Below are 71812 nucleotides of genomic sequence, written 5' to 3' on the forward strand. Positions count from 1 at the left end.
TGTTCCCTGTCTGTTATTTGACACTCTTTTATATTTTTATAAATATTGTTTATTTGAAAATGTCAGCAAAGTAAATACTGTTTCTCATGGTAAAATACAGAAACATATTCACTCTGCCATCTATGGTATAGGTCATTGAAATAAACATCCTTCTCTTACGGTTTGCAAATTAGCATGTGTTAAATATCTAAAGTAAATAGCCATCATTATTCTTATTTCAAAATGAGATTTAGAAATGTTTCCCCTTATACTTTTAGGAATCCATAGGACACTTTTCCCATGTTCATAGCACTTATTAAAATATAGCAAAAATCTAAAACAGCATTTAAATGTATTTCCCTGTAAGAGTTGGATGGTTTAAGAATCACATTAGAACTGATAGGGACTCTAGAACACAAAATGTCTAAACTACAGAAGATGTTAGAGGTTATTTATGTAGCTCTGGCTTGATAACACTACCACATTCCCTACCCAAAGATCAGAGTTAAGGGCAAACCTTAGGAATTTAGATAAATATTTCTCCCATTTTTAGTTCAATCTCCCTACTTAAAAAAATAAACCAGAAATTAAAGACCTAGAAAGTTAACTCTTTTCCTTATCCATAAAGCATAAGTATAAATATCTCCCTATCAGGGTTTGAACCAAAGAAGAAGCAAGTAAAAATGGTTTAAAAAAAAAAAAAAAAAAGGAAAGCCCTCTCTGATGTAGATCCATTTACTCATTGAGTCTTCATGAAATTTTTCATGTATGCCCCAAATAATAAATATATATCACCTCATGAATATATTTTGATTTCAGCATTATAATATTATGAATTAATTCTTTCTCTATTAATAAATGTTAATACTAAAATATAAAGTGACATTAAACATTATATTTTAATTCAAAACTAGAGTCAGAGAATGTTAGAGCTAAAAGGGCTCTCAGAGACTTGCTCATTTTTCATCTAAGGAAACTGAGACAAGTAACTTAGAATTGCTCACACATCTACTTTGAAGCAAAGTCTAAACTAGCACACAGATCTTCATTGAGTATTTTTTCTCTTGAGATACAGGTTATCCATTCATTAAGGAGAGTAGTGTACAGATAAATTTTTCAAATCCAATTGAAATATAACTAATTTCAGTCCTCACAAGCCTCTGTCCTCTGAATAGTAATGCACAATAAAGATAAGTAATTATTTTTTAAATTAAAATCTTTTAGATTTAAAATCTTATGCTTCCAATCCTCTATTAGCATGATTTTCCTCTCTATTCAATTGGGATTCTGAGTAATATTTATTATTCTAGTATATTACAAAATCACCTGGTCTGTGATGCACCCATGATAATATTTCATTTGCTGCTTTCTCTCTGTCTAGGAGAATGATCTTGGGAATGCTTATTCCCAGCTCACTAGGAAAGCTGCTAGCAGAGACATCTGGGAAGTATAGTCTTTTAAGTTTTAAAAAAGGCAACAACAACAAAAATGGAAGAAGGAAAAGGATCAAAAAGGAGAATTCTTTCTCTATAAAAAACAGCAGTTAGATTATTTTCTTTGGCTAAGTTTTGAACGTTAAAGATATATTTATTTAGGGACCTAGATTAACCTTAAGACAGAATAATATATTTTTAAAAGCACTTTGACAAATACAGTAGAGGGCATGATCAGGAGGCGCTTAATCAAGTTTAACAAATTCAGAGGATGAGGTCTTTGTTTTTGACATTGAAAATTTCTCCATGTAGAAGGTATAAATACCCCAGTGTCACCACATTTGAGATGTTGTTTTGAAATTAATGGTGTCATCTTGATGGCATGTGAACTAGTACCCTTACCCTGGACTTAACTATTGGAACTACAGTGAGGATGCCTGATTGAGTCATGACATTTGAAGAGATTAAATTACCTTCAAATACCTATAATATACTTGAACACAATCTTGGATTTGGCCTTTAAGAGAGCACAAACATTGCTGAGAGGAGAGAAATAGAGGCAGAGGTGTCTGGAGAGCAGTTAGATATATACAGGTACCAGTTTTCTGGAAGGAAGATTTGACATAGCGTTGTTGTGGCTGCTCCATGTGTTCCAGGCAGCCATGCAGTCCCAGGAGAAGAGAAGCCACATGTTCTCAGAAGCAGAAGAACCAGATGGTCAAAGAATCAGAAGTGATTAGAGCCAATACATAGAGGGGGGAGAGATTCCAGGACCTAGATCCATGGAGAAGAATGAAGGACAATGCTGAGTTTTCTGATTCCCCATGATCTCTCAGATCTTTACAAAATAGAAATTATGCACCAAAGATAAAGCAAATTCAGCTGTTTTCATAATATAGGACATCCAACATCCAAAAGAAGCTTTGAAAAAAATCCCAGTAACTAAAGTTCACTGCCCTGCAGTTCACTCATCATCCCTCCCCCCCATCTCCCACTATTAGCAATAAGGATGTACTAGCAGACCCAAGGACATGACACAGGCTTATATCAAAAGCCACCATGTACCTCTATTTCCCCATCCTCCTTTCCTGGATCACAGAGATCCCAGGACCAGGGTGCGGAAGTTTGCTCAGGAGTAGACAGCCAGTTTGGTAACAGGCCTTCAGGAGCTGGCCAGCGATTATAACCTGGAAGCACCAGCATTGTAAACCTCTGAATTGCATGGTGCTAGGAAAAATAGGCTCTTACTTGCTGGAATGAGACCAGAGAACTGAAGGAGTGGGTCAGGGTCACTAGGATAGGACACCATGTATATGAAGGTACTATTCAGCACTTCACAGAGGGAAATAGCTCTGAACTCAGCTAGAGTCAAGTTGGAGCACTGACCACTCACCTAAGCAGGTGAACCATGTATTGCCAAAGGTACTTTGAGATCCAACCCCCAAGGAATATAAGGGAATGGGGAGAGGGGCTAAAAGTACCAAAGATTTCAGGAAGAAGAAAACTGAGTGACTGAACATAAGCAGGCAAGTCAACCAAAAAAACAGTAACAACAGAGGGAAATATGGCCTCCAGAGCTAGTAAATTAGCTCAACCATTTATGAACCAACACTGCAAAATAAAGGGAAATGATCGCTTGAGGAGACAGAGGACCCTGTGGAATTTGAGGAGAACATGGAATCATAACACATTGTTCCTAGGTGATTTAAAGATAAATGAGAATTATGAGAACAAAATTTATTCCCGACACAGTAAAATAATGAACCATAGAAAAGATTGAATCTACAATGGGAAACCTTACCAAAGAAATAAAGGAAAGAGCAATAGATTAGAAATACACATATACAAAAGTAAGACAATCTAGAAGAGAAGCAAAAAAATTAACATAAATATGCTTACCATCCAAGCAAAACATATTGAATTCAAAGATAGGATGGTCAGAGACAACCTGAGGATCATGGATCTCCCAAGAGAACATGATGCAGCAAAAATTGTTGACACCATGATGAAGGAAATAATAGGAGAGAACTTTCCAGAACTTCTGATCATAGAAAATAAAATTTATTTTTTTGATATTTTCCCCAATTACATATAAAACAAAATGAAATTTCAACTGAAAGAATTCACAAATCACCAAGAAAAAAAATCCAAGGCTGCAAACTCCAAGACACGTAGTGATAAAATTTAACAATTCAATTCAGAAATAATTTCTATAAGCCATCAGGAGAAAGACTTTCAAATACAAAAAAAAGGACATTTGAATAATACAAGACTATTCTACACCCACTAGAAAAAGGAGGAGGGAATGGAATAATATGTTCTGAAGAGCAATAGAATTCAGTATATACGTAACCCAGGATAACCTATCCTGCAATCTGAGCTTAATCATAAAGATGGATATTCAATAATAAAGAGTTTAAAATATTTTTAGAAATCTCTTCAGAACTGAAGAATTAGTTTTCCTCTCAGATGCAACAGGCAAGAGTTGTAACTGCAGTAGAGTGACAACAGAAAGACCAGCAAGAGACTTTTTTCTAAATATACACAAGGAGTTGGGTAAAGGTGAAAATCTGGTAAAGGTGATAGTAAAAAGGCAAACAGGATATTACCACTGTCAACACCTTGCCTACAGATAAATCAAAGCTATTTTTGTATGTTACAGCATGAGAGGGTACATAAAAGTGAAGGGGGGAGAGGAAAGTAGAGGGATAGAATGGAAAGAGAGATGTAAGAGTAATCAAATAAAGAACTAACAATCAGGAAAAGGTAACCTCTGCAGTTTCAGAAAGAAAAGAGCCCATAGGAGAGTGGATGAGGAGGAAGGGGGGGGGGGAGATTAAAAAGAGGAAGAAAGAAAAGAAGTTTTACTTTGAGGGTAGGAGGTAGTTCCACTAATGAATGCTCCTATAAATGAAGAGAAACGGATGGTCTTTGAAGGAAGATGAGGACCTTATACTGTATAAGGCTGGGGGAATTTGGTGCTTGCAAAATCTATTTGCCCTAGGAGAAAAGGAGTTGGAATTCCTGGGAGCAACTGGCACCTGGAGGAGTGGAAGAGCATGGATGTGGGAGGAGATTTCCAGGCAAAGATTTTAAAAAAATGAAGACGGGATATAGCTGCATAATTAGGGAGAGAGTAGAGAAGGGCCTCTACTATGAGGTTGTGTCCTTTCTGACAACTGAAATATCTGACATTGTTCTGGAAAAGGGAAATCCATGGGAAAAAGTCCTATAAGACAGTGGCAAAAAGCATAGAAATGTATACCTTTAAAGCTTTGATTGCATGAAGAATATATAGAAAAGAGAGAGACCAGATAATTATAAAGATCATGAAACAGAGAATGAGTGTTTACAGTTAACACAAAGAAGATAGATAATAAAGAGAACAAGAGATAGATCTTTCTTGGAAAGAGATGCAAAACAATGATTTTTAAAAACTACTGAACAAGACTAACTGAAGGGGAAAATAGAAAAGAAAAATATCAGAAAGGAAGAGGGGATTAAAAGTGAGGAGAAGAGAGTCAATGGGGAAAGGGTTACCTAAAAAAATTAAAATAAAAATGACATTCACCATATGAAGGTATAAACCTAATCTTTGAGGGGTGAATGAATATATCTCCCAGTAACTTTCTCCATTCTTTCTTTTTTTTGTGAGGTAATTGGGGTCAGCGATTTGCCCAGGGTCTCACAATTAGGAAATGTTAAATGTTTGAAGACAAATTTGAATTCAGGTCCTCTTGACTTCAAGGCAATGTTCTTTCCACTTTACCATCTAATTGTTCCAGCTTTCTTCTTTCAAGGGAGCTTCAATCACAGAGTAATATTAAATCAGGAGTATGTTGGTACCTGGAGAATGCAGAAGAGGAATTGTTTTGACTATGGATTAAGCTCTAATATCTTTGTCCTTGTTTTCTGTTAGGTAAAATGAAGCCTATCTTATTTTCAATAAATAGCTAATTAAAATATTTGTATAGGATTATATACAAAAGTATATAATATAATAATATAAAAAATTATATATAAAAGTATTTTTATACTTTTTTTCTAGAGACCTAGACCCACATTAAATTCTCATGTTCTTAGGTAAGACCAGTCCAATGAATAATTTGAGATATACCCCCAAGATTGAATTTAGTTTTAATAAATCCAGAGCCTCAGCTCTGTCACATAACATATAGTAGTACCAAATTTTCAAGCTAGAAAGTTTTATCACCTTTATTGATTTATTTATTCCTCAAGTAAATCTTTGCTCCCAATTTACAGTTATTGTTTTGCTTTAATTTAAAACATACAGATGAGGAAGAATGTTTGATGAGGAAGTAGAATGAAAAATGATAATGAATGAAAACAAATTTCTGGGTTTATGTTAAAGGAGCTTGTACCAAATAATAACTAGAAGACACAGACCTAAAAGATAGCAGCAAAAAAAAAGAATGATTGTGGATTGAAATTTAATTCTCTCAGTGTAGGATGTGAGAATAATAGAACTTTTGAAGTGGAAGGGATTTTAGAGGGTATTTACATCAATACCCTCATTTTATAGTTGTAGAAACTAAGGAATAATGTGAGTCTAAGCATAGATTTAGATCTGGAAGGACCTTAGAATTACTTTAGTTCATATTCTCCCTCATATTACAAATGGGGAAACTTAAATCACTATTGATTAGAGAGTTGCAAATTAAAACAACTCTGAAGTACCACTTCATACCTTTCAGATTGGCTAAGATGATAGGAAAGGATAATGATAAATGTTGGAGGGGATGTGGGAAAACTAATACACTAATGCATTATTGTTAGAGTTGTGAAATGATCCAACTATTCTGGAGAGCAATCTGGAACGATGCCCAAAGGGCTATGAAACTGTGCATACTCTTTGATCTAGAAGTGCCATTACTAGATCTGTAGCTAAAGGAAATCATAAAGAAGGGGAAATGACCCACATGTGCAAAAATGTTTGTAGCAGCTCTTTTTGTGGTAACAAAGAATCGGAAAAGGAGCAGATGCCCATCAGTTGGGGAATGGCTGAACAAAATGTGGTACATGAAGGTAATTGAACATTATTGTTCTATAAAAATGATAAACAAGCTGATTATAGAAAGGCATGGAAAGATTTACATGAACTGATGCTGAGTGAAACAAGTAGAACTAGGAATACATCGTATACTATAACAGCAAGATTGTGGGACGCTCAATTATGAAAGGCTTGGTTCTTCTCAGTAGGTCAGTGATCCAAAGTAATCCCAACAGATTTTGGACAGAAAATGCCATCTGCAATCAGAAAAAGAACTCAGGAGACAATGTAAATCAACACATGCTATGTTCACTTCTTTTTTCTGTTTTATTTTTTATCTCTCCCATGGTTTTTCCTATTTGCTCTGATTTTTCTTTCCCAACATAATTCATAAAAAATGTGTATTAAAATAAATAAACTAAACAAATGGGGAAACTAAGGCCAGACAGGTTAAGTGACATAAGGAAGAATATCCCAACAATTAGTTGTTGGGTTGTTTGTCATATCCAACTGTCTGTGACCCCATTTGGTGCTAACCTGGCAAAGATACTAAAATGGTTTTCCATTTCCTTCTCTAGGTCATTTTACAGATGAGGACCTCAGAACTCAGAATGTAAAAGATGGGAGACTTCAAAACAAAGGCTATTTAGAACTGGAGAGGACCTTAGAACTCAGAATATGAGAAATGGAGAGGCTGTTTAGAAATGAAGAGAACCTTAGAACACAAAAATATGAAAGATGAAAAAGACCTCAGAACAAAAGCTGTTTATAACTGGAAAGGACCTTAAAATACACAATGTGAAAAGTGGAAAAAACCTTAGAAGAAAGGCTGTTTAGAACTGGAGATGATCTTAGAACACAAAATGTGAGAGGTGAAAAAAAACTCATAATAAAGGCTGTTAGGAGTGGAGAGAATTTAAAACACAAAATGTGAAAGATGGAAAAGACCTCAGAAGAAAAGCTGTTTAGAGTTGAAGAGAATCTTAGAACTCAGAAGATGAGAGGTGGAAGTCATCTGTAGAAGATATACCGGAAGAGAAGACAATGTGCTACAATGGGGGAAACCTGGATCTGAAGCCAGAGCACTTAAATTGAAACCCCAGTTCTGTTACTTGCTCCTTCCATTACCTTAATAAGTCTCTTCATCTCTTTTTTGAAAGTCTTAGTCTCCTCATCTGTAAAATGAGAAGGTTGGACTAGATGGCTTTGAAGGTTCCTCTAAGCTTCCAGATCTATGATCCTTTAGCTCTAGATCAAAGAATCCAACCCTCTATTTTATAGATTTGATTCAATAAGCATCTGGTGCAAACTATGCTGGGCTATAGCAGTCCTGGGAATATGAAGACAAAAATTAAAGATCTTTATTTTTAAAAAGCCTATATGAAGTTTTATCTACAATGTGAAATCAACATATACATAGAAAAATAAATGCCTTTCACTCTTTCTGTTGTTGTTTACTTACATTTTGTTTTCTTTCTGTTTTTTTCTTCTTGATCTGATTTTTCTTATGCAGGAAGATAACTGTACAAATATGTATACATATATTGGATTTAACATATATTTTAACATATTTGATGTATTGGACTACCTGCCAGCTAGGAGAAGGAATGGGAGGAAGGAAGGGATAATTTGGAGCACAAAGTTTTGCAAGGTCAATGTTGAAAAATTACCTATGCATATGTTTTATAAATAAAAAGCTTTAATTTTAAAAATGCCAAATATATACAAAATAATTTTCTGTCCTCATCCCAAATTTATGATTTTATTAGTATAAGGAATATATGATAAGAATCTCTATTACTAATAATTTTAAGAGAGTTGTCCAGTCCTGTAGTCTCTGAATTCTTGAACATGCACACCATCAATAAAAAAATTGTTATATGCCCCCAATATGAGTAAATTTAGGGATTTACAAATTATTAATATGTATTATTATAATAATAATTATGTGCAGTATAAAACTTACACAAAAATAGTAATTTTAAAAGGATAAAAATAATATTTTATTCTAAAGTCAATAGAAAACTATTGCAATTTATTGAGTAGGAGAATGACATGGAAAATCTCTCATTTTAAGAAAATCTCTTGGCAAGTACATGGAGGATGGATACAGAGGGAAGAGACTTTAAGCAGTAGTTGTGAGAATAAAGAAGAGAATGAAAGGAAAGATGTTGTGGGGGCAGAAATGCCAGGACTTGACAATTGATTTGATGTGATATGAGGGAGATAATAAGGAGTTGAAGATGTCATTCAGATTGTAAACTCGGATGACTAAGAAGAAAATGATGTCCTCGATGGTAATAGTGAAGTTTGGAATGCAGTAGGTTTGATGGAAAAGATAATATGAGAACAATGAAGATCACAACTCTTGCATGACTTCTCATTCTGTGAGATTTACTTTCCACCAAAACAAAAAGTGGGGGGAGGAGGAGAGAACCCTGCTCATCAGTTACTTCCCCGAGGGGCAGGAAAAGAAATGGATATGCTGTATGGGGACGGAGACTGTCCCAAATAATACCTGTGATGCTATTGCTGTGCTTAAGTTTGAGCTGCTGAAAGAGGCCAGGTCAAGGTATTTGGAGACACCTGTTTTCTGGAGCTAAGACCCAGCAAGCAAGCTATACCCTGGACTTGGCTAACACTCATATTCCGGCAAAATGTATTGATTTAACTAGATGTGTTCTCTGAGGGATTTATTATTTTCATATTAATCAGTAATTATTTAGATTTGTTGGAGCTCCCTTATTTCCCAGGGACCTGAGAGCCACAAACAGCTGACATGCTGCAGCAGAAAGTAAGCAATCACCTCTCCTGACACCTTTGCTTGTGTTAAATGCTAAGTGAACCAAATCAGAGGCTACCTTCTTGTTGCCACAATGATGACTCTGGTTCTGTACCTTGCTGAATGACCATAAGGTTCAATGACCCTAAAGATTTGAGACAATCACAAGATTCAATGATTCCCACAGAACCCAACAACATCTGTATTGTCCCAAGAAATGCCAACCATGGAAATCGCTTACCAAGACCTAAGAATGCCCTGTCTTTTTGTGGTTTTCAGGAATAAATATAGTACCCCTGCCAAAAGCCAAAAGGTCTCCTCCTAAGGAGACTTCTGCTTGCAAACATTTTCTCACTTTGAAATTAACCTTCTGTTTGATTCTTAATGGTCCTGTCTCTAGCCTGCTTTGTTCATTTCTGGCCATTGATAGGTTAGAGACTTGTTCTAGTCCACTTGAAACAGATTAGGAGCTTGTGTCACAAAGGGAGCGAGAAGAGTGGGAGAATGTTAAGGGTAATAAGAAAAGTCATACTGTCTTGGAGGCAAGACCTCAATGGACTATTTCAGGGAAAATGGGATGAAATACATCTTTCTGATTGCTCTTCCTCTATGCTTTGGGGGTAAGTCACTTTGAGGTCACTGACTCAAGACATGGAAAGGTTAAGAAAAGAAGGGCAGTTAGGTGTGCAATGGATAGAGCACCCAGCCCTGAAGTCAGGAGGACTTGAGTTCAAATCTAGCCTCAGATACTTAACACGTCTTGCCTGTGTGACCCTGGGCAAGTCACTTAACCCCGATTGCCTCAGCAAAAGAAAAAAAAGAAAATTGCTATAAGTTCACAAAACCAGTTCTATGGCAGAGGATGGAAAAGAAGACAGGTTGTCCTGACTCTGACTAGTTCTCTGTCTACTATACTATGCTATCTTGCTCCCAAATTAATTTGGGGGTTCAGGAGGAAGAAGGAGAAATATTAGCAATCAGGAAGGGCATCCAGTAGGAGAAAGCACTAGGAGTGAGGCTGGAAGGAAACTAGGGACTCCAAGAAGTAAAAAAAAAAAGTTATATTATTTGTGGCAAAGCAAATCGATTGTTTGTTTGTTTGTTTATTGTTTATCCTTAGTTCTCAAAGAAGACCAATAATATCACAAGGCTGATGTCTTGAGTTATGTGTGAAACAGATGTGAGGCAGAGCTCAGTAAAGTCATCAATTTTTCCCCTCCTCCAGAATCATCAGAATCCAGTGGCAAGACAAAAGTCATGATGGCCTCAGATGGATTGTATCAAGATAAGAGAAAAGATGGAAAGTTATATCCACAGAATATCAAGCAACCTAGTTTGGCTGAAATGTAAAGTACATAGGAATTGAATGTTGAATCAGTCCAGAAAAATAGATTAGAATTAGCTTATAAAATGACACTAGAAGGATATGCATTTTATCTTTTGGGCAATAGGGGACAATCATAGCTTCTTGAGTCAGGACATGACATGATCAGACCTAAGCTTTAGGAATATCAATTGGATGGTTATGTGGAGAATGGATTGGAGAAGGGAGACACTTAAGCTAGGAATATCAGTTGGAGTCTACTACTCCAGGCATATGTTAGATATAGTATCAGAAAACCTGGTTTGAATACTGACTCTAATATTTATTACCAATATAACCTTGGACAAGTAATTTAACATCTTCCCTTTCCTTTTCCCCTTCCCCTTCCCCTGAATTTTCCCTTTTTTTCTCCCATAAATTGAGGAAGTTTGTCTTAATGAGATATAAGATCCCTTCTAACTCTTCATCTCTGATCCTATGATAGGTGATGAAAGACTGACCTAGGATGGTGGTGAAGTGAGTAGAGAGAATTAATAGAAGAGATGATGTAAAATTAAAACCAACTTAGCAAATAATTGGAGACAAATTGAGGGGTGGGGAGAAAGGGAAGGGAAAGAGATAGGTACAGAATCAATCATTCAACAAGCATGTATTAAACATTTACTATATGCCAGGCACCAAATTAAGAACTAGTGATAGAAAAAAAAAGTTTAATACAGCCCCAGACCTTAAGGAGCTTACATTTTGGGGGAGGAGACAATTTGTTGTTGTTCAATTGTTTTGATTGTGTCTGACTCTTGGTGACCCCATTTGGAGTTTCCTTGGCAGTTATTGAAGTGGTTTGTCATTTCCTTCTCCATCTCCTTTTGCAGATGAGGAAACTGAGGCAAATGGAGTTAAATGGCTTGCTCTGAGTCACAAAGCTAGAGGTTTGAACTCTGGTCTTTCTGACTCTAGGCCTGGCACTCTATACATTGCCAAGAAAACCCCAAAATGAGATCACAAAGAGATGGACACCTAGCTGTCCAGGTAGATATTAGAGACATACAAGATACATACAGAATTGATGGAAGGCAATCTTAGGGGAAAGGCACTGATATCTGTGGAAATTAGGAAAGACTTAGTGCCAAAAGTGGAATTTTAACTGTCTTGAAAGAAGCTTCAAGGAGGCAAGTTGGCAACAGTGGCAAGTGCTATAGAGAAACCAAGAAAGATAAGGATTGAGAGAAGGCCTTTGGCTTTATTAATTCACCGGTAACCTTGAAAAGGACAATCTCATTTGAATGATGAGGTCAGAAGCCAGATCACAAGAGACTGAGAAGTGAATTGAGGTATATGGACGTACAGGCTACCAGCATAAAAAGTTTTTCCTAGGAATTTGAATGTGAAAGGGAGAATGAGGAAACTGAGGTTCAGAAAGTCACAGAGCTGGTTTGGGATGATAAACTATAGATCTAAAGCTGAACGTTCATGTGTTACCCTCTCATTTTAAAGAGGGAGAACGGAGATCCCTAGGGTAAGTGACTTGCCAAAGTAGGTAATAAATAGCAGAGCTGGGATTCAAACCCAGATCGTTTGTTGACAAACCCAGTACCCTTCCTGTTACCCCACACTGCCGCCTATTATAAGCCAGTTCTCCTTCCACTGTGCTACAGGTGAGGCGGAGATCGCGTTTCATGCTTATCCCAAGAGATGATACAATTGAATAGTTTCGTCCTCTGGTTGCGCCTCTGCCTCTGCCAGGTACCCACTATCTCTTTAAGAGGAAAACCGAAGACGGACAAATTACGCAGCTGCATGTGAACAAACTGGCTCAGCCCTCCCTCCAGCCGGCTCTCCCTTCCTCCTTTCCCTCGCTGCAGCCGAGCCAGCCACCTCCAGTAGGCGCTCCCGAGAGCGGCTCTGCTCAGCCGCAGCGGAGCAGCCCTGGCAGCCGCTGCTATGGAAGCCGAAGCAGGTGATGGGACTAGCTCCAGAGACCGCTGACCCCCGACCTCCCCTCTCCTCTTACCTTGCGTTTTCTCCTCTCCCCTTCGGGCTCCAGCCCGGCCCCGGGCTGGGGACACCACCCCAAGTCTGCAGAGGGCAAAGGGTGTGGTGGGGGAGGGGAGAGACCCCTGGCTCTCTGCCTTGGTGTCTGTAGGGAAGGGACTTGGCCCCTGGGAGGGACCACTGGCTCTGCCCCCTGTTGATGGGGGCCCGACCTCCTGTCTCCTGGGCCGCAGGTTGCTGAAGCGGAGTTGGCCGTCTGCAGCTGCTACTGCAGAGGCGCTGCGCCAAGCGGGACTGAATCGTGCGAGCCGGTGCGGGCCGCTGAGCGGACTCAGGTGAGAGTAAAGGGGCTGGGGATGGGTTGGGGTGCGGGGGAGACGGGGGGAGATTGCACTGCATCACTGTGGGAGGGAAGCCTGCGGCCACGGCGGAAAGCTGGGGAGGGGGGGAAGAGAGGGAGCTGCGGTAGAATCCCTTAGAGAACGCTAGGCCCGGGAGGGGTTAGTCGTGACTCATCCTCCCCCCCTCCCCTACCCCTCCATTCCCCTGCATCCTCCCTTCCTCAGACCCCCTCCAGCATAAGCAAACTTAGTAGAGGAAGGCAGTGTTGATCGGGATGCGCAGATTAGCGGGTGTGTGTGTATGTGTGTGTGTATGAGTGGGTGTATATGTGTATAGGAGGGTGTAATACCCCTCTCCAGAGATGGTTTCTACCCTCTACCCTTTCCATTTTCCTCTTCTGTTTTCCCCTCATTCCCCTGGCATAAGAAAAACTTAGGGAAGAAGCAAATGCTCATTGGAATGGGGAAGGGCAGATGAGGTAAGTGAGGAGGGAGTTATGTGGAGTGAGACCCCAAAGAGATAAGGGAATGGAGGCCTTTGGTCTTGGGGCAGGTAGTGGATAAAGGAGTGAGGAGTGAGAGATGGTAGGGAGAAGGGGATGGGGTGTGTAGATATAGAAAAGGCTAGAAAGTAGGGGTTAGAGTGTAATAACCCCTTACCCTCCCCCCTCTCCAAGGTCAGTACTTAGAACCATCTCCCAAGAAGAATCACTTGAGGTTCCGGGGGTGGCCAGGCAAGTCTGGGAACATCCGGCTCATTTCAGGGTGTCCTCAAGGCTTGCTGTCTCCTGGAGGGATTCTGGTTAAGAACCCCTCCCCCAGATCTTTCCCAGGTCCTGATGGTGATCTTCCTGTGTTCCTATTCTGGGTCTTTTTGACAGATGCTGCTCTAATCGTCTTTCCCAGATTTTCTTTCCTTCTTTGCACAGAGGGAGGAGACCCCCCACTTAAAACCTCAAAGGACATTGCCTTTGGGGTCGGGACCCATCCTACAGGATTGGAGAAGTTGTCAGCCTTTTGGTGCGATGTGATGTAGGAAAAGCACTAGGTTGGGAATCAGGATACTTGGGTTCTAATTCTGAGAATTGCTCTATTAGTCATGTGCCCATAGCAAGGAATTTTCTTTCTCTGGACTGCATATTCTCTATCTGTAGAATGAAATATTCAATCAGATGATCTTTGTAAATACTGCCCAAACAGGTCCTGAATCTCCAGTAGAGAAGAAAAATATCTTCTTCTCACAGCCTAAAATTTAAACTTGGATGGCTTATGTATGGAACCTACCTAAGGTCTGAGGTTGACTCTTCTAACTCAACTATTAGACAATTCCCTGGTGAAGTGCTGACCTTGTAGGCCTAAAAAGAACAAAAGAGACGCCCTGACATACATGCAACCTCCTTTCCTGGCTCTCCTTTTCTTCTTCTCTCCCTTCTTTTCCCTCAAACCTAGAGCCTTACCAGTTGTCATGTTACTGTGCCTTTCTTAGGCACCTCTGGGAGTAGAATGGGGGTGGGGAGAAGGTGGTATAGTCTACACACACACACACACACACACACACACACACACACACACACACACACACCTCTTTTCCAACCAGAGCTGATGGTGTTTCTGCTAGGAGATAATGAAGGCTCAAGTCTGCCCAGGAGGCAGGAAGCTGAGGGATCGACTGTAATAGAATGTTTCCATTGCAAGGGTTTGACAGCCTCGAATGTAGAAATACCTCCCTGTGCTGGCGAAGTTTCTTGGAGCATGCCCCAAGAAACCTTAGGGACCCTATCTTCCGCAGAGAATGAAGGAGCAAAGAAGTTGGGGGGAGGGGAAGGGAGAAATGAGTCATTAAGACTCCAATTTAAATGGTGAACACTTCTTCAATAGAGCTCCCAAAGAACATTTAGTGAAACCATTTCCCCATTGACATTTTTAAAATCTGTCTCCCATTCTACACTCTCCTCAAAGCAAGATGTTTCCTTGCCCTGGATCTTTTCTCCCAAAGTGTATTTTTTTCAATACTTACCAGAGATTTGGGTAGATAGATTATAATGCTTTGAACTCTCTGTCCATGAGTCCTTGCTCAGTGCTAAGGAAAAATGGGGCCAACTTTTTGCCACACAAAAAGAATGTACAAACCTAGATGTGCTGGTGGCTGACAGATGTTTTTTGCTCTCCTCAGAGGCAGCATGGTAGTGGAAAGAATATAGAATATTGTCCTTATATCAATGGATCTGGATTAGAACTCCATCCCTGCTATGTACTTAGCTATGGTCACACACTTAAACCTATTTGTGCCTCTTTTTCCTTATTTATAAAATGAGCAGGATGTTCTAAAAATTTCCAATAATATTTGGCATTGATCTATTGACTTTAGTACTTTGGTACATGAGACGCAGTGTGGGATGACAGGTAGGGAGCTGGTCTCAGAGCCATGAAGACCTGCATTCAAATCCTGTCTCTGTATCACACTGGCTGTGTGACACAGTTCAAATCTCTTAATCTCTCAGTGCCTAGACAAATCCTCTAAGGCTCTTACTAGCAGAAAGGATGCCAACATGCATTAGAAAAGGGAATGACCTCATCCAGTAGTTTCTTATACCAACGAAATCATAGGTTCAGTCTCTTTCCCTAAAATGCCTTATATCTGTTATTTTCTTTGAGCTATAACTACTCTATAAGGGAGATAGTATATCATTATGCTCCCAGATAAGACAGCTGAAGATGACCTTTGATATTCTTTGATTCTGTGACATGGGACAGATGCCAGACAGGAAAAGAAGCAAGTGGGCCGGAACTGAGACATTTATTTGTCTTTAGGCCTATTTGAAAAGTATATGGTGAATAGCCTTTTCTGAATTGTCATCACCTCACTGTGTGACCTTAGTCAATCACTTTTCTGTGGGCCTCAATTTTCTCATCTGTAAAGGAATCAGATAAGCTGGTATTTGATAAATTTCTAAAACATTCTCACTTTTGAATTCCCTGCTGATCTTATGAGTTGAAAATACAGCTTTGTCCCAATGCAAGGGAAAACGGCATTAAGATGACCTGGTCTTATTGTCTATGTTAGACCTAGGTGGAATCATATTTTAAACCTCCCCCTCATCTATAGACAAGTTCCTGCTATTTCAAGAGTGCTTCCTACTCATATTGGCTTCTTCTATCAGCACTGTCAAAGTAACTATAACGCCTTAGAAACTAACCAAGTTCAAGTTCATGACTGAGCCCCCAGACAAGGAGACTTCTTTTTCGGTTCTTAGGTTTCTCCAGTGAGAGGATTCCATGGGGGCCCTTGGAGAGCTTCTTCCATGACTAAATACTATGATTCCTAACATCAGTCCTCAGGAGGCTAATAGAGCATCCTTTGATGCTCAGAAAGTCTAATGTTGGAGGTTATTGTTGTTCGTCCTTTGTTCTCGAAGAGGGCCATGACATCAGGGAGGTTATATTATGACCTGCAAGTGAATTGGATTTAAGTGAGGGGGGGGGGGACTGTGCAAGGTGACCAGCCTCACTTTCCCCTCCAGTGGGTGGTCCATCTCAGTCCGGTGGCCAGATGTAGATCAAAATGACTGGAGATGACCTTGAATGAAATGGGACACCTAAGGACTTCAGCAGGTCTCAGTTTAACTGAGGATGCACCCATTTAGTGATTAAGGTTAGATTGCAATTGAGACAATAAATCTCCTCTTTCATCTTGTCCAAAAATTCTAAATAAATAAATGAATGTTACACAGACATTCACAGATCTGGGATCGTCACTTGTGGGAAAGGTATTGTTTCCCAGTTCTATAAACCACATGAAGTTTTCTGAAACCTAGGCCATCAGTACAAGTAGAGATGCATTTCCCAAGTAGCTACAACTAAACAAAAGTTTAATTTGAATAGCACAAATCTAGTGCTGATATATTGGACAGGAATTCTTTACAGCTTTTCAGAAAACATAAAATTACATGTGAAACATAAAGTTACATTTGATACATTGCATCTTTATGTGGGGGCCAGACCATCTGACACTTCTTATACCATCAGCCTGTATTTAACAAATGTCTGTTGTGTTCAGCAGAGTCATCAAAGGAAATTTAAAAATCAAATTCAACCTTTTCATTTTGTAGAGTTGGAAAATGAGGTCCCAAGGGGGAAAGAGATTTGTGTAAGTTCATTCAACTGGTTAGTGGTAAATCTATACTAGAACACAGGTTCCAGGCATTTCCCCCTGTACCAGTCCTCTAAATTGAGGAACCCAGTGATTGTCCATGAAACATTGTAGCTGAGAAGTCTCAAACCTAGTTCAGCAGTCAGTCATGGGCTAGGTGATGTTTGGCAGATTGTGGAGGGGATCCGCATTTCAGACCCAGGTTATCTACACAACCCCTGAGGTCCTTTCCAACACCAAGGGAAGAGGATCGTCCTAGCCCCCTCAGTCTCCTCAGTTTGTTCAAGGTAGGAGTAGATACCCCCGAGTTTCCTCAGTTCTAGATTTTTTAATTCCAGTGTTCTTTCCAGTACTAAAAATTTGTAATCCATACTTTGAGCAGAACTTTCTCTGGGTGCCTCTATCTGCACATGTCCCTACAAGAAAGCCACTGAGCTTCATTGCGAGATGATTGTTGTTCAAAAGGTCCCTTCCCTACTTCTTTAGTTTTCTTGCCGTCATGGTGGATTAAGGGGGCCAGAGTTGTATATTTCTTTTCTTTGGCCCAGCAATAGCAACATCAGTACCCGGGCTCCTGTACCCTTAATTTGGAATATGCCCTCTGTGCCCTGTTAGCCTGAGCCACTTACTGAAGGGGTACTTTTTCTGGGGTTGGCTGGGCTGGTGTTGTGAAAGGCTGGGCTATTAAGGCCTCGGCTAGGGACAGTGGTAGGGCCGGGCGGCTTCTCTGAACAAGGCTCTGTAGAAATCCAGTAGAGGTGGGGACTTGGCAGGGCAGCCTGTGAAAGCTGGCACAGATGGCTTCCTCCAAAGAGATGCAAGGAGAGGTTGTCTGGCAACTACTGGCTTGGAGTGGCAGTTCTGTCAGAAAGCAGCTGTCCTGAGGCTGAAGCCTGGAGGTGCTAGAATTGAACCATCGAAGGGTCAGGGGTAGGTGTGCTGTTGGGGATGGGAGGAAGGGGGATGTGTCAGGGAAGGAAATAGAACTAGCCTGACCCAGGAATGTTGTCTATTATAGAATTTTGTAATTTTAAGCTCTAAAGGGTCTTAGTCCAGGGGCCTCACTTTCTAAACGAGGAAACTGAAGCCCACAAAGGGAAAAATGATTTTCCCAAGATCATCCAGCTACCAGAGCCAGCGTTCAAATCCAAGTCCTCTAATTCAAATCCAGTCCTATTTCCAGTGTCTGGAAGCTGCATCTGGTTCCCTACAGCTGCTGCAGAGACCAGAAGGTGACCTACGGGAGGTCTTAGAAAGGATGAGTTCCTTCCCTGCAGAACAGTTACCAATGGTTATTGGATAATAGATTCAGGGGACCTTCTGAAATATTTACCAGGGTCCTGGAATTTCAGTTTTGCATTCTGTCAAATATTCAAAGAGCTCTACTCTGGAGAAAAAAACTATGCTGTAGAGGAAACAGCGTGGGATAATCCATAGTCTCTCCCCTCAAGGAACTCATGGTCTAATCTGGTATCCATATAACTGGAAAAGCACAAGAAAACAATGTCATGAACCCCATAGGGAGAGACATAAGAGTCTACCTGAAAGGCTGTTAGGGAAAAGAAGGACTGAATTTATTCTACTTGCTTTCCAAGTCTAGACCTGTGAACAAAAGCCACTGAGAGACAGATATTCAAACAGAGATCTGAACCCAGGCTTTCTGATTCCATTTCCAGGGCTTCTCCCAGCTCTAGTCTATCTTTAGGCATCTTTGTGGTAGGATGTATCAGATTCTGCTGTCTGGATGGATAAATAAGTAAATAGATTAGTTAATGAATTAAATAGAGGATAAATCACTAAATCTCTTTGAACTTCAGTTTCCCTTTTTCAAATGGTCATAATTCTTTATGGGGTGAAGTGGGAGATGACTGAAAAAAATCTAGGTAGGAAAAAAGAAAAAAAAATACTGGAATGGCGCTTGGAAGCACCCATTAACTCCAAATTCTGTTTGCCTAGTCTGCTCTTAGTTATGTGTATTTTAAAGGGTGGAGCAGTTGCTATTTGCCCATGGGGAAGGGGAATGACCTTTTTCCAGATTACCTGGCAGCTGGTTTTCTTCTCTTCAGCTTTACGGCTGAATTGACTTGGTCCCAAGAAATTTTTCCTGAGATATTTTAACTATTCTCTCCACTCCCTCCCCAACCCCAGTCTTGCCTTCTACCCTGGTAAGCTGGCTCCTAAAGCTTTCCTGCTGTCCCACCTTCCCACAAAGAACAATATCATCAGATGTCCTGTGTAACTGGCTCATTAACAGATGGAAGTCCGGGTGTAGAATGTGGTCTGGAGCTCAGAGATGGACTTGCAGGGGATCGGGGAGAACTGAAGAGCTAGCATCAGTGCAGCTGGTTAGCTCATGAGGATAAGGAGTCCAAAAAACAAGATGGGTTGATCCTTTGCAGATACCAATTAGTTTCTCTCTGTCGGCCTCCTCTTCCCATCCCCCACAATTCTTTGCAAATGCATGCCATTAGTCACAAGGGAAACTGCTGTGAAAGTGGATGGATGATTCAGAGCAGCTCAACCTCACTACAGAAGGCACCACAAAGTACCAGACTTGATGAATGTGGGCCTGGGAGCATCTATCCATCCATGTACACAGACATGTGTGTATATGGTGAAAATACATCCACTGCTCTTGAGAAGTTCCACTTTCAACATTTATTACTTCTATGATGCTGCAAGTCACTTAACCATTTTGAGCATCAGTTTCAACCACTGTAAATTAAGGGGGAGAATAATTGTACTGTCTCTGTGAAGGGAGTTGTGAGTCAAGTATTTTGCTATTGAAATGTGAAATATATTGATTAGAATAGATTCTGCCAGTTACTTATTATGCTATCTGGAGTGAATCAATTCCTTCCTGTGAACCACAATTAAATTTCTTTTTTTTCTCTCTTTTTTAAAAATTTAATTTAATTTAATTTTAAAAAAAATTTTATAATAACTTTTTACTGACAGAACCCATGCCAGGGTAATTTTTTTACAACATTATCCCTTGCACTTGCTTCTGTTCCAATTTTTCCCCTCCCTCCCTCCACTCCCTCCCCTAGATGGCAAGCAGTCCTATATATGTTAAATATGTTGCGGTATATCCTAGATACAATATATGTTTGCAGAACCAAACAGTTCTCTTGTCACAATTAAATTTCGATATAAAGAATCCTGAAAGACCCTACATTTTTTCAAAGAACCTTATGCTGTTTGTTAATAGGTATTAAAAATGATAGTTTTAGAGGATTTTATTATAAGGACTCAGCCAAATTTTTGTTTGAGCTAAAGTTTGAGAAGTACCAATCCACATTCTCCAATGTCCCTTCAATTCTGGCGTGCTAATACTTTCTCATATACCCACACATGTGTTTTGTGTATGTGTGCATAAGTCTCTGAACTAGATGCATCTCAGAATTAGTCAGACATTTAATTGATTGTGCCTGGGCCAAAATTTTTTTCCATGGTCTAACGGAAGGTCGCTATTCTCAGGAGGAGCTACTAATAGTCCAAATGGGATCTGTTGAATCTTCCATCATTTTGTGTTACTCTCTGTTCCCTTATTCCCAGTGTTGGTTGTTTAGGGTGTATCTCTTATATTAAGTAGCTTTTATGAAGGCACTTTAATAAACAAGTCATATCTAATCTACTATGATGTAGTTTGTCCATTCATAGCTACTACCCATCCCAGGCATTCCATATCCCATGAATATATTGAGATTTTGGATAAACTCTAGAATTTGGTTGAGATTGTGGCTGATATGTTATTATGTGAAAGGGAGAACCAGTTCTAGGATTTGGCTCTTTTAAAATATGTATATTCTCATTAGGAAATATTTTTAAAGATCTAGAATTTATCTCTAGTTAGGCAATCAAGTGCGAGATATGCTCAAGAATAAGTCTAGACATTTATACTACTTTCTGGATATAAAGCATTTTCACATAGGTGATATTGTCTTCATTTTAAATTTGGGAAAAATGATTCTCAGAAGAGAAAATGACTTTAGAATAATTGTTTAACTTAGGGGTATGAAGTTTTTAAAAATATTTTGATAAGTGTATTTCAAAATAATCAACTTTCTACAAATTATTCTAGATATTATTATTATTATCTTATGTTATTGATATTATTATCTTATGTAATTTATTTTGTGAATTGCAAAACACTCTGCTGAGAAGAAGTCCATAGGCTTCAATATACTTATAAAGGTACCTAGTATGGAAAAAAAAAGATTATGAATATCTGATTTAGAATCATGAACTCAAAGGATGGGACCATAGAAGACCTTCAGATCCAACCTTCTCAAATATCCAAGGTCCAAAAGCTCATAAAGTTTGGAACCCAATTCTTTTGACTCCAGGTCCACTTTTCTGTTCATTATATGATGTTTCAGTAAATCCTGTAATCAGGAAGACCTAAGACCAACCATGGTCTCCTGTCCTCCCCTCATAGTGTTAAAATAAGCAGAGATGACACTGTGAGCTCTGCTGAAAAAAGTGGCCTTGGAGGCGATGAAAGAAGATAGAAAGATACACAAAAAATAAGAAAATTTGTGTGACAGAAATCAGATGTGCTTTGTGGAAGGAACCTAGAGAAACTGGCAAGCTGTAAAGGAATGCAGTGTGCCAAGCATCTGAGAGAATTGGTTTCACACCTCAGTTAAGATAGGAGATGTTGATCAGCATAGACTAGCACCAGACTCCTGAAGCCCCAGGATAATGAAAGGAAATAGATGGGCCTGGTTTCAACACTGCTGTCACTTAAATCCAATTCACACGCAAGTCAAGACATCACCCATTATGTTGTGATGTCATTGGTCCTCTGAGAAGATGAAGGACAAAGAAGAACAATAACAGAGCTCTAGATGAGTAGGTACAAAGTTTGTGATTATAAGATCTGAAAGGGACTCCAGAGACCATCAAGTCCTATTCTCTTTCTCCCCATACTCATTTTTCAGTTCAGGAAAGTCAGGAATGTTAAATGCTAGCCCAAGATCCTACCAGTAGTACCAGAGATGTCTGCCGAAGTCCCTCCTCTGTATTATATGTTAAGCTGTATTTCAGGGTGAAAGTAGTATGGTGCCAGAGACTTTTTTTTTAAGGAAGGGGATTCTACAATTATTCAGACCAACTCCCTTACTTGAGAATGTAGAACATTTTCTGCTTTTTAAAGTACTTTCCTCATTCTGGTTCAATTGTAGTTAACTATGCTTATGTCTTATTGGTTATAAATTTCCTGAGAACAGGGCCTTTGTCTTCTTCATCTTTTTATCTTCTTCAAAGCAAAGCACAGTGCATTTTGCACAGATAGTAGGCAATTATTAAAGGGGTTTTGAATAAATGAACTTTGCAGATAAATTCTATGCACAAGACACTCCATCTCTCAGCTCTAGGGCATTTTCTCTAGCTTTTTTCCATAGCTGTAATTTTCTTCCTTATCTCTACCTCCTGGCTTCCTTAAGTTCCTTTAAGTCCTAGCTAAAATCTTACCTACTTTAGGATAAAATACCCAATTCTTCTTAATTCTCCTGCTTTTCATCTGCTAATTATATCAATTCATCCTGTAAAAAGCTTATTTGTACATTATGTGTTTGCTTGTTTTTACCACCATTAGACTGTGAGCTATCCGAAAGCAGGGACTGTCTTTTAGCTTTGTTTGTATCTTCAGTGTTTATTTAGCACAGTGTCTAGCACATAGTAGGTGCTTAATAGATGCTTTATTGATTGATAAATAATAAACTAAAGACCAGAAAAGGAATTTGATTTCCCAAAATTACATACTCAGCTAGTAGCAAACTGAAGCTATCAGATTGATCTCATAATCTGCGCCTGAGAGTGGGCTACTGGAAGCTGTCTCTCCACAGAAGGAAGAAAGGATGCTCTTCTTCTGGCCAAAGAGGACATGTGATCCTTGTTGAGTGCTTGACTTTAGCCAAATATAACAGTTTACGGTGCTTCTTGAGAACAAGAACTGTGTCTATAAATCTTATTTCTCTTGTTTTTCCCCTGCCCTTTCCCCTTACTCTGGGGATATGTGATAGATATTTGGTAAATATTTGGTTGAGTTAATAAATGGCATGGTCAATGGCTAGAACTCAAGATTGAAAGGTCAGAGAAATTGGATTCCATCCCAGGGTAACATATTCTGAAGTGGAAAGATTTGGGATTTCCTTGTTCAGAGAAGAGGATGAGGAGTGATTTCATAATAATAGACAAGTTCCATGTCGGGGATGATGGATTTCAAATCAAGACATAAGGATTTGTTGAGGAAAACATTCCTCCTCCTCCCCCCAATATGCCCTTGATTCAAAGATGGTATTGTGCCAATCTCGATATAATTGAGGACTAAATAAGGAGATGTGCCCTGAACCTAATGCAAGAAGATTCCAGTTAGATAAGAGAAGCAAACTTCCTTAGCTTAGAAATTGCCTTATGTAAGAGTGGGTCCCTGAGAGGAGCGTGAAATCACCACCTCCTTCAAGCTCTTCAGGGAGAAATTTGATGTATCTTAGGGATATGTTTAAAGATCAGGTGAGTACTCAAGGTTCCTCCCATCCCTTGTTTTATCTTCTCTGTCTTCCAATTCAAAGAAGGTTGGGAATCTAATTTATTATTATTAATTTTATGGTGGGTGCCTTTGTTGGTATACTGGGTACAGTGCTAGACTTGGAGCAAGAAAGCCTGGAGTTTTAACTTCTCATGGGACAACTTCCCATGATTTGCAAATCTTAATTTAATAACACATTTCTATAGCACTTCACAATTTACAAGATAACTAATATCTATTGCATCACTGAATACTATGTTCCTTGTCATAATTCTTTTTTTGGGGGGTGGACAAGGCAGTTAGGGTTAAGTGACTTGCCAAGGCCACGCAGCTAGTTAGTATTAAGTGTCTGAGGCTGAATTTGAACTCAGGTCCTCCTGACTTCTGGACTAGTGCTCTATCCACTGTGCCATCTAGCTGCCTTTCCTTGTCATAATTCTGAGAGGGTGCCTATTGCCAAGTAACAGCATTCCCATTTTATAGACAAGAAAAATAAGGTCTAGAGAGGTAAAGTAAGTTAAGCATGATCACACCAGTCTTTTACAACCCCCTGTCACCAAGACAAAGGAACAAGTGGGTCTTTTCTAATCCTTTTCACTCCTATCCAAATTCCATAAGCTGCTCTCCTAAAGTTGCCAGCACATTCCTTATAAACTGCCTTCCCTGGGACGCACATATTCAGGGACGACCATGCAGACTGACTAGCTCCTAGCTACCCGCACTCTGTAGGGATGGCCTTGTCCAGAAGGGACATTTGTAGCATAATACAAAGAACACTACATGGAGAATCAAGAGCCCGAATTATGATCCCGATGCTTCCATAACATGCTTGTGGCCTGAACAAATTGCTCCCCTTTCTGGGCCCCAATTTTCTCTTCTGAATAAAGATATGGTTGGACTAGATCCAGCCATCAGCTCCCCTTCTTTTACTTATCAGGGAGATAGTGTGATATAATCGAATTGGGCTTTCAGAGGATTCTAAGGAGCTGGGTTCAAATTCCCTCTCTGACACTTATGTCCTGTATAATATAATATAATCATTTAACTTCCCTGGGCCTCAGCTTCTTCATCTCCTACACGAGGGAGGAAAGCTAGATGGCCTCTAAGTTCCTTTTAGTTCTAAATTTGGGGTCCTGTGGTCATGTTCTGTGTTTCTCCGTATGTAAGGAATCTGAAAAATGCTTAGGACAAGATGCCTCTTAGAACGTAAAAAGGTTGCCTTGGAGGTTTGATTTTGTTTCCCAATCAAGGGTCTTATAAAAATTGAAACCTTAGATTGTTATGTAGGATTCTACTGTGAGCCTTGATGACTTTATCAGCTCCAGAATGGGAGTATCGTGGCCAAGGTCACCAAGGGATTTCCATCTGGTGGATAACACACTTGCCAGTTGTAGAGAGAACCCTGGCACCAAAACTTCCCAGAGCTTCTGGCCCATCTCTGAGCCCAAAGAATTCAGTCTTGATGATCTATCCTCTTCCATTTGGAGAATCATTACAAAGCAGGTAGTGTCTGGACAGGGTTGGGACCACTTCCCAGAATGGCTAGGCTGATAGAGAGGGCTCAATAGCCTCTGGTTTGGACAAAGGGGTCTAAGTGGGTGAGTGTTTTACAGCGTAGAACCAGAGAGATTGAATTTAAATACTTCTTCTGTAATTTACTATATGAGTGATCTTGAACAAGTCATTTAAAACTTCTCTGAGGGATATAGTTAATTTAGATACATAAATTTATGATCTCATGGCCAGCCCACTCTTGTATATTATTTCGTCATATTTTAACAGGAACACTGACAAACTGAAATGTTATTCCTAAGGCTGAGCATAGGGCCTGGACATAATAAATGCTTAATAAATGTCGATTGATTAGCCTGGGGAAGGTTAAGGAGGAAGAGATTAGAAGCAGTTTTCATATAAGGATCAGTAAAAGGAACTGGGATAATTAACCTGGAGGAAGAGAACACTTAAAAGCAAGATGGTGTCTTCAGATATAGATACAGAAGGGTTGTCACAAGGAAGAAGGAACAGACTAATTCTTCTTGGACCAAGTGGAGCAATGACTGGAACTTGCCAAATTTTAGTTTGCTGTGGTAAGAACTTCTTAATCAAGAACTACCCAACAATGAACAGGACTCTCAGGGTATAAATGAGAGCCCTGTCATTGGAGCCTGCATGAATAGATTAAGGAGGCAGTTCCCATGTAGGATGAATGGTTGGACCACATGACCCCTGGGCTCTCTCTCTTTCTAAGATTCTTCCCTCCACACACCTCATCTTCTTGTGTCCCATGAGGATGAACTGAGATGGCTCCTTTTTTGCTAGGTAGAAGGTAATTCATGCATTCAAAGGTCATGTCTGAGTCTCTTCCTGGGTCTTTTCCCTTATCCTTCAGAAGTGGAAGGAAGAGGTTGCTATGATTCAAAGGGAAAAGAGTAAAATAATGTTCCTATTAATAAAATAATGTTACATGACATTTGTTCCCAATTTTACAAAGCCCTTCCAGCTCATTATTCATTGGAAGCCTCATTAGAACCCAGGGAATGAGCCAGAGCAGGGCTTGTTATACCTGTTTTGCAGATAAGGAAACTGAGGCCCAAATTGGGGAAATGATTTATCCAAGGTCGCACAGAAGCCAGTAGCAGAAAACTGGGAATTCCTGGCACAGTGTCACTTCCATTGCCTCCTCTTCCTTCTGTTTCTATTTTCTTTGCTATCTATTTTCCATACATAGAACACATCCTGTTCCTTCCCCTTCCTCCTCCTTGCTCTCATCCTAACCACCTGGAGCCAGAGCTTGTGGTCAGATCTGTTCCGCAGTCTGAACCTCCCGGACTCACAGCAAAGAGGCTGTGCAGAAGCATCAGAGGGACTGGAAGTCCTTGAGGGCTGGCCTTAATACTATGGCAACCCTCTGGATGCATTGCACCAAGCTCCCGGGGCTGCCTTGCCTCTGTGCTTGATGCAGGGGGAGCCTGGCCTGGGAAAGGAGGCCTGATGTCTTCTGAGTCCAGGCTGCAAGCAAGCTGTGAAATCAAGGGCCTCCTTAAGGAAATCCCAGGGGCCTACAACACATTAGAATATTGTTTCTCACTGGGGCAGGGGCTGAAAACTGATTCTGTCTCTGCTCTCTAGTAGGTCAAGGAGGGAGGGCTCCTGTGCTAAGTCTTTATACGAGCTGCATTTCTCAGTGCATTTCCATCAGCTCCTCTGACTCAAGCTCCTCACATCTTCCTCTTGTAAGCAGCTGTAGCCAAAAGAAAGATTGATCCTATGTAGTCCCACCCATAAAACCTCTATGCTTGGTAAGACCTTACTAGCTTTTTAAGAACTCAAGGTCATTGCCTCACCTTGACAAGGCATGAGGAAAGCACTTCAGTGACATAACTAGTCCAACAAATTCTTTTTCTCAGTGTTCTCTCTGGAGTACTCCCCCCATTCCCTGGCCATGGATCTAAAGCTCGCAGGGAAGAAGCCAAGTGTAATTACTTTCACTGACAGGAAGGTTAGGACTCGGAACAGAGAGGGAGAGGTATTGTCATTTAGTGGAAAGATCTGGGATAAAATAGTCCCAGTTTAAAACTCAACTTTACTGTTTTCACTGCCTACAAGCTGGGGGAGATGGACATTTGGAGACCAGCATTGCTAGGAGGGATTTTCTTAACCAAGAAGTTTCTTACATCAGTGAACTTATAGGTGCAGACCCTATGCTTTTTTTTGGGGGGGGAGGGGGACAATCAGTTCAGTTACAGCACTACTTTGCATAATAAAATAATGAAAGAAAAGGTTGAATAAAACTAGTCTAAGAGTATCTTTGTAGTGCAGTGGCTAAAGTTTCAGGCTTGAATAAGGAAGATTCATCTTTATAAGTTCAAATCTGCCTCTTACTAGTGTTGTGACCGAGTCACTGAACCCTGTTTGTCTCAGTTTTTTCATCTGTAAAAAGGATTTCCTGTAAGTAGACTGGGTAGCCTCAATATGTAGTAGGTTCCCCTTCCTGAAATCTTTAGGCAGAAATTGGATGGCCACTAATAAAATGTGTTACAGTGCAGATTGTTTTTCAAATATGTATTGAACTGGATGCCTACTGGGGTTCTCCATCCCCCATAGTTTTGCTAGAAACTCTCAAGTTGTAGTTCATGCAGAGTGATGGATGGCAGAGAGCAGGGATTTCAGCCAAGAGGATATTTGTATCTAAGTAGGCTCTCCTTATCACAGCCTAACTCCCTATGGTCTCTGGGTTTCCTTTCTATATTCTACGTTGAACAGATATTTGGGAAGGAGTGGGGAAGTGGCCCCTAAGCTCTCTAGTTTCATGGTGACAGTGTCATGGTCGCTGTCCTTTTTCTCTGGGGACTTTTGGAGCAGAGAAAGATCCCAGAGAAACACTGAATGGGGAGGACTTGAAATTTCCAAATGGGGGGATCTGAGAACAAAAGGGAAAGAGTTCTTGCATGCCTTTAAAGACATCAAAACAATTGATTGCATGGCCTGAGCTATCCTCTTCCTGGAAGGGACTTAGGGGAACATGTCTTGCCACTGAAACAGCTTGTCAGCTGTGAAAGGTCATCAAGGAAAATCATTCCAAGAAAGATCTCTTAGAAGCTGCTAGCACCAGCCAGCCAGAAATGCTTCTTTGCAGTGCTTCCAGGAAAGGGGAAACACTGCACTACAGAGAGAGCTTGGAGTAGTAGTAGAAAGTGCTTTGGACTAATCAGGAAGGCTGATTTTGGTCTTCTTTGGTCTGGGTCTGTCTTTGACTTGCAGTGTGACATTGGACAAATCATTTTCTCTTTCTCTGGGTTTCTGTTTCCTCCTCTGTAAAATGAATAGAATTGGACTAGATAATCCCTTAGGAACCTTTGAGCTCCAACCTTATGTATTTAAAGATCACTTTCTGCCCATTTTGAACCATTCTCTTTATAAAGTTCTATAAATCTATTTAGAGTATTTAGAATTTATTTAGAATACTGTGTCCCCCATCCAATGTTAGGCTATAGAAGGAATCGGAAATTGAACCAATTAATCAAAGTAGATACCTACAAAGTGCCTAGCACTAAGTATCAAAGACACAAAATGAAGCAAAAGATAGTTCCTTCCCTCAAGGAGCTTATGATCTAATGGGAAATGAAGTCAGTCCGTTATGGACTGTAACAGTAATGGACTGACCTTGGAGAGCTTACAGTCTGGCTGGGGGAGATAAGATTTTCATACATGAAAGAGCAAATTGCATTCCAAGTCTGTGTGTAATTAAAGACCAGATGAATGAATGGGATAGGCAGTAAGTGCTCTCAGTTGAGTTGGGAAGAAAAGACACTGAGATATAGGAAATGTTAAGTGCTAACGTTGTAGCGTTGATTGAAAGTGTAATAATACAAGTTCCAAAGGATGTGTGTAGGGAGCGAGGTGAGTTTCAAGGTTCTAACTTGGAGCAGCATAGCCAGGGAGGGATTCTCTGGGGAGTCGTGTAGACTATGGAAAAGTGAAGAAGACAGGGAATATGTTCTAAGGAGGAGGGAATAGGAAACAATTCCTCTTCCTAAATATGGCCCCTCTCACACACACATTATCTCCCCTTGGGTCCCAGAAAGAATTATTCTCAGTGAGATCCCTCCCTTCCTCCAGAATACCTGAAAAGCTGTAGTTGTGTGACATTAGCTGGCCGAGTGGCTTAAACAGCAGGTGGGAGGCAGAAGGTGGGGGGGGGAACCTGGGCCAGGAAGCCCTAGTAATAAAAGGACCACTTTGTGTGCTGTGGGAAATGAATCGGCTGACTGTCACCCAATTGGCAAGTCCAGAGAAGCCAGAAATGGCTTAGTTTGCATATGGTGTATAGCTAGGTGGCACAGTGCTGAGCTTGGAGTCAAGATGATGAGTTTAAATCCAGCCTCAGACACTTATTAGTTGCATGACCCTGAGCCAGTCACTTAACCCTGTTTGCCTCATTTTCCTCATCTGGAAAATGAGATGGAGAAGGAAAGGGCAGCTCTCTCCAGTATCTCTGCCAAGAGAACCCCAAATGGGGTCAAAAGGAGTCAGACATGGCTGAAATGGCTAAACAAAAACAACAGAATGGATCAATATCTGATGTAGTATCTGACCTACCCCTTATTTATATGCATATATATATATATATGCATAAAACCAATGATAATTTCTGCCTTCTGACCATCATGAATAGTTAAAAACCTCTTTATCAAAGTAAACAGCAAACAAAAATTAGGGAATATAAACTAAAATAGTCCAAAGAGTATACAAGAAGAAATCTTTGGCTAGGAGTGAGATTCAACTCATTCAAGGATACAGAGAGAATGGTCTCACCAAGGGGAGTCTCACCCCAGGTATGTTGGATGGATTGCACAAAGGCATGAAGGTAGGAAAGGGGAAGACCACATCAGGGAACTAGAACACTTACTTTGTTTGGAGCAGAGGATATATGAAGAAGTGTAGTGTGAAATAAAGTTGAGAACTGAGTGAGTAGAGGATCTTGAATGCCAAATTAGAGTCCTGTATAATGTTAGTAATAGCCATTGAAGGATTTTTGAGTAGGAAAATGTGTCAGGCTGGATCCTAGGAAGATTATTTGGGCAGGTTTATGAAAGATGGATTAAAGAAGAGAGAGACTAGAAGCAGGAAGCTATGGCAAGAGGTGAATGGATAAAAAAACAAAACAAAACAAATGGCAGAGCACTGTAAGATAGATGTAGAGCTCGAAAGAATCTCAGAAGCCAGCTAGGCTCCTACTACTTTAGATACTCCTTATACTTTGAACCCAGAATCTCTGATACCAAATTTCAATAGTACTTTTTTTGTACTGAGTTCTTGAGTCTTACCTGATAAGAGGCACTAAAACTCTGAATAAAATTGATTTGAACCTGGTAAGGATCACTAAGAACAATGAAATATGTTTAATATCTATAAGTGGAGTAAAGAGGAGGTTACAAAGAAGGCAAAGGGCTTATGCTCTGTAGCTGAGAAGAAGAATCATTCAACTCCAGTTTTGTTTCTGTTTTCTTTTCCAATGAGAGAAACTTTTTAACTGGGAAGGAAAAAAAAAGACAAAAAAAAAAGAGACTAATATAGAATTGGAATCTGCGATAAGTAGAGAGATAGTAAGAGGTCAGTTGTGAAGCACATGACCAAAAGAACTGATATATGTGTGATTGCTAAGCCACAGTCAGTGATCTTTGGAAGATCGTTCAGAACAGGAGAATAGCTTTAAGCCTGGAGAAAGTGTTTTCTTTAAAGGAAAATAATAGAGTGTACAAACTTTGGGTCAATGAGCTTGGCTAAAATTCCTGATTGGATTCCAGAATGGATATTAAAGAGATGATTAGTGCACATCCAGAAAAGAAAGCAATGATCATTCCTACTCAAGCTCATTGTCTTTCCTAAAAGTGTTATTATACAGATAGGTCAAGACTATGATATAGATACAATTTACCTTGATTTTAGCAAAGCATTTGACTAAGTTTCTTGTGCTTTCCTTGTGGATGAGATGGAGATACGTGGGCTAGAATATAGTATAGATAAATAGTTTCAGAACTGGTTAAATGGCTAGATTCAAAGACTCATTAATAGTTCTGTGTCAGTTGGATTGAGGTCTACATCAGAGTACCTCAGTGATCTGTCCTTGCCTCTCAGCTGTTTAACATTTTATCAAGCACTGGTAAAGGGATGTCATACATAGCTGATATGTCTGGTTGTTCCACTTACCCATTTCTCTTCATTCCAAGGAAAGGTTGTTATTTATCCTTTGTTCTTGAAGAGGACCATGACGTCAGAAAGGTGATACTATGACTTGCATGTGAATTGGATTTAAGTGAGGGAGGGCTGTGCAAAATTGTCAGCTCCATTTTCTCTTCTAGAACTATCTGGGTCCAATGGCAAGATACAGAACATTGGATAACAAAAATGGCCCTAGATGCCACAGAAGAGTAATATGATAGAGGATAGCATTGGGAAGTGACAGTGATGGCTTTTTTTTTTATTATTATAACTTTTTATTGACAGAACATATGCCTGGGTAATTTTTTACAACATTATCCCTTGCACTCATTTCTGTTCTGACTTTTCTCTTCCCTTCCTCCACCCCCTCCCCAAGATGGCAAGCAGTCTCATACATGTTAAACATGTTAAAGTATATCCTAGATACAATATATGTTTGCAGAACTGAACAGTTCTCTTGTTGCACAAGAAGAATTGGATTCAGAAGGTATAAATAACCTGGGAAAAAAGACAAAAATGCAAGCAGTCCACATTCATTTCCCAGTGTTCCTTCTCTGGGTGTAGCTGCTTCTATCCATCATTGATCAATAGGAACTGAATTGGATCTTCTCTTTGTCAAAGAAATCCACTTCCATCAGAATACATCCTCATACAGTATTGTTGTTAAAGTATATAATGATCTCCTGGTTCAGCTCATTTCACTGAGCATCAGTTCATGTAAATCTCTCCAAGCCTCTCTGTATTCATCCTGCTGATCATTTCTTACAGAACAACAATATTCTGTAACATTCATATACCATAATTTACCCAGCCATTCTCGAATTGATGGGCATCCATTCATTTTCCAGTTTCTAGCCACTACAAAAAGAGCTGATAATGGCTTTTTTTTAAAGCATCAATCAAATTTTCTAAAACTGCACACATATACACATACACACACATATAAATACATAAGTGTATATATATATATATATGTAAAACATGTATCAAATTTGCAAATGGCACAGTAGTAGGAGAGTAGGCAAGTATGTTTAGGTTGACCAAGTCAAGGTCCAAAATCTTGATTGGCTAGATCTAATAAGATGAAATATAATAGAGGTAAATGTATCTTATCTTACATCTGGGTTAAAAAAATCAGCTTTATAAGTACAAGTACCTAAGTCCAAGATGTGAAGATATAGTTAAACAGGAATTTGTCTGAAAAAATTCCCTGAGGACTCTAAGGATCTCTAAGATCAATAAAAGTCAACTGGGATATGACAGCCAGAAAAGCTAATGTAATCTCAGGCCACATTAAGAGTTCAGATATGTTCAAATCTGTGTACCACATTTTAGGAAAAACACTGATAATCTGGAGAATGTCCAAAGGAGAGCATCAGGATGTTGCAAGGCCTTGAAATAATGCCAAATGAGAATTGATTGGGATTTGAAGAGGAGAGAGAGATTTAGCCTGGAAGGAGGAAATGTGTGATGGAGGGTAATGAGGGATAGATACAATAGTTAACTTGTATTTAAAAAGGTTATCTCTGGGGCACAGTGGATAAAGCACTGTCCTGGAGTCAGGAGGTCTTGAGTTAAAATCTGGCCTTAGAAATTTAACACTCACTAGCTGTGTGACCCTGGGCAAGTCACTTAACCCCAATTGCCTTGCCAAACACACACACACTAAAACAAAGGTTATCCCGTGAAAGGAGAATTTGACATCTGCTTGGCTACAATGAGCAGAACTGGGAACAAAGGAGGGGACATTGTGGAAAAGTGACCTTAGGTCTGATGTGAGCTTCCTAACAATTAGAATTATCCAAGAGTGGAATGTTCCCCCTGGAGAGAGAGTGGATCGATAGCCTTCAAGATAAGTTCCAGCTAAAACTTTTTTTTAATTAAAGATTTTTATTTTCAAAACATATGCATGGATAATTTTTCAACATTGACTCTTGCAAAACTTTGCATTCCAATTTCCCCTCCTTTCCCCTATCCCCTTTTCTAGATGTCAACTAATCTATGTTAAACATGGTAAAAAATTATGTTAAATTTAATATATGTATACATATTTGTACAATTATCTTGCTGCACAAGAAAAATCAGATCAAAAAGGAAAAAGTGAGAAAAAAATAAAATGCAAGCAAACCATAACAAAAAAAGTATGCAAATGCTACGTTGTGATCCACACTCAATTCTCACAGTCCTCTCTCTGGGTGTAGATGACTCTCTTCATCACAATTTCATTGGAACTGTCCAGCTATAACTTTGAGAGTCACTGACAACTTTTCATCTTAGGTTTAAGGTTTAAGAGGACCTTTTGAAGAATATTTGGACATCTTTCAATGCCCTCTAGTTAGACTTTAGCCCATTCACAACTCTCCTTCCTTTTCCTAGGAATATTCCCACCCTCTCCTCCATATTCTTCCCATTCTCCAAGGCCCATTTCTGCAGAGAGTCTTCCTTAACTATTTAGGCTTTTAGCTCTTCCTTCTCTCTATAGCATATTACTTAGCATCTCACTATTTCATATTTAGTTTGTATTCTCAATTAGACTTCAAGCTATATAGCAAACATATCTACAGTAATATTTAATTGTACTTAGGTTATTAGTTGAATGCCTAGAAGTCCGGTGTCCCAAATGGTGGCAGCAATAATCTTGCTGCCCTCTGCCTTGGCTGCACCACATTTAGAGTATCTAAGTTCAGTTTTAGGCCCATTGTTTAGGTAGGACATTCCTAAACTAGAACAAATCAGGGCAATCAGAAATGTGAGAGGATGGTGGCTGTGCTGCAGGAAGATTGACAACATGAGGGCTGTCAAAGGAGAATTAGGTTCTTTTAACTTGTTTTCAGGAGTAGCTAGGACAAACACGTTATAGGGAATCCCATATTGGTTTACTGTAAGAATTTTCTAATATACCTAGCAAGAAAAAATGTGAGATGAGCTGTAAAGTAAAGCTCCTCCATCATTAAAAGTATTCAAGCAGAGACCAAAGGACCATTTGCCAGAGATATGATCCCTAGGGACCAGAGAGGGATGGAGGAGACTGCCTGGAGATTTTCCTTGACCTGTGACTAAGACACTGCCCACAGAGCCTCTTTCCCTAAATTGAAGGAAACCACAGAAAGCTCCTAGAGTATTGGGACTCTTCATTGGTATTAAACAATGGGTTGATAATCAAATCCTTGGGCTTTGGGGGAGGAGGAGGAACAAGAGGAGGACAATGTGGGCTGCTGAGTGTGTAGAGGAGTCAACCCAGCTCTCCTAAATCTCTCTCGGAAGCCACATCTGAAGTCATTTCCAGAAGGGCTCATTAAACATCTCTTATATAAAAAGCAGCTAATAGCGCTGTGGATAGAGTCCTGAATTTAAATTTGAACTCAGACACTAGCTGGGTGATTCCAGATAACATACGTATCCCTGTTTGCTTCAGTTTTCTCAGGCTCACAGGATCATTAATATTGCTCTGGAAGAGCTTAAAGGAGACCTTAAAGCATGGTTCAGTAGAGGTGACAAGGAGTTGGGAAGTCATTCTAGGCCAGGAAGTGGAGGGTGCAACAGAAGGCCTTGGAGGTGGTATTTTCAAAGGAAGGAAGGGGATCACTCTGTCTGAGTGTGAGGTTTGGTAGGAAGGGATCCATAAGACTTAAATATATAAAGAAAGTTGGTGATCTTTTGATCTACCTCCTTCATTTTACAGATGAGGAGAAAGAGGTCCAGAGGACAAAAGTAATTTGCCTGAAGTCACATGTGTAAATAACAGGGTCAGGGATCAACCCAAAATCTTCTGTTTTGAATAATAGAAGTTAAAGTTATAGGATGGAGTCAGATTGGGGAGAACTCTGAAGATGTCCAGGCAGCCAGGGAACACAGTAGATGAAGTGGGAAGACTTGAATTTGAATCCTGCCTCATAGTCACACTAGTTGTGGACAAACCCTGGACAAACCATTTAATCTTTCAGCTTCAGTTTATCTATTGTAATACGGAAACAGAAATAACAACTACCTCATCGGGTTGTTGTGAGGATAAAATGAGATAGCATAAGTATTATATGTGCTTTGTAAACCTTGAAACACTAGACAGGATGGCCCAGAAGTCTTGGTACAATATTGTTATCAAAGTCTTAACTGTACTAAGACTTTTGGGACAAGTATGCTATCTACCATTATTATTATTTAAATAGAATAGATATACTTGCCTACCTCGGTTCACCTTTTCTTTTGTGCTAATTTTTTTATTAGCTTAACTTTTAATAGCGTTTTATTTTCCCAAATACATGCAAAGTTTTCAACATTCACTCCTAAAAAACCTTGTTTCCAAATTTTTCTCCTTCTCTCCCTTCCCTAAGACAGCAAGCAATCTGATATAGCTTAAATATGTGCAATCACCTTATACTTCTAGGAGTCTGTGTTTGTTCCAGACTTTCCACTTCTTCCCCCCTTGTCCTTCCCCGTCAGGCTATGAAAGCAGAGATTTTCCTTGACCTGTGGCTAGGACACTGCCCACAGAGCCTCTTTCCCTAAATTGAAGGAAACCACAGAAAGCTCCTAGAGTATTGGGACTCTTCATTGGTATTATACAATGGGTTGATAATCAAATCCTTGGCCTTTGGGGGAGGAGGAGGAACAAAGGAGGACAATGTGGGCTGCTGAGTGAGCTCTCCTAGCTCTCGGTAGCCACATCTGAAGTCATTTCCAGAAGGGTTCATTGAGCATCTCTTATATGAAAGGTAGCTAATGGTGCTGTGGATAGACTCCTGGGTCTGGAGTCAGGAAAACTTGAATTCAAATTTGAACTCAGATACTACCTGGGTGATTCCAGATAACATACTTATCCCTGTTTGCTTCAGTTTTTTCAGGCTCACAGGATCATTAATTTTGCTCTGGAAGAGACCTTAGCAGTGTTCTAATCTCATCTTCTCATTTTACAGCTGAGAAACTGAGGTACAAGAGATTGGCTGGCTGAGGTAGCAGTACAGTCAGTAGCCAGGCTCAAGAGCTCTGGGATCAGGGCTCAAAGCCTGATGGGGAACCATTTCCATGTGGGGTAGACTCACCTAGCTGCTGAGAGATAGGCAGGCAGAGGCGTGGAGCTCAGGTGACCAGCCAAGAGTCTGGCAGCTCCCTCGAGGGCCAGGTACCTGACACCTGTGAGCTATGGAGAGAAGACAATATGAGCTGTGTCCTGCCCCGTCCTGCTAAAAACAGGGTGTGCTCTGTGCTCTGGGCCAGGAAATGGGCCACTTGAGCAGACCTCTTTTGTCTGGCTGTGAGAAACTAGCTCTCTCAGCCAGAACTGCCTGGTGTGTAAGGTGTGTCTAGGGGTCGAGTAAAAGGCACTAAAGTTGAGCAGGGTATCTTCCCCACAAACTGGGGACGCCTAAGTCCGACTGCCAGATTTCAGGGCCATCTTTGCCCTGTTCCCCAGTTTTCCTTTTGCAGGCAGTGGTCAGATGCAGTGATCTGAGTCATCTCACTGAAGTGCACACATCCTGTGTGCCTTCTCTTTGGCTGGAGTTCCTTGCTCCTGGGCCCAATTCCACTCTCTCTCCTTGATCCTGTCCTGGGGATGGGAACTCCTGGAGTGAAGACCAGAGCCTCAAGGATTTCTGCAGAGTTGAGAAAAGGCGTTATCTCAGACCAAGCAAGTAGAACTAGTCCATTGTGATGATTCTAGTGGGATATAAACTCTTTGAGGAAAGAACTGTCTCACTTTTGTACAATACTTAGGGCATGTTTATTGATAGTTTCCCTTGGGCCTGAAGTAAGAGTTCTGGGAGCTGGACTACAGCCCAACTCAAGCTTCAATACCTCCTGCCTTCCTAAAGATTAGATGAGTCCTGGAGACTTTCCAGGTTGGAGTGGTTATTCCATCAGACTACCACTTAAAACTGAGTAGTGACTGAGTAGAAAATTATTAACAGCTTGCTGTAGGTCTTACACTGTGCTAAGTACTGGAGAGACAGGTGAATAAAGGAGATCTTCCCTGACTTTAAGAAGCTTACATTCTAATAAAAGGAAACAATCCATATTGAGGAATAGTGTCCAGGCAGGTTTGCAAAGCCATGGCAATGGTGAGGAGCCCTAGGAAAGCTACCCTTGTCAGCCCTCCTTCTGGCATGTCATGTTCTATTTTGGGTACCACTTTTTAGGAAGGACATTAATCAACTAAAATGTGTCCATACTAGAATAACTAGAATAATGAAAAAATCACTTTAAGGAAAGTTTAAAAAAGAGAACATGGGGTGTGAAGGGAGGGTGGAATTTAAGTATTTGAAAGATTATTATATGAAAGAGGGCTTGGACTTGTTCTGCTTTACCCCAGAGCAGAATAAAAACCATGGGTGAAAGTTGTAAAGACAGATTATTAGTTTGGGGCAACTAGGTGGCATAATGGATAGAGCATGGAGCTTGGAACCAGAAAGACTCATCTTCCTGAACCCAGGAATTGGTCCCAGACATTTACAGCTTTGTGACCCTGATCCAGTCACTTAATTCTGTCTGTCTCAGTTTTCTTATCTGGAAAATGAGCTGGAGAAGAAAATGGCAAAAGCACTCCAGTATCTTCATCAAGAAAACCCTGAATGAATCATAAAGAGATAGACACAAATGACAATAACAAAAATATTTTAGTTCATGATGCTGAGTGAAATGAGCAGACCCAGGAGATCATTGTGCTCTTCAACAGCAATACTATATGAGGATATATTCTGATGGAAGTGGATTTCTTCAACAATGAGAAGATCTAATTCAGTTCCAATTGATCAATGATGGACAGATCAGCTACACCCAAAGAAAGAACACTGGAAAATAAATGTGGACTACTTGCAGCTTTGTTTTTCTCCCCAGATTATTTTTACCTTTCTGAATCTGATTTTTCTTGTGCAACAAGAGAACTGTATGGATATGTACACATATATTGTATTTAAGATATATCTTAACATGTTTAACACGTATGAGACTGCCTGCCATCTAGGGGAAGGGTGGAGGAAGGGAAGGGAAAAATTGGAACAGAAGTGATTGCAAGGGACAATGTTGAAAAATTACCCATGGATATGTTCTGTCAATAAAAAGCTATAATAATAATAAAAAAAATTTTTAGTTCAAACTGAGGAAAAGTTCCTAGCAAAGTGGAATCACAAAATTGTTAATTAACTTCTTAACAACATCCCAAAGTAGAATAAGCTGCCTTGGACTCTTATCACTGAAAATGATCAGTTTATTGGAAATGTAGTGTGGTCTTCTGCATGGAATAAATGGTTGGGCAAAAGGTGCTGTCAAACTCAGATAAAAACAGAACCTTTCAGGATGATGTTGACTTAGGAAACTACAAATGAACATTATCTCTGTTGTGCTGTATTTTATTTTGTTCAACACTTTCCGATTACATTTTAATCTGGTTCTGCTGCACTTGGAGTTTTTCTGGGCTTCACAGCCTGTGGACCTGGAGTTTGACACCTTTGGGCTAAATGACCTCCCTGCCAGTTCTTATCTCTCTCCTTCTTAGCCAATACCTTCTTTTCCCCGCATAGGCCAGATGGATTCCTTTCCCTTTTTTCAAAGATTTCCCACCGTCTATTTTAGCTAGGAACCTTCTTCTCTCCTCTCCCCCTTTCCCCAGCGCTTTCTTCCCCAAACAAGGGGAATGTATTCCTTCCCTTAAAGGATTTTTCATCCCCTTAAAATTGGGGTACCCCTAGCTTTCCATTGAAGGACTGAACGCTCAGAGAAGAAGCTAATAGCATGTGAGAAGAAGTGGGGGAGGAAATAGGGTAGGGGGAAATAGGGTAGGAGCGACCCCCCATTACTGCCGCCAGGAAAGGTAGGGCTGAGCAAGAGGAGGCCCTCAAGTCTGAGGGCGGATCAGAGCCCTGATGCTGCCTTTGCTGCCTGGGAGGCTTGGGGAGGGCTAGAGCAGGAAGGAAGCTGGCAGAGATGTCTGTGGCAGGCTGTCTTGTTCCCCGCTTGCGTCCTTTCCTTCGGGAATACAGCCGATTGCTATTGTCTTCCTGGGCTCTGACCGAAAGGGGTCCCCCGGCTGCCCCCGGCTTGGCCCTGGCTACCCCTGGCTTGGCCCTGGCTTGGCCCTGGCTGCCCCCGGCTTGGCCCTGGCTACCCCCGCCTTGGCCCTGGCATGTCTGCGGGCCTGGCTGCCTGCATGTCTGCTCCTGTGCACGCCCGCCGCTGCCCAGTGCCCATGGGCACCTCGTGCATGCTCGTGCCCGTGTCTGCCTTAGAAACGGCCGTATTGGGGCCTCCCAAGCGGCGCCCCCTCCGTGATGCTTTGTGTCCATGTGTCTCTACATCTGTGTGTTAGTATTGTCGGTCTGTCTTGTTTCCCCTGTAGACGGAAAGCACAGTGCCTTGTGCCGCCGGGCCCTCAGTGGATATGGCTGATGTGACGGTTGGTGAGATTGGCCCCTTGTAAACGGGGGCAGGGAGCCCGCTCGGGGCCAGCTCCTGCCGCAGGGACTCCTTCCTCGGGGAAGCAGGAGCTGGCCCAGCCGGGGGGCGTCTGCCGGAGCTGCAGGGCTCAGGGAAAGGGAGCCCCCCGTCTGAGCCAGACCGAGGGAGGCAGCCAGGGGGCGGCCGGGGGTCAGGAGACCCTCCTCTCCGTGTGTGCGGGGGTCTCTGACAAGCCTCTTCTCCCGACGTCAGTTTTCTTGTCTGTGAATGTGTGTGTGTATGTGTGTGTGTGTGTGTGTGTGTGTGTGTACATTTGTGAGGGGGAAGGAGTGGGACAAGGCCGTCTCTAAGATCCCTTCTGATCTGAAAATCTTGTGTAAGAGTCAAAAGTCCTGGGTTCTAGTCCTTGTTCTACTCTTGGCTCTCTGTGTCGTATCATTTAAGCTGAGCCTCAGTTTCCCCATCTCTGAAATGGGGAGAGTTGGATGCCATAACCTCTAAGGTTCCTCCCAACTCGGTTCTTCTAGAATTATAAGGTCGGGGGAAAGGGAACAGTCCCAAAGGAGGATTGTCTTTAAATACGTTTCCCAGGCTGAGGCAGCAGGGGCCTCCTCCGCCCAGGGCACGCTCAGCCCGAGGGTAAGCCAGGGGCCCTGTCCGAGGCCGGAAGGGGTGAGAGGAGGTGAGGCAGCCATGCCCGGTGGAGGCCCCAGCGAGAGGATGACCTGGCCGGGGCCGGCCCTGCCCCCGGCCCTCCCAACCCGCCCTTTCTCCTCAGCCGCGGCACCCATCCCGCCCCTCACCAGGACCCGCAGCCTCATGGCCATGTCCCTGCCTGGCAGCAGAAGGCCCTCCACCGGATCCCGCAGGTGAGTCGCCTTCCTCCCCGGGCCCTGCACTGTGGGGGCTGAGCGGGGGGGCCCGAGATGGGTCTGGGCAGCGCTGGGGGCCCCAGACCCTGTGACCTTGGCTTCAGTGACCCCATCAGTAGACTTAAGGGATGCATCAGGTGGCCTCCTGCGCCTCTTCCAGCTCTAAAATATGAGGGCCTCCTTTCAGCTGACTCCAGCCCTAGCTGTCTCTCTTCATCTTTTTCTGGGACTCCGTCTTTTGTCCCCCATCTTCCACTCTCCCTCTCTCTTTGTCTCTCCCTTTGTCTCCTGTTTGTTTTCCATCTCCTCCATGTGTCTCCCTCCCCCCATTTCCCCCATCTCCCCTTATCTCTCTCTTCCCCCTAAATCCCCCTCACTATTTATTTCTCCACTTCTCTCTCCTTGACTTTCCTCCATCCTTCTCTCTTCCCTGCCCCCCCTCTCTGTTCCTCTCCTTCTGTCTCCACTTTTTTCTATATGTCTCTCTTTCTTCTCTGTCTCCTTCCCCTTTTTCTCTCCTGCTGCTTCCCCTCTTTGCCTTCTCTCTTTCTATTTCTCCCCATCTCGTTTTCTCTTTCTTTTTCATCCTCCCCCTAAAACAAGTTTGAATGTGGGCCTGATGATCACATATAAATTCACATCTGGTTCCCCTGAACAAACTTACTGTGCAGTAAGGGGCAAGAGAGCCTCCCTCTCTGAGCTTCAGTTTCCTCATCTATAAAAAGGTGATATTCTGTGTCCTTCCTGCATCAAAGTACTAGTGTGAGAATTACAAAACAGATATCTAAAAGGGACCCTGGAAGTCCCCAGGAGTGCTGGGCTGAAAGAAAGAAGGAGATCTGCGTTTGAGTCTCAGCTCTGGATTCAGTAGGTCACCTTGGATGGTGTTTCTCTCTGACTCAGTTTTCCCCATCTGTGCAATGAAAGAGTTGGATTAGATTTTGATCATAATAATAGAAATAACTTCTGTTTGTATATCACAGCTGACAAAGTGCCTCACGCACATGAGTTCAGTTGATCCCACAATTCTGTTGGGCTGATAGTATGAATATCATTACCATCTCTATTTTACAGACCCCAGAAGCCCCCTAAAGGGAAAGCTCAGGCTCATACAAAAATATGAAATGCTTTAAAAAGTATAAAGCAGCCTAGAGCTGTGGGGGATATAGCGATGCGTTGCTACTAGAGGAAGTCCTTCTGTCTCCGGCTTATAATAACTGGGTCCCCGAAGATGTAATATCTTCTTGTCTCCCTTCCCATAACATGCAGGGAGAGAGAGACACAGAGAGACAGAGAAGGAGAGGAGGAGAGAGAGAAAGAGAGGTAGACAGACACAGAGACAGACACTCCCTCCTTTGTGTTTTCTACTGGGCTCTTGGCCATGTCAGGGGGCTCTTTTCTCAGCCCTCGGGGACACTGAATGACCGTTCTAACGAGTGACCTGGAATAGAGCACCACTCAGTTCTGCCTGGAGACCTATGTTTTGGCTGTGTGATCTCGAGCATGTCACTTCTCTGTGAGCCGTTGGGAAAAATGAGAGGGTCCTTGAGCATGACGTACCCTGGGCACTTTATGTCTAGGGGATGGGAGCAAGATAGGGCTAGCTCTGTGGAAGGAGGAACGGCCTCCACTTGTGGCCTTGGGGGGACAACGGGCCCGGCCTCCACTTTATTTTCCAACTTGACTTCGATTTCCACTGTCTGTTCTGTCGCCCCTGTCTGTATACCCCCCATGATCGCCCCACAGCCGGGGGCTGTACGGACGAAATGGGCTGGCCGTGTTCTCTCAATGTTCGCCATGCTCTGACACCCAGCTTGGGCCTCCACCTCTTCTTCCTGCCTCCAGGCGTACCTCACCCCCCGTCAGCATGCGGGATACCTATGGTACCTCCTCACTCAGCAGCAGCAGCAACTCTGGCTCCTATAAGGGCAGTGACAGCAGTCCCACACCCAGGTAACTGCCCCTCGCCCGTCCTGGGCCTCGACCCCCGGCTGTGGGAGCCTCGCCTTCTCTTAGCTGTGTGACCTTCTCTCTCTGAGCCTTTATTTCTTATTCTGTAAAATGGCCCTGAAGCCCACATTAAGCAATTTTAGTTATGCAGTAGAGAGAAATGGGCTCTTACCAAAAATAGAACCATGGAAATGGAATCCATGACATGAGGTGCTGGGTGGGGGGTCCTTTGGGGGTGAGTCTTATTCCCTCGTGCATCATACAGATGGGCCCGTGCCCTTCCACCTGGGGGGTTGGAACCTGCCCCCCAGGAACTTTGGGCCCGGCTGTTGACTGGCATTGAGGTGCGGAGGTCAGGTGTCCAGAACCAGCTGATCCCCGTGTACATGTACCTGCAGCCTGTGTGCGCACCTGCTTCTCAGTGTACGTGCACACACGTGTGAAGGGATGGGGGGTGTGTGTGAGCTATGTGTCCATCTCTTTGTATGTGTTTGTGCGCGTGGGTGGGTACACGCGTGTTTGTGTATGTGTGGGGAGGACTGTTTGGGTGAATTTGCACATATTTGTTACGAGAGGGACGTAGGTGAAGCATTGTGGTGCAGGTGGCCATGATGGGAGGAGCCCGATAAAGCGCACACACACACACACACACACATCCGTTCGGGTCCCTCCCAGGGCACAGCCCCCCAGTCCGAGGTAGCAGAAGTGCCACCGCCCCCACTGACACAGGGTCACACCGCTCGTTGCGGTGAGTCGTGCTCTCTCCAGGTGATGGAGAAGGGGGGATGGAGAGCTCTGGGCGTCTCTCAACTCTGGAGAGGGGGTCCGATGGAGAAGCAGCACTAACCAGCTGCCCCATCCTGCAGGCGTTCGATGAAGTATACCCTGTGTAGTGATAACCATGGCATCAAGCCTCCCACCCCAGAGCAGTACCTGACGCCCCTGCAGCAAAAGGAGGTCTGTATCCGGCACCTGAGGGCTCGGCTCAAAGACACCCAGGATCGACTCCAGGACAGGTAAGCAGTGCTGTGGGATGGGGCCCCCGGGCAGGGGTACCTGCCCCCTTGTCCGCTCTCTCCTGGGTACGAGAAGCAGCGGTATCTTGTTTTTCAACCCCTTTCTTTCATTCGTTCATTCATTCATTACTATAGCAAGTAAGGAGGGATTAAAAAGATGATTAAAACAAGATTCCTGCCCTTATGGAGATAGATGACTGTAATAAAGGAGAAAAACATGGATATAGAGGAATATAACAAAGATTAGATTTTATAACAGATTATATGCAGGAAGGGGATGTTTAGTACAGGAACATTACAGCCGCTGTCTTCCGCTCTCTGGAGGGCTCTCATGGGATAAAGACTGAATCTACAAATCTTCAGAGGACAGAATAGGAGCATTGGGTAGATTTATAAAGAGGAAACTTGTTTTGCTGTATGTGAAAAAAATGTGTTCTAATCATTAGTCATTCGGAAGGTAAGGAACTCTCTAGCACTGGAGGTCAATAAAATCGGGATGGGGGATGCAAAGAGGGGGATTTTTTAGACTTTCACACAAGGATCAGGTAGACATCTTTAAGGAGAAGAAGGGGAGAAGGAGAATGACTCTGAACATGGGAATCATTGTGAGCCATCAGGAAGCTGAGAAAGAACAGGGTACTTTCCAGGGAGGATGTAAATTTGATTTGAATGAAGCTTCCATTCTTCCTTATCTCTCCACTCCCAGGAAGCAAGTCAAGTGAGCCAAGTCACCCATGCTAGGCAGTGACCAAAACCGTATTCTCTTCTTCACAATCCTGTAGTCCCTTTTACTCAGCTCTGCTGGGCACTGAAGCCCCAGTCCCATTTCCCTGTTTATTGGATACTGTTATTCTCTTTCCCTTATATGCTTCTGACTGCCTCTTTTGATCCTACCTTACCCCAATCCCCTCTCCAACCCATCTCTATCATTTCTTCAAATCACCAAATATTTTTCTCCCTGGAGGGACTTGGAAGTGGAACCAGAGAATCACGGGTAGGATTGGGCAGACATAAAGATGGTAGGAATACAGTGCTGGGGTTTCCTCTCTGGGCTCCTCTGCTTCTGTGGAGAACTTGGGAGGGTTCCACCCTCGGATCTCGCTTTGTTATCTCCTCAGTCCTCATGAGGACCTGCACATCGTTACCCCTTATTTTTTAAAAAACACATTCATGTAACACATTAAAACACATTCATGTAATCAGGTCCAAGAGCCATTTTTGACTGAAGGAAGGAAACTTTCTAATTATTTCTGGTTTTCTTCCCTGAAGCTTCATGGCTCCCTCTGGGGATTTGGTGACTTATTTCAACATCCCCTAATGGGACATTGTAAAGAACATGATCTCTTGATTCATAAGATCGGGTTCAAATCCCAGTTCTGCTCCATATAACACAAATAACACTGGGCGAGGCATTTCACCTTTGAGCTTTGGTTTCCTTGTCTGTAAAAATGAGACAGTTGGACTAAATTAAAATAATAGCTCACATTTCTATAGCACCCACTGTATGCCAGGAACTTTCCAAAAATTACCTAATATTATCCTCACAACAATCCTGAGAGGATTGCTGTTATTCTCCCCATTTTATAGTTGAACAAACTGAGGAAAATGAAGGTTAAGTGATTTGCTTAGGATCACCTAGTGAATAAGTGTCTGTGGCTGGATTTGAACTTAGATCTTCCTTACTCTAAGCCTAGAACTCTGTACCACCTAGCTACCACGTGATTAGATGACCTTAAAGATTTCTTTCAGGTCTAAATCTGTATTTCTGTGATTCTTCCATTAGCACCAGCATCTTGTATGGAAATGGTACTTTATAATTTATAATCATCATTATCATCCTAACTTTTATAGAACACTTAGAATATATTAGACACTGTGCTAAGCACTTTATAATTATTATCTCATTTGATCCTCATAACAACCTTGGGAAGTAGGTGCTATTATTATCCCCATTTTACACTTGAAGAAACTGAGGCAAACATTGGGATTATACAGCTAATAAATGCCTGTGGCTGGATTTCTATTCAAATCCACCTGACTCCTGGTACCACTTAACTACCATTTGACTAGATGAACTTTGAGGTCCTCTAAGGTCTAAATCTGTATTCCAGTGATTCTTCCCATAGCAGTAGCCCCAGCCCATTGGAAATGATACCTTATATTTTAATTATAGAAGTTAAAGTTGGGAAGGCTCTTAGAGTACGTTTAGTTCAACCCTCTCCTTTTACAAATGAGGAAACTGAGCCCCAGAGAAGGGAAATGGCTCATCCAGGGTCACATAGCAGGGCCAGCAATTGATCTCAGGCTTTCCGACTCCCAAATCCATCCTTCCAGTGTAACACAACTCGGTCCTTGCCAAAACAATAAATACCAAGCCCTAGGCTCCTGGCGCCATGCCCTCCAAAGGACAGCATCCCAGCTTTTGAACAGAGACAGGAGAGAGGTATTATCCCCATTTGCAGATAAGGTAACTGAGGCTTGTGACAGATCTAGGATAACCTTCAGCTCAGGTCCAAAGCTTCTTCTATTCTTTTTGTTAATGATATTAGAGTAAGAAAAGAAAGAAACTGCCAGGTCTAAAGAGAAAAACATGGAGTTTGTCTGTCACCTTTTTTATTCTTTTCTCTTATCATGAAGAAAGATGCCCAGACTTTTGGAAGTAATATCAATATCTGTTATTTACATCAAGCTTTGAATATACTGTCTTATTGGCATCTCATACCAATCTTGTGATGAGGATGTTAGAAGCATTATCCCCCATTTTACAGATGAGAAAACTGAGGTTCAGAAGTTAAGTAACTTGCTCAGAATCACACAGTTAGTACACACTGGAGACGAAATTTGCTATTTCCTGATTCCAAGTCCATCATTGTAACTTTCTGCTCTGTCTTTAAGAATTCAATTCAATGGGCATTATTAAGTGTTTACCATTTACAAGGCACCTACTAATTACTGGGGAACTGAGACAAAAAGAAAAGTCTTTACTGCCAAGGAGCTTGAACTTATTGGGGGAATCCAACATGGACCTGGCTACAAAGTAAGTTAAGAAATAATTTCAGGTTGGGAAAATCCATAAGCAGTGGAAGCATTCAGCAGAGGCTTTGTGTCTAAGGCAGCACCCAAGCTGAGGATTCTAAGGAATAATTGTGATGATGGAATGGAAATGACCAGGGGAAAGAACATGGGTACAGGAGATGGAGCTCTCTGTGAGGGGATCCCGGCCACAAGTAGGGGAGTCAGAGCAAAGAGAGACTGTCTCCCTGCCAGCAAGTATTGTCCTCTGCCAGCCATGAATTTAAATATGGCATCCCCTTAGTTGGTCTTTGTACCCAGGTTGTGAACATGAAGCTCTGGTAGATCCTCCGGCCTGGAAGGGTTTTAAGACTATTCCTGGCAGGGACAGGATGCTGGTCATATAAGGTCTAGCCTCACTAAGATCAGGGGTTCTCATCCTCCCCAACCACCTCCACAGTTAGCTACTAAGAGCTGACTGATCTGAGCACAACAGGTCATAATTCTGGCTCCACGGGCATAGAGGGGTTATGATCTGTATATCAGGTACCATGAGAATGGAAAGTAAGTTTCTATTCAAACGACTGTTTTAAAATCTGCCTCAGTTAAAAGGCCCACATTTCTTTCTTCCAAGTATGACTTTTCAAAAACCATCTTTAAACAGAATTATATTAAGATTTTAAACAGACATGTAAAAGTGCCTTGAACACAGTAGGAGTTTACTAAATGTTCAATTGAGAAACAATTTTATGATGTCATTTTTAAAAATAATAGCTTTTTATTTTTAAAATATGTGAAAAGATAATTTTCAACATTCACCTTTGCAAAACCTTGTGTTCCAAAATTTTTCTCCCTCTCTTCCCCAATCCCCCTCTCCTAGACAGCAAGTAATCCAATCTATGTCAAACATGTGCAATTCTTCTAAACATATTTCCACAATTATATGATGTCATTTTGGGGGATTTTTTTTTTACTTTTTATTTTCAAAACATATGCATAGATAATTTTCAACATTCACGCTTGCAAAACCTTGTGTTCCAAATTTTTTCTCCCTCTCTTCCCTCATCTCCCTTCCCTAGAGAGCAAGTAATCCAATATATGTCAAACATGTGTAATTCTTCTAAACATATTTCCACAATTTTATGATGTCATTTTGGTTTTTTTTACTTTTAATTTTCAAAACATATGCATAGATAGTTTTTAACATTCACGCTTGCAAAACCTTGTGTTCCAAATTTTTTCTCCCTCTCTTCCCTCATCTCCCTTCCCTAGATAGCAAGTAATCCAATAGAAGTTAAACATGTGCAATTCTTCTATATATATTTCCACAATTATCATACTGCACAAGAAAAATCAGATCAAAAAGGGGAAAAATGATAAAGAAAACACAAAGCAAGCAACAAAAAAAAGTGAAAATACTCTGTTGTGATCCACACTTAGTTCCCACAGTCCTCTTTGGGTACAGATGGCTCTCTCCATATGCTGTCATTTCTAAAGGAATTGGACGGGGAGCTTTATGTCCTCAGTTCACTAGGTCATCTATGGCAGAAACTGGGTCCCTTAGAAGATTAACTTCACCTTTCCATTTAGAGAAGTGGCCATTTATCCTGACTTTTTGTTCCCTGTCTCTTGGACAGATCCCTTGGTATGATAACAAAGTACCTGTTTCCAATCCCATGAGAATGTTGTGCTGTGGTGTTTGTTTTTAAATAGCCTTTGTTACTGTTGGCTTTTTGATGATCTGAGTGGTTGTTTGGATCATGGGATCCCAGGAGAAAAAATAAGAATAGCTATGGGGTAAGAACACAGCAAAGGTAAATGTATTATTCCTCCTCCTCCTCAATCCCGTTGTTTAAATTGGTGCATGTAACATGCACTGTGTTCCTGCTGCTTATGTTCAGGCCCATCTATCACATCATCTTCATGCTCTAGGCTGAGGATGCCCCTAATAGATGGATGCAGGTCAGTCTATTAGATCAACATTTCCCAAACTGTTTTTCATGGATCCCTGATGATGGCATGGACCATTTGGATAAAGATTCTCTAAGATACTTTTAATGACAGTAAAGGCAGATGGGAGTTAGGAATAGGCATGAAAAATTATCAGCATTAATCAAGGGCAGCATTTCTGGTTTCAGACTTTCCTTGATTTGTCTGATGAGCAAGAGGTGCCCTTCAGTGTACCTCAGCTACATCTCCAGCCACTTTGTCCTCAGCCCTAATCTTCCCCTCTTGTCCCTGACTTCCAGTCTCCATGCCCATTACACATATCTTCTAGGGCCCTCTTCACCCCCCATTTCTGACACACATCTTGGACTCCAACACCCTGGCAAACAGACACCGCCAACTTCTTCTAAACAGGGCCCCTCTTCTTTTTCTTTTATGCTCCCCAGTTTCCTCAGGCCCCCTTTACTTCAGGGGCATTTAAGTCCTTGGACTCCCCAGTTAAGCATTTCTCAATCTCTTGATATATTAGATTCCAAAATAAGCTTTGGCCCAATAATTTTGGGACATACTAGAATAGGGAATTTCTGAGCAAATTCATGAACAAAGACATGGGGATACTAAAACGCAAGCTGTGTTCAAGTAGCAAAAAGTAAGTAATATAGTTTAGAAGAATATCAAATGTGTGGAGATAAATAATGTGAAATTAGGCTAGATGTGTAGTTTGAAATGAGATAGCAAGGAGTCATTGAAATCAGGCAAAGGAATTCTAAATTTATTCGGTTGGTAGTTGTGAGCCACTGATGATTTTTGAGCAGGGGAGTAATGTGACTAAACCAGTATATGAGATTACTCTGACCATGGTGTGAAGGATGGATTGAAGGCAGAGAGTAAAAGCAGGAAGATCTGCCCAGTTAGGAAGTGGGTATTAATGAGGAGCTGTATAAGGTGATAATTATGGGAATAGTCATAGAGACTGTAACACTTGAGGATGGCTTGGAGAAGTCTTCTGGAAGTAGAATTAACAGAGAGAAGGGGAGTAGAGGAGGGGATGAAAACAGACTAAATAAGAGATGAAAGGGAAGGTTAAGAACAAGACATTGACTAATTACTGGGGACATTGAGACAAAAATAAAAGTCTTTACTCCCAAGCTTGAACTTACTGGGGGAATCCAAGTAAATTATGGGGCCATCGACAAGAGGAGTTAGTTAGGGGAAACTCCCTAACATTTAGGGGAAAGATAATAAAAGTTCTGTCCTTAAATAGAAAAGATTTCTGTAGCTTGAACCCTATTGTTGACCTGGAAAAGAGAAGTGGAAACTATAAAGTTATCTAAGAAAAGCTACTCTACCCCCCCACCCCATCCCGACTTTTAATCAAGCAAGAGCCCTGTTTGGGCCTTTCCTCCCTTTTCTAGACCTGGTCCCGGGGCCCTGGCCAGGTCTGGGCGGGGTAAGTATGTCACCCTTCTCCTCCCTCCACCCCCACTCTGCCTACAGGGATTCAGAGATCGATGACCTCAAGACCCAGCTGTCCCGCATGCAAGAAGACTGGATTGAGGAGGAATGCCACCGGGTCGAAGCGCAGCTGGCCCTCAAGGAGGCCCGCAAGGAGATCCGGCAGCTCAAGCAGGTGATCGACACCGTCAAGAACAACCTCATAGACAAAGACAAGGGGCTGCAGAAGTACTTTGTCGACATCAACATCCAGAACAAGAAGCTGGAGACGTTGTTACACAGCATGGAGGTGGCCCAGAACGGGACAGTCAAAGAAGAGGGGGCCGGAGGCTCCTCGGGGGGCTCTCCCGCCCGCTCCTTGACCCGAAGCTCCACCTACACCAAGCTGAGCGACCAGGCGGCGGGAGAGCGCAACGCCGACCTTCAGAGCGTGTCCACGGAAGAGGTGGGGGACAGCGGCTTTGCAGCGGCCGACGACACCCTGAGCCGGACGGAACTCTTGGAGGCCAGCAGCCTGCTCTCCTCCGGGGTGGACTGCGGCCCAGATGAAGGATCCCTGCAGAGCTCCTTCACCTTGGGCTCCCGCCTTCCCACCAGCTCCACCTACGAGAAGCTGCTGGGGGGCAGCGGTGGGGGCGTGGAGGCCGGCGTGCAGGCCAGCTGCATGCAGGAGCGCGCCATCCAGACAGACTTTGTGCACTACCAGCCCGACCTGGACACTATCCTGGAGAAGGTGATGAAGTCACAGGCCTGCGGGTTGGCCAGCCCCGGCCCCAGCCCGGCCTGGGCCCCGGCCGCGGCCCCAGACCTAGAGGAGGGAGGGGCTGGCCCAGAAATGCCCTCAGGCTTCCCCGGGCCCATGGACCTGATTCCGGCTGACCCTAATTCGGCAGTGGTGGTGACGGTAGGCGAGGAGCCCGTGACCCACGGCCCCTCCCCGCACGCGCCCGGCCTCAACCCCTCGGTGAGCATCGCCTGCCCTGTGGACGAAGAGGCCGCGGAGGTGGCGCCGGAGCCGAAAAGCTACTGGAGCCGCCACTTCATCGTGGATCTCCTGGCCGTGGTGGTGCCGGCGGTGCCCACCGTGGCCTGGCTGTGCCGGTCCCAGCGGCGCCAAGGCCAGCCCATATACAATATCAGCTCCCTCCTCCGGGGCTGCTGCACTGTGGCCTTGCACTCCATCCGCAAGATCAGCTGCCGTTCTCTGAGCACTTCGGGGCCCGTGGGCACCGGGGGCAGCTCCCAGCTGTGACGGCCCGGCCCGGGCACCGGCGCAGCTCGGTCTGACCGCTGATTGTAGGTCTCACAAACACACTCACACTCACATGTGCACGGAGGGTCATCACCTTAATTTATTTAGCTTTTCCAAAACAGGGAGCCCACAGTCTGGCAGGCCTGGGTAGCCCGGGCAGGTCTGACATTCTCTAAGGGCTGGCCTCCTGGGGCAGCGGCGGGATTTAGGGCCTGGGATGGGAGGGGGCGGGTCATTGCCAACTTCTGTCACAGGAAGGGAGATTCCCGCTGAAGGAAGAGGGGAAAGGACTTCAGCTCCCTATTTCCTTTCCACTGCCCACCCCTGCCTCCCCAGTTCCTCCCACCCCTGCCCTCCTCTCCAGACATCCTCCTTAGGCAAGTCTGAATTTGCTTTTTTTGAGTAAGCTGGCTGGTCCTCAATGTTCATGGGGCTTCCTTCTTAGGGCTTCCTTCTTAGTCCTTTCTCCCTTGTCTGTAAGGTCAGTATTATTACTTCCACTGGAGGAAATCACTTGCCCTGGCAAGCAAGGGGCATAGGGATCCGAACGTTTGGGATGGGAACACATGGCTTCTGTCTCCGCCTTTAGGGGCAGCCCAGCCTGGTTCTGGGAGTGACCGATGGATGGAAAGAGAGATGAGTGAGACTGTCCTGCATTTCTTTGCCTCTGGTCGCTGGGTGGGTGGGTGAGTAGGGGTTGGAAGCAGGGCCGGGGAAAGAGAAAGGAGAAAAACAAGTGAGGGAGAGTCAGCAGAAGATGTGGGACCTGGCTGGCTTCCCCCGCCCCGCATTGAGCTGCTTGCTGAGCCTGTTCTCAGCCTGGAGGACAGGAGGTGGCTCCCCCAGGGCCCAGGGCACCATGGGAACAAATGATCACTCCATCTAACTAATGTCCTGAACCCCTTTCCACCGTGCCCTAATGCTTCCATAAGTTAGAGCAGGCAACATCCGGATTGTCTTTCTGGGTATGCAGCTACTCTTGGGAGAGCTAGGGAATGCTCTCCATCTCACAGACGGTATTGGAAGATGCCGAGGGTTCCCCACAGGAATTGAGAAGCCAATGGCACCCCTAAGCCATTTTGAAATTACTTTGCACTATGTTCCCTTTGTAATAACACTATTTTTCTCAGGGGAGGTGGTTAGACAAAGCTCCACCAGCATGTCAGGCTGCCACGGAGGGAGAGAGAGGGACTTGATTAACTGGCACTCTTCCCTTTGGAGGTTGGAGAGTGAATGTTTATGTCCTCGGGTGACCAAATCCCAGTGTGTCTGGCTCTAAGGTAGAGGGATGAAGGGCAGGAGAGGTGGAAGAGAAGGACCCCAACCCATGCCTTTATGCCTCTGGCTGAAAATTCCTCAGTGCAATAAGCCAGAGGTTAGGATAAAGAAGCCATGTTTTACCAGCCAGCCCTGCACATGGAGCATGCGGATAGAGAGCTTGCTGAGAGCCAGGACGGAGTGAGCAGACGTTCTCACTGGCCAAGACCCTGCTGCATCTCCCTCACACACACACACACACACACACACACACACACACACACACTCTCACACTCACACTCACACTCACACTCACACTCACACGCTCCAGGTAGGGACCAGAGTCACCAACACTTCCCCATCTCCGAGCACTGGCTCCTTCAGTGAAGTAGCTGACGTTTTTTCTTTTAAAAATAACCCACTCGCATTCAGTCTCATCATTGATTTTGTCTCCCAGCCTGGAACGCTTGGAACACCTCTGGGGTGTTGGGAAGGGTCCCCTCAATGCTCCACTCTGTAGGCCTGTAATTTTCTTTTTAAGATTTGAAGCCTGGTCTTTGAGGGCCAGGTCCCCGCACACAGCTTGGGCTGTTTGGCAGCTTGAATCTGTTTACCACCTTTGCTTGAACTGGCTCCTCACATGCCCATCCATGCCCTGTCTCCTCAGACTGGGGAGCTTACTTCTGCATGTGCAGGGGGCTCAGTCTCACTGTCCCCCAGCTTAACCGTGTGCTCCCCAATCCACTGAGGCAGGCGGGTGTTTCTACCATTGATCCTCTCCAGTGGACCCAGAGGCCCCAACTTAGGAACTACCATCTGGCTTGATTACCTCGGAAAGCGGGGTAGGGAGCCTTCCCTTTGGACTCTGGAATGAGATGTGTCTGCAATTTGGTAATAAGGGGACTTTGGAAACCTGATCAAAAATGAAAAGGCCACTCGTTCTAGGATCTAAGCCTCATGTGCAATGTATTTGTGGATCTGTGTAAGCATCTCATTAGACTATCCAAAGCTTTGCTGAGAAAATAAATGTATGATTATATTTGAAAAGAGAAAATCTATATATTTTTCAAAATCAGAACTTCACTGAGCTATAAAGGCTCTGTTACTGTCTCTTGCTATCTTACAACTCCCTTATCTTGTCCACAGGCTGTAGTAAATAACAGGGATCCCACCCTGTCCCTTGCTGCCAAATCAACCCCATTCCTTCTTCTCTGACTCACCCGGGAAAACCCCAGTCTTTGCACAGGTGTGCTTGGACTTGGGGATGTGCCTGCCCTTAGCTCAGAAAAAGCTCTGTGGATGTAACTCAGCCCAGCTGGGGCAGATCCAGGTTTCTGGGAATTATGTGAAAGCCCATGGAGATTTCCATGACCTGAGGTTTGTCTTTCAAGCCAGTGGAGATTCCACAGGAAAGCTTTGATGGTCTTGGTCTGACCTTGAGGGATCTATGTGCTGTGTACTAGTGATCAAGGCTGATGTCACCATGTGCATTGCAGACAGGTTGCAAAGTGATAAAGAAGGTGGGTAGCCCCTTCACGGTCAGCATTTGTGTTGGACATCAGGATGGGGCTGGACTTTCTGCCTGTAAACCAGAAGCTGCTGACCCCATCTCCCTGCCCAAAACCTGGGACCACCTCAGCTCCCCAGAGAGGCAGCTGGGGAGCTCGGACCCAGGCACTTCTCACAGAACTAAGGGATGACAATCGACTGAATCTGACAAGGTCTGTGGAACCTATGCTAGCTCAACAGGAAGGAGGGACCCCCCAGCACCCCAACATTCACACACCTGCTGCTTGTTTGCTATGTGCCTATGTGTTTGTGAGGTGTAACCTAAGACTATGCAATGAGTTCAGTGCTGTCTGCCCTGGGGTGGGAATAGGACCAAGAGAGCTTCCTCATTCTTGCAGCCACCTATTCCAGGTTCAAAGCAGGTGCATCAGTGATCTTGCAGGCCCCACACTTCAACTGGAGCCTCCTGTTCTGACTATGCAAAGGACATTGAGAGACCTGGAAGGGGGTGCCCCACTTTCCAAGAAGATGAGAAGATTGGGGCTCCAATGGCTCCTTTCCTTGCCCCCACCCCGGGGACTGTTGGGTTTATTAAGTCCTCCCATTCTTACTTCCCATGCTATAAACTTTTAGGTGTCACTCTGCGTTGAACCCTAGAAGGACAAGAGGCTTCTGGTCTACTGAGTGACCTAAAAGAAGGTTCATCCCAACATAGACAGTGAGCTGAGCAATACCCCTCACCCCGACTCTTCTCCATAACTCAGGATCTTCTTTCCTGCTCCTACCCCCCAAACTTCTTCTAGGGCCCTTGGATCCTGAGTTTATTGCCTGCAGTGGCAGATTCTGTCTTAGGAGCTGGGCTTGGCTCTAGCAGGATCAACATCTCCCCCATTATCATAGTCCAGCTCTAGGAGGCTGCTCTGGGTCTCATCTCTCCTTACCCAAACCCTCTGAGTTAGAACATCTTGATATGTATCTGTGATTGGTTGCTTTGCTTGCAAAGATCTAGGGCCTCAAGAGTGGAATTTAAGAGAATGTCTCCTAAGGGGATAACTTAGCTCTTCACCAGAATGCTCTTGTCTCCTACCTCATGCCCTGGCATCTCATCATATTGGTCAGAGGGTATGGATTAGCTTTCTCTGCAACAACTCCCTGGCTCCCTTTCCATCTGTCTGCTCAGGGAAGAAAGTCAGAGCTATGGGAGACCAGAATTCCTGGAAGGTAAACTGAGGCCACATCTAAAGGTTACAGCAATTTTTGAGGGGGGAGTGGGAATTTTTTTGGGGGAGGAAGATGGACGGTGATAAGAAGCAAGATCGTAAGAAGTAGGAGGTCTCTCTCGTCTCATCTTTCTCTCTGGTCTTTCGTTCAAGTGGTTGGAACTGCAGCTGAACCAAGCAGTTCTGTATTAAAGCATGAAAGCCACACCCCAGTGTCCTGCTCTCTATATTGCGCCTTTGCAGGAGGGGAGGAGGGAGGGAGAAAGACTCTAGACCTGCTTTAGTGTACTAAAGAGGGAATCAAAGAAGGATGAACAAGAAAGAACACTGAATTTGAAGTTGGAATATTGGGGCTAGAATCTCAATGATGCTATTTGTAACTCATGTAACTTTGGACAAATTCATTCCCTTCATATAAGACTTTACTCATCAGACATATAAGGGGCTTGGTATAAAGTATGTTTCATGGCTTAGCCCTCTGAAACTTAAATACCTTTTAAAAATCTGATTCAGAGACACAGGATGAAAGCCTTCCCCATGGAGAGCAGTTTTCTGCAAACGCTAGCACTATCCAAAAAAGAAACAAGTGGCTGTGGTAACTCTGTGGCAAAATTAACAGAAGTGGAGAGATTAAAAACATTAGTTTAAAAAGTGGTTATTTCCATGGATATTCAGCACAGTATGCACCATACACTGTGCTCAGAAATGAGGACTCAAATACAGTGTGTTCTAATGGAGAAAGAAGGCATTTGGGAAAATCGTGGCTAGGGAAGACTCTTGGTTTAGGAAGTCACAGGGATGAAAAATGGAGCCAAAGAGAAAGATTGACTCATTCTTTCTGGGATTATTCCCAAAGCTACAGATGGAAAGCTATAGGAGTGGGGAAGTTAGAAAGCTGCAGAGCATGGTGGTGGGTCTAGGCTGATATTGGAAAACCCTCATCCACTATGAGCCTCTCAAAACAACTGTTTCATCACCTGTTCTCTGGGAATGAGATTCATCACTGAAGATCATCTAAATTTTGCTGCTTTTTTAAGTGGTGTTTTTATGAACCATCCTGGAATCTATTTACAGAATCCTTTTTGCTCATCACATTGGGGTGCACTTTATTTATAATCAATCAATCAAACACAGTACACAGTGCCTGGCATGTAATAGGTGCTTAATAAATGTTTATTGATTGTTCATCATCAGGGACTCACTTAATAATTTTTTTTGTTCTACTGCAAAGATAGTAAAGAGCTAAGAGAGGGAACCAAGTTATGCTTATTCCTTTCCTTTTGAGGGTCAACTCTTCAGTTGCTATTTCAATAATGACAACCAATTATTTCTCCCTAGATCCTCTGCTCAACATCAAGACTTACCCCCAATAAGATCAACCTTCTTGAGAATATTAAAATCAACTGCTATAAAATGCTGAAGTGACAAGTAAAAGGGGGTGGGGTGACAGAACTGAGTAGCCTGTTACATTAATTCCCTTGAACCATAATCTACTTGGTTTCATCACAACAATTATAAATTTGATGCTAAGTAATGAGGGGTTGGATTACATTACTTCTGAGATTCCTTTTGCTCTCCCTCTGCTTTGATCTTTATCTCCTGAAATGCTGCTTCACCAGATTGTTTTTGCAAAAACAATGTGAAACAGTTTGCGTTCACCCCCATTCCTTCTCTTCTTGATACCTGAAGGCTCCAGGAAACCATTTGAGCATTAATATTTGCCAGAATTCATTCTTCCAGGCATACAAACATTTTGTTATGGTCTGGCTCCAGGTTCCATTTCTTTCCATTCTTTTCTTAACCCTTTGACATACAGAGGTCCTTCCAGGACCCTTTCTTCTCACCCTGCAGCAGGGCAAAGAGCTCCCTCTCAGCCAGGTAGAAGAAAAATAAATCAGAATATGGGATGCTGCTCTTTCCCACCCCTTCCCCTGAAATGGCAGAAATGGCCCCCTGAAAGGGTTAAGGAGGCGTGAACTGTGGCCTTTTCCACCTTTTGAAATGTCAGAGGGTTCCCCGTGGAAGGACAGGAAGCTGCAGGCTGTCTAGGTCCTTGGCTTCAGATGTCAGGGATAGAATGATCCATGGAAGTATGCAACAGGGTCGAAGAAAGCCTGGGAACAATGAAAGATAGTAGGGATTGGCAAAAAGCTTTCCTCAGAGAACCTCTCATGATATGAATACAATTCTGCATTTACTTTACATATTTCTGAAGCTTTTATGTAACATTTCCTCCCCGCCCTCTCTGGGAGAGGGACAGGGAGTGATGGGATAACCTCCCATCCCTTGGGCTTCCAGATTGGACACACACGTTTTCACTATGACATCACAGAAATCCTACATTTTCTTCTTGTGATAACAAACAGCCATGGAATATCAGAGTTAGAAAGGACCTTTATGGACCATTGACTTAAACCTCCTTATCTTAGAGGAAACCCAAGGCTAAAATAAACAACTAGTAAGTGGCGCATCTGGAACTCAAACCTATGTCTTCTCATTCCCAAACCAGGGAGCTCCTCCTGTTCCACCAAGTTACCTCTCTCCATCTAGCCCTTCTTCCTCCTCAATAAAGACAGCCTTCACTGTTACCTTACCACCTCGCTTTAACCTGGGGAGCAAGAGAGTTCAGTAAAAAACAAGCCCTGTTGGAGGAGATAGGAAACCTGGGTTCATGTTCCATCTCTGCCCCCAACTTTGCAGATGGTCTTCAAGAAGTTATTCCCCAAAGCCCTGTATTCTGAAGGTCCTTTCCAACCCTGGCATTTGTTTGGATGCTGGAGGAGTCTGCATAGCTGTTGGGCAGGGGTGAAGAAGGAGGGTAGAATAAAGAGGTCTCTCCTTACTTTTTAATCATGTGCTCATAAATCACTGTGGGGATGATGGTGAGGGTGATCACATTTCCAGCTGTGGCCAGGATTTCCGTAGTCTCTTTGTCCTGGAGCCAAAAGGAAGAGGAGAAGAAAATGACCAATTAAAAATGTGACATTAGTTAGGATGCTGGTAGGGGCAGGTAGGTAGCACGGTGGATAGAGCACTGGGCTTAGAATCAGGAAGTGAATTCAAATCTGGACTCATACATTGATCTTATCACTTATTCCTGTTTGCCTCAGTTTCCTCATCTGTAAATGACAAACCACATCAGTATTTATGCCAAGAAAACTCAAAATGGGGTCACAAAGAGTTGGGAGGAGCTAAAATGACTAACCAACAAAAAAATAAAGGTTAAACATTTTTAACTCATTCCAATGAAATTTATTTAGCAGCTACCATACATAATACTCCACACTCAGCCTCTAACCATGCTGCTGAGTCCATTGTTAGAGTAAAATAAAGATCTACAAGATACAGTAGGGACATACAAAACATGACTACATTGATTGTAACTGATCTCAGGTCGTGTAGTACATAGGAGGTCAGTGGCCACTACTTTCAGAAAGGCAACCTCCAACTCCCAGGCCTTCTACAGAGCCTGAAAAGTTTTGTAAGGATAATATTTCCTTGCCTATCTGTCCCTCTCTCTCCCAAATGTAGAGAAGAAACCGAAGTAAATGAAGACTTTGTACTTCTGAGTCACATACAGCTAATTAGAATGATTAGGGCTCACATGAACTTATCTCGGCTTTATCCAGCAGACTAGTACCAATTTGAAGTGGGGAGTGGGGAAAGTGTGGACAGAGAGGAAGGCATTGAGAAAATGAGTGCATCTTAGCTCTTGCAATTCAAAAAAAGCAGTTATTCTGACATTAGTGTGGGTCAAACATTGGAGTAAGTACTGGGGGAGATAACAAAATTTAGAATATCCATAGTCCTGGAACTCATCATTTATTGGAGAGAAAAGGAGAAAAGAACCACAAATAAAAACCCTGTTCTGTCAAAAGGAAAAGACCCCCATTGGCTTAAACAAATCCTACCAACCTTGCTTGCTCAGTTTCATGGGTTTTATTTACAGGAAAGTTCCCTCAGGTCCAACTCAAGTCTTAACTCAAAACCTATTTATTTTTGTTTTATAACTAATTCTAACAAGCTTGGATATCTAGTTTCCCAGACTACAACACATAAGAAGCAGCCAATAAAATGAGAAGAGATGGAGAAAAATGCTGTTTGCTATAGGCAAAGATACACTGTCTATAAGAAGTGATAGTCTGACAATGAAGGAGACAGGGAAAAATATGAAAACACAGACTCAAAAATTCAAGAAATCTAGTAGCTGGAGGCAAGTGAGTGCAGAGGCAAAGAAGTCTGCATATCTCAGTAATCCCCTAGAACTCCTGAGTCATAGGCCAGCCTTTTGCTTATAATAACCACTCTGAGCCTCCAGGAAAAAATGAAGGTTAAATGTTTTTAACTCATTTCAAAGAAATTTATTTAGAACCTACATAAGACTCTGCACTCAGTCTTGAATGGTGACTAAGTGTGAATAGGACAGAAGAATATTTAAGAAAGAGAAACAGTGTGATATGTGGTGCTTCTCTGGATAAAATATAAGCTCCTATGAGAAGGGATATTTTTGTTTTATCTTTAAGTCAGCACAATTTGGTGCTTAACAGATTGGTTGATTGAAAGATTGGTACAGTGGCAAGACTTCTGGCCTGGAAATCAGGAGACCCTCAGTTCCAGTTCCAGCTTCACTAATAATCCACTCTGTTTAACTTTGGGTAAATTACTTCCATTTCCAGGCCTCCATTTTTCTCTACTGTAAAACAGTATTATTGGCACAGCTTACCTCTCAGGGCTGTGAGTAAGGCACCCTGAATACCGTAAGGGGCTTGACTTGACTCCAAGAACTTTCCCAGTCCTAATTTTCCCTGGTTCTAATATGTCAAGTTGTCTTCAGGCCCTGAGATTCTAAGATATTTTGGGCTCCATTCACACGGTTGGCTTCACACACTAGCTCAAGGTCATTTACAATCCAGTCTGAGCCTGACTTTCTAGGCCAGGAGCCTCAAATGAACGTTCTGTCACCCTGCTGAAAGTCCTAGAATGGGTGAAGGGATGTTCAGCCTAAAGTTAGGCAAGCCCAAGGTTATGATATTCTTAGTTACAAGCAGCCCTAGTCAGTCACTGTGCTGTTCTACCAGGAACAAAATGCCTGTTTCAGAGCCCCTGCAGTGTGAATCTAGCTTTGCTTTGAATTATTGTTTATTGGAATTCTTTTTTTCAAGATAAAACATTAATAAGAAGAAAGGAAGGAAGGAAGGAAGGAAGGAAGGAAGGAAGGAAGGAAGGAAGGAAGGAAGGAAGGAAGGAAGGAAGGAAGAAAGGAAGGAAGGGAAGAAGGGAGGAAGGAAGGAAGGAAGAAGGAAGGAAGGAAGGAAGGGAGGAAAGAAGGAAGAGAGGGAGGGAGGAAGGAAGGAAGGAAGGAAGGAAGGAAGGAAGGAAGGAAGGAAGGAAGGAGGGAGGGAGGGAGGAAGGGAGGGAGGGAGGGAGGAAGAAAAGTGAGAGGGAAGGAGGAAGTGAGGCAGTGAAGAAAAGAAAGAGGAAGTAAGAGAAGGAAGGAAGGAGGGAGGGAGGGAGGGAGGGAGGGAGGAAAAGGAGGAGAAGAAAGAAGACAAGGAAGAAGTGGAGAAGAAAAGAGAAAGAGGAGAAGAAATAATTTATTCTATTCCAGAGTGATTCATGATGGAAATGTTTGTGTTATATAAAGCCAGAAGGTGTCAGGAACACATGAGGCCCAGAAGGCAGAGTTCTCTGCAGTCACAAAAGTGAGAACAATACAGACTCTCTCATATTCCCAAAGTACTTTCTGGTTAGAGAGAGCTTTCACATTCACTCTCTCATCTGCATCTTACTACAGTCTTGTGGAGGAGACATGGTAGGAGTTACCATTCCCATCCTGTGCGTTCCTCACTGTATTGGTGTGTTTTGTTTTAACATGGCATACATATACAGATTACTCCAATTTCTTCTTATTCTAAGATTTCTATTGTAACAAAGTAAATCAGTAGCTTCCTTTGAAAGGACATGCAACATTTCACATCTGTAGCATTGCTCCTTCCCAAATGCTTTTAATGAACAGAGAGCTGTTTCCTCTTCCTATCCCTCATCCTATTAGAAAAAAAGAGAAAAAAACAAAGCAGATTTCTTTTAACAAATATGCACAATCAAGCAAAACAAATCCCTTCACTATCTGCATGTGTGTGCGTGCACCACACACATATGTGCACAGGTGTGCATGTAAAATTCTGTACCCTAAATTCACCACCTCTCTGTAATGGATAAACATGTTTCATCATGGGTACTCTGGAATCATGGGTGGTCATGGTATTGTTTAATCATCATTCTTACCGCTTTCAAAGTTGTTTTAACAGTGTTTTGTCACTGTAAATAATTCTCCTGATTGTGCTCAATTCATTCTTCATTAGTTTATAAAAGTCCTCAAAACTATTTATAATATTGATGTTATATAGTATAAACTGTTCTCTGGTTCTGTACCCTTCACCCTGCATCACTCCATTCATACAGATCATTCCATGTCTTTTGGAAATCATCTGTTTCCTATTAGTACATAATAATATTCCATCACATTCACAGACCGCAACTATTCGGGCATTCTGGAATCGTTTAACATCCTTTTAATTTCCAGGGTTGTTGGGTTTTTTTGTTTGTTTGTTTTGTTTTTTTGATACTACAAAAACTGCTGCTATAAATACTCAAAAGAGAGCAAAGAAAGAGGGAAAGGACCTTTATGTACATTCTCATTTTACAAACGAGGAAACAAAAGTCTAGAAAAGGGAGTTACTTGTCCAAGTTCACACAACCTATAAATGGCAGACAGACTGGAGCCCAGTGAGAGCCTAGCCAGGGAATGTTTTTCCTTGATAGCTCCAGGGAGAAGGCCCCCGGCTTACCTTCAGCCCAATGACATTCTGCCCATTCACCTCACAGATATAGTGGTTAGTGAGGAGCCCGTTTTGGGCCGCAGAGCTGCCTTTGACAATGGACACAATTTTCCCCTTCTTCATCACAAATCCCACAAAGCCGCTGCTGTCTTTGTGCAGGGTGACGGTCCGCTGGAAAGGCCTGGAGGGAAGAGAGCAGTGAGACAAAGGGCGTCGGGGACAGCAAAGAGCAGCTGCTGGGCTCGGGGACCCTGCGAGGCTCACCTGTCCCTCACAACCATGACGATCTTCTCAGCTGAGGCTTTCTTTACCACCTTGTGGGCCTTGTCTGCACTCCAGCCCGCGCAGTCTCTCCCATCAATTTGCAGGATCTGGTCCCCAAAGCGCAGGCCCACGAGGGAGGCTGGAGTATTGGCCTGAACCAACTGGACAAACAGGCCCTGCGGGAGCAAGATCCACTTGACAGTCAGGACTGGGATCCCGCCCAACCCCAGATATCTCTTAAACTGGCTCAGGGGTCAGGGCTTGTCCCTCATAGATTTAGAGATGGAAGGGGCCTAACCCAGCCTCCTTCTATCTGACGGATACGCATAGAAGGTCGCACAGGTCCCCAGTGCAGAGAAGAATCTGAACCTAACTTGTTTCTATTTCAGGATGTGGCAAAAAGCAAAATCCCTGGAATGTCTGTTGGGTCAGATAGGATAGAGTACCTTTTCTCCTCCACTTATGGCCTCCCTCAGCACACACCTACATCCATCCCTGTGGGTCTTTCTCTGCTTTGATCCCATGATCAGGATGGCCTCAAATGCAATCCTAGCAAATGGAATCCTAGCGTGGACAGCCAAGGAATGGGAGAAATGTCATGGTGGCCCAGGACACAGAAAATTTCAGTTCAAGGCTCTACCACTTCGCTTCTTCTTTGAGACCTCAATTTTTCCATATGTAAAATGGGAACAAAAAAAAAAATTCTCCATCTTCCTCCCTCAGAAAATTATTACAAACCTCAAATGAGATAATATGATTAAAGAACTTTGTAGCCACAAAATAATACAAATGTATCTATAATGATTAACATTTAGCTGGCACCTACTATGTGCCAGGTGCTGTGCTTTTAAGCACTTTACAAATATTATCTCATTTGATCCTCACAACATCCCTGGGAATTAGATACTATTTATTATCCCCATTTTAGAGATGAGGAAGCAAGACAGACAAAGGTTAAAGCACCAGCCCACTCATACAGTTAGTGACTAACTGAAGCTACATTTGAAGCTAGGTCTTCCTGACTCTACAGCCAACCCACTGCCCAAACATCTGTACATAGGTCACTCCCCCATATATCAAATTAATCTCCAAAAATTACAACTCACACATGCGTATACATTAATCTTGTATTAATCTTGAACAAGAGCCTATTATAATTTTGAACAAAGTTCCCAGATCCCTATCAGCAGCCGCAAAGCAACCCCCAGAGATTTCTAGTTCAGACACTATTCACCACAAGAACCACATGGATAAGACTCATATTTGAAAATTGGTTTTGAATTCCATCGCCACTTGTGGACCAAATGACCTTGAGCAAAAGATTTCGCCACATCTTTACAGTGTGTGTGCATGCATATGTGTGCATGTTGTGTGTACGTGTGTGTATGCACCCTAGAGACCCTCTGAGAATCCTTCCCAATCAGATTCCCGGATCCTTCCCAATCAGATTCCGGATTCTTCCCAATCAGATTCCCGGATCCTTCCCAATCAGATTCCCGGATCCTTCCCAATCAGATTCTCAGATTCTTCCCAATCAGATTCCCAGATTCTTCCCAATCAGATTCCTGGATCCTTCCCAATCAGATTCCCGGATCCTTCCCAATCAGATTCCCAAATCCTTTCCAATCAGATTCCCAGATTCTTCCCAATCAAATTCTCGGATTCTTCCCAATCAGATTCCTGGATTCTAGGAAAGTGAGGGAAGCTCAGGGATAACCTCGGAAGAAGGGCAGGAATCTCCAGGGACCCTTATACCCCTTAGAGAAACATCCTTTCATCCTTTGCTCTTTCCCATCTCCCACAGTGACAGGGAGGCAGATGAGCCCCGCTTCCCAATACCTTATCAATGGCTTGCAGCCGTAGCCCAGTCTTCCCCTTCTCGTCCTTGCACAGGTGGATCTCTCGCACGCCGGGTCTGATCTCAGCTCTGCGAGCGCCCACGTTATTTCCGGTCACTGGGGCTACCATCTGACCTTGTACAGTGGGAGTGACCACTTGCTGTAAGGATTGGTCAAATTACCGGTGTCAGTGTCAATCCCTAGGAGGGACTCTTTTCTACTTGCTCACTGTAGCATGGCAGGGATAGAAAGTGGGGAATAAACGGGGGTTGAAAGCAGAGAAGATTCCCTTTCTGGGTAAGATAGGGAACTGAAGTCTCTAGGGACTCTCCCAATTGGTGGCCCCACTCAAAATCAAAACATGGAAGAGAGGAGAAAGCATAAATTCCTCTGGATGACCACTAGAGGGCAAAATAGTCCCACATATCCAAGAAACCCTGGCCAAGGTGGACATGGGGAGAGCAGGCCACAAGGCAGGATAGAAGGAGAGAAATGGCAGGATTACAGGGACCTTAAAGGTCTGAGTCCAACCCCATAATTTCACAGGTGAGGAAACCAAGGAATAGAGAGGGAGGAGAGGCGATCCGCCCATAGTTAATGTCTGAGGAGAATCAAGTTTGTCCAAGAGACTGAGGAACCTAACAGAGAAATTTGCGGAGGAAACATCTCTGCATCAGTCGCTAGTCTATGGAGTTCACTGGTCTGAGGTCTCCGCGGTCTAGTGGTGATTCCCTTGGAGACAAAATCAAGTCCAGGCTTTTCTCAAAGCTAAATCCAAAGCTAAAGTTCTCCAAAACCAATGAACCTTTGCGTCTGGCCAGCATTCAGGAGTAGGAAGGATGCTGTCCTCTGAGACTGGCCAGTCTAAGGGTCTGAATCTTGGAAGGAGTAAGTCCAGTTTTCAGAAGATGGAGATTAGGGTCCAAAGAAATTCAAAGTCATATCAAATGAAGAAATGTCAAATAAAGTAGAAATATTTTAATTCTAAAAAAAAGACCTGGAGGGACTGTGACCATAACTATCTGAAGGACCATCTTGGAGAAGAAGGATGAAGACATGTTTGGACTGGACAGTATCAAGAACTGGAATCAACTGGCAGGCAAATTTATAGGAAGGCAGAATTCAGTTCAATATGACACAAGGAAGTGCTTACTGGGGGCAGCTAAGTGGCACAATGGTTAAGGCACCAGTTCTGAAGTCAGAAGGACCTGAGTTCAAATCTGATCTCAGATACTTAACACTTCCTGGCTGTGTGACCCTGGGCAAGTCACTTAACCCCAACTGCCTCAGCAAAAAAAAAAAAAGAAAGAAAATGCTTACTGAAACTCAGGTATTTTAAAGAAGAATGGGCCGCTATAGGAGACAGTGATTTCCATCACTAGAGATTTTTCAACAGAAACTAAACCACCACCCCTTTTCAAGGTTACTAAAGCAAGGATCCCTGCTTTCAAATCCAGTTTTAACTGTTTCTGAGGTCTCTTGAAATTCTAGGATTCTGCGGACCAAAGCTGTATTATTAGACTTCTGAGGTTGCTTTATACCAGGATATTCCTTTGGCCCCTACTTATCCTCATTTGAATTTTCTCTAGATGATATTGAGCTAGAACTAGTCTAGGTTCCAGAGGTCAAAGGGGACCCTTCCTCCCAGAATAAGCATTGTCAAAAGGACAGCAGCATCAGAAACGCTAAAAACAAGAAGGAAGGAAAGAGTTTGATAGCCAAAAAAAGCAGAAGCCCCTTTAAGCCCAGAGCGGGAACTGAAGCATCAGGGAGGGACAGAGGGAGCACTTCCATACTCTGTGCTTAGCTGAAATAATCCACACAGACATAGGTACCCACATTGTCACTTGCTGGAGTCAGGGACAAGTTCTGTTGGACTTCTTGACTTGAGAGAGAGAGGCCCATGTAACTTCCTAATTCAGCCAAATTTGGGTACAAAGCTAGGAGGGAAATAGAAGAGTACAAAAAAACATGATTTATACACACAAACACACATAACTGTCCCTGGTGCCTTAAGGCCAACAAGAGTATTTATATATTAAGGAAGATGTGTGTGTATACTTATATGTAATTATATTTATATGAAGGAAATTTTATATATACACATATATAATTAAATTTATATGAAAGAATAGTTATATATTTATGTATACTATTTTTATTATATTAAGCTTAATTTATCATATATTTTATACATGTTTTATAACTTAAATTATATTGATAGATGTTTATAGATAGATCTATAGATCAACAAATATAAAATGAGCTCAAGGCTGAGAGTCAGGAATCCTAAGTTCCAAGCTAGCTTCTGCTAGTTGATTTCTTAATGACTTGAGCAAATTATTTTTCTCCAAGTCTCAGTTTCTTCATCTGTGAAATGAATATATTGGACTTAAGTTTTTAACCTAAAGTCTGTAAACTTTTTATTTTAAATATTCTGGTAATTGGATGTCATTATAATTAGCTTCCTTTATAATCTTAAAAATTTTATACATTTAAGAACATTATTCTGAGAAGAGATTCATAATCTTCTAGACTTCCAAAAAGAGTCCATGATAAAAAAAAAAAAAAGTTAAGAACTCCTGCTATCTCTAAGACCCTAGCTCTGACATAGCATGTTCCAAGTAACTCTCAGCTCTGATATTCCATATTCTGAGTTCTCTCCCAGTTATGACACTCCATGTTCCAAGGTTTCTCCCAGCTTTAACATTCTACATTCTGTCAATTCTTCAGAAGAAATCAATGGAACATAGTACGGGAATGGATCCAGCTACAAGATCTCAAATGAGTATGTTATATAGTACTGTGAATAGACTTTGGACAATATCTCTGTGCTCCCAACAAACTGAGAAGTAGAAGGGCCAAAGCCAGAGAGAACTAAGATCCCAGGAATGAATAAATGCATGCAAAAGCACTTAAGTGCTTCCATAAACATTATGTTTCTGTGAATAATTCTGTTATAAATTTGTCACCTAAAAGGGGTGAGGTACTTATAACTTGGAACCACAAATCTACCCTTTGCTTTTTACCACTCCTCAGATGAGCATGCATTTACCCCCTCCCAATTATATACTTGTCCTTCCAAAAGCTGATCAGGAATATTTGCAATCAAAGGTACTCCCCTTCTCCCTCTCCAGAATGAGCCAACATTTTGGAACTTACCAGGTTGTGAGGATGAGGTTTCCTGGGCTGGGAGGGTCAACATCTTGGGAATCACAGAAGCCTGAGCCTGTAAGAGACCATAAACATCAATAAGAAACTCAGCTCTCATGCTCCTGGGTTCCTTCATATGAAAGAGTCAAAGAAAGCTCCAAGTTGGGGTTCCTTGAATTCTTGAAAAATTCCTACCCAGTCCAGAACCAATGGAGAATGATAGGATAAAGAAGACCCTAGGAGGCAGCCCTAAAACTGATCTAAGGATTTCTAAAAGCTATGAGTAGGTGGCATATGTCTCATTCTAAATTAGTAAAAGGTAACAAATAAACTAAACAAGTCCAAGGAAAGAAAAGTAATCAGAACAGAGAAGAAATTAAAAACCATCTCATGTGAGAATCAGTTGAAAGAGTTTAGAATGGGGTGCATAACTTAGAGACACTTAGAGGATTTGGGCAGTTGTCCTAAAAGATTTGAAGGATTGTCAGTGAGGAAGATAGATTGGACTTTTTCTTCTTGGCTTTGGAGAACAGAACTCAAACTAGTGGGAGAAGAGAAGAAGTTAGAGAGAGGCAGGTTTCAGTTAAATATATAGAACTCAGTAGTAATAAGAACTAACCAACAATGGAATGAATAAGCTGTCTCAAAAAGACATTTTCAAGAACATTTATTATTAGTTATATACTGTTTTTATAAGATATATTAATATATGTAATATATTTATTATTATATACTATTTATATATACTATATATTTACTATGTATACTATAATATATTTATATTTATTATATACTATATACTATTTATATACCTTTAAGGTTTAAAAAAAATTTACATTTTATATCATTTGATTCTTAGAATGATCCATCTAAGAAGATGCTGTTAAAATCCCATTTTGCATACTGAGAGTCAGAAAGGTAAAGTGATTTGTCCAAGATCATACAACTAATGTATGAGTTGGCTGAGGCAGGATTTAAGCTCAGGGCTTTCTGATTCCTACTATAATATCCCTAGTGTCACCTTGCTCCCTCAGAAGTTGAATGGCTCCTTGCTGAGAGATGTTGCAAAGGGGATTCCTATATCAAATATCCACTGAAGGTTTCTTTCAGCTCTAACATTCTCAGATTCCATGATCTACTTAGAAGGCATAAAGAGGCAATGATATAGTAGGAAGAGTACTGACTTCAGAGCCAGAAAACCTGGATTTCCATTCCAACTCTGCTACTTATTTCCTGTGTGAATATAAGAAAATCACTTCCTTCCTTTGAACCTCAATTTCCTCAGCCTATAAAATTAAGACCAAAGATCATCTGCTTTAAAGCTCAAATTCCTATGAATCTAAGTTTTAAAATGCCTCCTAAAAATGGGGTTTGGGGATCCACTCTTCACCCAATGACATATGACAGTAGAAGAAGAGGTTTGATAATTAAGAGTAAGGCCAGGCAATGTGATCCATGGCTGTAATCCCTAGTAATGGGGAGGCTGAGCTTGCTGGATCACTTGTGTTTGGGAACTGGGAAATTCTGAGGGGAGGGAGCTGCATAAGGAAGGGCAAACTGGTCCGTGTCAATTGATCAATAAGTATTTATTAAGTACCTACTATATGCCAGATACTATGTTAAGCAGTGAATAGAAACAGAGCAGGTCAAAGTTTCCATTCGATAAATAGCAATGCTTTGTAAGTCTTTAAGTGCAGTATAAATGTTAACCATTAGCTATTGGTGAGATTGGGCCCATAAGTAGTCCCTGAAATTCCCAGCACCCACCCAGCCCTGGAATCTGGGATTCCCTTGTGCTCCTGGGACTTCTTCAGCTTCCTCCCCATACCTCATCCTTTTTTCATTCCTCCTATGCTCTGCCTGAGGCAGGTGGCTGGTTTTGTTGCTACCATGGACAGTGTCTGATAACCTCACTAAGAACCAGACCCATCCCAGAACAACCTGTTCCAGGGCAAAGGCAACCCTGAGAAACATTACCTGATAGACTTTGTCCACCTTCAGATCTTCTAGGGATGGGTATAAGACAGACATGGTGGTGTCCAATGAGTTACCTATGGAACAAAAACAAATACAACATACTATGAGATAGAATCAAAGAGAAAAGATGAGACTACAGAGGCTCTGCAGCCATTGTGGCAACCAATAGGGGGATCACTGGATACAGACGGGATCTGGTTGCTATTTTATAGTCCCTTGGCAATGGTTTAGCGGGTTAAGTTCATAAAGAGATTAATTTTGTAATATATGTCTATTTTGAAGTATCAAGTAAGATACTTCAGATACCATATAGGATACCTAAAAATAAATTATCTTGAAATGAGGATGGATCTGGAATTCAAATCCAAGTTGGGCAAGTCATTTAGCCTATAATTGCCTTACTTTCCTCATCTGTAAAATGGAGATAATAATGACACGGCTGTGTCAAAATAAGAATAAAATGAGATAATATTTATTAAGTGCTTTGCAAAACTTAAAGCTATGACTAAAAATAAAGTTAGCTACTGTTGAATAAAGGATACTGGGAAAAGGATCTATCTTCAAGATCTTAAGGGCTGTCTGTTATTAGGAAGAGACACGACTTCAGAGGGTCACTGATTTAGAGTCAGAAGCAAATTTAAAATGTAAGCCAATCCAACCCTCTGATATTACAGATGAGAAACTGAAATCCAGAAAGATTTAGTGATTTGCCCAGAGTCACACTTAGATGTATTACATGCATAGATAATGACTAACAGCTCCAGAATTTGAATTTAAATTGTCTGACTACCAATCTGGAGTTTTTTATCCTGTTCCAAGTTCCTGAACCAACTTTGTGAGCAGAACAAGAAGTGTTAGGCAGACACAAAAGACCTTATTTTTGGAACAGTTGTTGAACTTTATAAAGGAACTTTGGGTCATGGATGGATTGGATGGACCTCTGAACCACTAGTTTCTGCACTTTTCCATCCATTTCTTGAGATGTATTATTTTCTTTTTTTTTAATTTATTCACATTTATTTTTAGAATTCACTTTTTAACATTTTGAACTCCAAACTGAGATGTACTATTTTTAATAGTTACATCTCCCAATAATATTTATTTTTTAAAATAGTATTTTATTTTTATTAACTCTACTAGAAGTAGAGTTACATGCCAAAACCAGTGATCTCATAAAAGATGGCCTCTACTGGGGATTTTAGATGAGAGAACAAGCTCTTACATTTTATATTTTTCTGGAATTTCCTAATATACGCTAAATGTACCATTAGGCAGAATACCATGACTATGTAACCCTGGGTAAGACATTTAATCTCTATATGTCTCAAGTCCTCATCTGTAAAATGGGGGGACACACTAGAGAAGGAAATGGCAAACCACTCTAGTATCTTTTCTAAGAAAATCACATGGACAAAGTCCACAGGTTTACATAGACTGAACATCTTAACAACAATGAACATAAAGACAATACCAAGATAACTGGACTCAGTGATCAGTGGAGACAAAGTGTATTTGCATCCTAAAACTAAATGTGAAACAGAGATCTCTGAGGTCTCAAACAAAACTGAAAATCTGTTACTGGCTGTGTGAAAACCCAATTGCCTCAAAAAAAAAAAAAAAAAAAAAAAAAGCATGTATCAGTCCAGTTGCTTCTCCAGGCTGCCTATGGAATTTAAGATCTGTTTGGTTTAGTTTTTCCCAGTTTTTCAACAAACATTGAAATTAGAATCATAGAAAAATGTCTGGATTTGGAAACAGAAGCCCTGAGTTTGAATGCTCTACCTGCTCCTCATTTCCTATATGACTTTAACCAATATATTTCATCTCTGTGTCTCAAAAAACTGGGGAAAGGGGAAGAAGTTGTACTAGGCTGCTGAGGTCTCTTCAAACCCTAAACTTGCAATCTCATTATAGTAGAGAATGACAGTGGATCCAATTCACTTTAGAATATGAAATAGCAGATTTGATCTTAGAAACAATATGTAGAAGAGGAAGTAAGTCCAGAGGGAGGAAGTTCCATATCAGGCAGTGAGAATCCGGTTTTCCCTAGTCTCCTGTTCAATATTCCTTCTGTCACACTGCTTTTCTTATTCTCCCTTAATCCTAGACGCATATCAATTAACACAAAAATATTATAACTTTATTCTGAAATAAAAACATTCATCCTACCTCTAGGTGGCAGCCAGGAATAGTTAGGTAACAGTGGATTCCTATCTTCTGGTCTTCAATAAGAAAAATCCCAGTTTAAATATGTCTTCAGATGCTGGCTAGCTGTATGACAAAGTTACTTATCCTCTCTTTCCTCATCTATACAATGGGTCTAATAAAAGTACCAATCTCTCAGAGTTGTCATGAGAACAAATTGAGATAATTGTAAAACACTAAGAATAGAGTAAGAGTTATGTAAATGCTGGTTGTTATTATTATTATTATTAAGTGAGATAATGATTGTAAAGTACTTATAACAGTCCCTGTCACATAGCAAGGACTAACATGTTAGTTATTACAATTATTATTATTAATTTAAATATTTGTAAAGTGCTTAATAAATGTTTATTTCCTTTCTTCCTTTCTATGGATGAAAAAAAAAATTC

At 42.1% G+C, this 71812-nt stretch overlaps 2 protein-coding genes across 8 annotated transcripts in view; one reads left to right on the top strand and one right to left on the bottom strand.

Moving 5' to 3' along the window:
* The first annotated feature begins 12214 nt into the window (after positions 1 to 12214).
* SNPH (syntaphilin) lies at positions 12215 to 53472 on the top strand. Of its 6 annotated transcripts, none has more exons than XM_051979486.1 (6): positions 12219 to 12486; positions 12755 to 12856; positions 40249 to 40526; positions 42276 to 42482; positions 43346 to 43495; positions 49952 to 53472. In XM_051979486.1, the coding sequence occupies exons 3-6, from the start codon at positions 40351 to 40353 to the stop codon at positions 51159 to 51161; spliced, it is 1743 nt and encodes a 580-aa protein (XP_051835446.1). In that variant the 5' UTR covers positions 12219 to 12486; positions 12755 to 12856; positions 40249 to 40350; the 3' UTR covers positions 51162 to 53472. The 6 variants fall into 6 exon arrangements, with proteins under 6 accessions (XP_051835450.1, XP_051835451.1, XP_051835446.1 ...); XM_051979488.1 differs by having other exon boundaries at positions 12221 to 12486; positions 40436 to 40526; XM_051979487.1 differs by having other exon boundaries at positions 12227 to 12486; positions 42375 to 42482.
* A 2820-nt stretch (positions 53473 to 56292) lies between these two features.
* Positions 56293 to 71812, bottom strand: part of SDCBP2 (syndecan binding protein 2) — a 23816-nt gene continuing 8296 nt past the window's right edge. For both annotated transcript variants that reach the window (XM_051979502.1, XM_051979503.1), the window contains exons 2-9: positions 69219 to 69292; positions 67251 to 67317; positions 65928 to 66028; positions 64090 to 64248; positions 62251 to 62426; positions 61996 to 62167; positions 57991 to 58082; positions 56293 to 57261 (exon numbers count right to left, since the gene is read on the bottom strand). In XM_051979502.1, the coding sequence (XP_051835462.1) occupies positions 57207 to 57261; positions 57991 to 58082; positions 61996 to 62167; positions 62251 to 62426; positions 64090 to 64248; positions 65928 to 66028; positions 67251 to 67317; positions 69219 to 69272 (876 nt within the window). In that variant the 5' untranslated portion in view covers positions 69273 to 69292 and the 3' untranslated portion in view covers positions 56293 to 57206. The remainder of the gene's footprint in view (positions 57262 to 57990; positions 58083 to 61995; positions 62168 to 62250; positions 62427 to 64089; positions 64249 to 65927; positions 66029 to 67250; positions 67318 to 69218; positions 69293 to 71812) is intronic.

This window comes from Antechinus flavipes, chromosome 2 (assembly GCF_016432865.1).
Source record: "Antechinus flavipes isolate AdamAnt ecotype Samford, QLD, Australia chromosome 2, AdamAnt_v2, whole genome shotgun sequence".
In the NCBI taxonomy this organism is placed as follows: domain Eukaryota; kingdom Metazoa; phylum Chordata; class Mammalia; order Dasyuromorphia; family Dasyuridae; genus Antechinus; species Antechinus flavipes.

Bases quoted from the DNA above. Each gene is read 5' to 3' on its own strand.
- SNPH (XM_051979486.1), top strand. From the start codon at position 40,351: ATGCCCGGTGGAGGCCCCAGCGAGAGGATGACCTGGCCGGGGCCGGCC. The intron at 42,483-43,345 runs GTAACTGCCCCT...CCCATCCTGCAG, and splicing joins GACAGCAGTCCCACACCCAG to GCGTTCGATGAAGTATACCC. The intron at 43,496-49,951 runs GTAAGCAGTGCT...CTCTGCCTACAG, and splicing joins CAGGATCGACTCCAGGACAG to GGATTCAGAGATCGATGACC.